Raw genomic sequence first — 72,089 nt, 5'->3', positions numbered from 1 at the left:
GCTTTATCATTCAGGAAGACAACAGGATCCGATGGTATCGCAACAAAACCGTCAACGACAAAGTCGTAGACTGCTGAATGAAAGTACACATACCAGCCCTTCTTCTGCTGTAGCAATTTATGGCCTGAGAAGAACAGCTCTAGAAGACAAAATATTTTGGATATGATGGATATGAATTTGTGGAAATGAATTTCTACATAGATGACAGGCCCAAATCTCTGCCTACTGAAGAAGCAACTGATCTTCTCAAAGGAACTCAGAACATGCCTGCCACTGCCATCTGCAGGCTTCACAAAATTATCTGTAATATTAAGAAGGTAATGAAGACCTTTCCTTCTGCCGACTATGCTGTTAGTATAAAGAGATTTGAGCTACAAACGCAATGTAGCCTGTGTATCTACATCTCTTGACATCTTGGTTGATGTTCGACTTATATGAGTTGACAATATTTATTATTTATTTATGTATTTTAATAAAGGACTTTTACTACTTTGTTGGTGTGTTTATTTTCTATTATACTTTTTTGAATGAGTAATAAGGGGTAATATACACCCCTAATTCATTCATGTACAAGGCAGGGATAGATATCTTGGGGTCCTTATCCTAAAGGGGCTTCCAGATTCTCATAAGCCCCCCACATCCCCCATTTGTACTCATCAACATGGAGAAAAGATGCTCTGCCAGGACAAATGGTATAGTTCTGGATGGAGATGGAGGAAGCTCATTCTTGCTGCTTCTTCCTTTCCTATTCAGCCAGGCATTCGACTGTAAATTAACCTACAGTATGCTGTCACTTCTGAGCACTTTCAGGTTTAGGGGTTCGTGCAAGCGCCAAAACAAAAGAAGTCTTTGATAATCTAGTTCCCATCTGGAGCAGATAGGGGAGACATATAAAATCTACTTACACTCACTGGCCACTTTATAAGGTATACCTCTTCAATTGCTTGGTAACACAAATTACTCATCAGCCAATCACATGGCAGCAACTCAATGCATTTAGACATCTATGTGGTGAAGACGACTTGCTGAAGTTCAAACTGAACATCAGAATGGAGAAGAAAGGGGATTTAAGTGACTTTAAATGTGGCATGGTTGTTGATGACAGACGGACTGGTCTGAGTATTTCAGAAACTGATCTATTGGGATTTTCACGCACAACCATCTTTACGGTTTACAGAGAATGGTCTGAAAAAGAGAAAATATCCAGTCAGTGGCAGTTTTTGTTGACAAAAATGCCTTGTTGATGTCAGAGGAGAATGGGCATTCAATTTCAGCTGCGACATTCAGATGGCAGGGTCAGAATTTGGCATAAGCAGCATGAAAGCATGGATGCATCCTGCCTTGTATCAACAGTTCTGGTTGGGGGTGGTGGTGTAATGGTGTGGGGGATATTTTCTTGGAACCAGCATGGTGTACCTAATAAAGTGGCCGTGAGTGTAAACTATTGGTGTCTCCATAAAAAAGACCTGCCACCACCTCCTTTTATATAGTAAAACTGTCACCGCCTGGCACACCTAAAATGTTCCACTCTTTATTACACGGTCCATACACTCAAACTGAACAGTTTACATCAGATTGCAAATCCATCTCCTGTTCTATTCAGATCACTTACTTTGTATATTTACATTTGAAAAAAAAAAAATAAAATATATATATATATATATATATATATATACTGTATATATATATATGCATACATGTATGTGTTTATTCATATATATTTTCTGTCTCCCACATCAATCAAATGTTCCCTTGACTTTCATTCTGTTGCTTTCTATTTCATAAATGGACTGAACTAATGTACAATGATGACAATAGGTTAACTCCAGTATGGGCAAGTATATATAAATGGACACATCTGTTCATGGGTTATCCTCTGATTGGACCAGATCGCACACATGTCAAAGAGGCCCTATTCCGTTTCTAATCATAGAACTCAAGGGAAAAGGGATGTATGCTGATGTATAGTAATGGTCTTTAGAATATATCCTCTTGCCCACTGGAATATACTACTGCTCATTTTCTATCTGCAAAAAAAAGATGAAAAGCACACAGTTGGAACACCCATGTGAAAGGGTCCTACATACTTCTCTAGCAGGAGGTGTGTTTAAAAAAAACACTCTTGAAGAGCTCCAAGCGCCACTGCTATCAAAAACTTCCAAGTAGTGTGCCCCGTGTAGTGCCTTATGAGTTGGAATGAGGGACCACAGCAGCCAGCAAAAGACACATTATCTGATGCACCCGAAAGTGTTGGAAGGCATCGGTACCTGGAGCTCTTCAAGAGAGCAAAGATTCATTATAGCTTACCCAAATAAGAGATCATTATCTAACTGAGTTTTTTTTTCCTTGAAAAATCCATTCAAAGTTTAAAAAATTCCTATTTATTGGAGTTATCCAAAATATTATTAAGGACCATGTTCCCTCATTATAAAAACAAGATCATGTAAAAGATATTAAAAACATTTGTAGATGAGCCTGTAATAATGGTCATTACATAATATAATACTATGTAATTACAACTGGACATATCATCTACATGAATCTACTCACTGATATCATCAATTCCTTATTTAACTATTGCTTTTCCTACACTGATATCCTACACACTGTTGTGTGATGTAGGTAATAATGAGGCTGTTGTTGATGCAGTTGAAAAACAGGTAGGGATATATGGGATTATCATCATATAAAATTAATAAAACTATACACCTTACAGGAAACATAAAAAAATGCATTTGCGAAGCTGAAATATACCAATGTATGATATACAGTAAAAAAAGTCTACGTGTTAAAATCTGATTGGACAATTTCCATTAGAATTTACAGCCAACTATGTTGGGTAGAGCCTTCCTGATTGCATATAGATTGAATGGATTGTTTAGGTACGCCCTACACTATATAGATATTGGTAAATAATAAAGATACTGTACATAAATTATGCAACCAGATCATAACGTGCATACACATTGCTCATATATACATGGCTGCTGGTGACTACTTGTTATCTAACTTCACATCTAGCAATTTTTTTAGGATATTTATTGTTTTCATATAAGAAAAAAACTATTATAAAACCCAATAAACCTCTTGATCATTTGTGTCCTGCTTTATTAATATAAATTGTATAATACAGTGAAGCCTTCTTAAGAGAAATCACATAGACGATTTTATCAAAACGGGAGAATCAATTGTATCAGGACCTTCCCTGAACCCAGCAGGATCAAGACATAAGAGGGGAGTCGGTTCAAGAATGTCATGCTATTTCAAAATGTTTTGGAGAACCTCTAGTAGTATAAGTGAGTTGATTCAATGGAAGAGCTGCACTGATCAGTTGTTTTCACTGTGAGAGGGAAGAATCTTTTCCATGTGATTAAAATAAGGTGTTAGCATAGAAATAAAGTATTTGCAAGAGGTTTTTTTTATCATGGGAACCAACGGAAAGGTCCTCCAGCAACCCCAAGAGTCAAACCTTGAGGCATTGAACATTTGGAAGACCCAGGGCCAATTCAACAATATTGCAAATTTTTGACCAGAATAATTGTATCTGAGGACACAGCCATAGGGTATGAAAAAAGTCTGCTTTCTGACATGAAAAAACATAGGGGAAATATCTTTAGGAGATATAGACATTGAGGCATGTAGTACATGTGGTGGTATAACTTAAGTTTTATAACTATCTTTGGATAATATTACAGAAGTCATATAGGTTTCCTCAACCTCCTCCCAGTCTTCTTCCAGTGGCTGAGGATTCATCTTGTGCCATTTGGAGCTAACAGCTAAGGAGCTCCAAGTAGTGCCTACAGCTTGGCTTGGTCTCATACGTGGATAGTAAAAGTTTCTCCAGAGGAGTCTGTTGGAGCATGACCTCAAGGGAGTTAAACTGAATTTGAACTGCTTGTAGCAGCTGAAGGTAAAAGAGAATATGTTTTGCAGAAACCTCAGACTCTCTTTGTATCGTGTGAAAATCCTTAATTTTGCCACCATGGTAGTTGGTTTAGAGCTCTTTTGGTCTTACTTCTCCTGTAGATCACAGGTGTACAGTTCATTGTGCACTCCTGTGACCCAGATTCAGTTGAGCAAGCTAAATTCTGTGGTTGGCAGACTCTGGAGGGATCCCAACTTTAATGTTAGGATCCACCCAGATGCCTGACTGGCAGTTGGCTCAGCCTCTCATCATGCCACTAAGAGCCTGAGCCAGTACGCTCCTGCCTCCTCTACAGCCCTGTGCTCCAGTGAACGGTAGAAGGACAGAGCTTAGAGCTGATGACTGACAAACAATCAGCACTCTCTGCTTACTGAAGACCAAGAACCAAGTGATCAGTGGTTATGTGACCACTTAATTTTCAGTCTTAAAGGTGGCTGGGGAGAGATGCAGCATCACTTCGATGCTACATCCACTTAGGTGAGTATGAATATTTGGGATTTGTTTTGAAAACCCATACTTCTCTTTTATGCCCATTGAGGACCAAAATCCCACACCAGTAATTTATTTAGGTTAAAGTGTTTATATAGGTAATTTTTTTTCAGCTTTGGATAGAATACATAGATTAAAAATCCATGAAGGTAAGGTTTAAAATCCATGTCAGTTCATTCTGTGTCCCCTGCAACAGGAGGGGAGAGAAAAGTGAGTTTCCCTCACTGACAGTTACCACTGTTTCAGTGGTCCCAATTGTAAAATTTTGGATTTACCATCATCAATGGTCACCCTAGGTCACCAGGACAAATAGACAAGAATAAAATCAGCAATAAAAGCTTAAAGGAGAAGTACAGCTAAAGCTCTTTTGGCTGTACTTCCCCTGTGGATCATAGGAGTACAGTTAGTACTGCACTCCTGCAACCCATTTTCAGCTGACAGCGGGCTGAAGCCTGCTGTCCGCTAATGTCACTCATTTGATCCAGGCTGGGGAAAGATCCCAACTTTAAAGTCAGAAACTACCCCAGAGTCTGGTGCGGCACCTAGCTGAGCCTCCCAGCGAGCTGCCTCAGTAGGTATAATTGGGAAAAAAAAGCAATCTCACACTTCTCTTTTAACTTAAGATATAATCCTTCTACACTATAGACAAAAGTAGGCAAATGATTTGGCTGTACTGTACCTAAAGTACGCTTTAAGTAGAAAAAAAAAAATTTCTAAACAAAATTTTAGTCAGATAAAGATGTAACATTGCATGTTATTTCCTGTTTAGAATTTCCAGCCAGTAGGTGAAACTCTACACTCATTATCACACGTGTACCAGGCTAATCCTAACTTTTATGCTAAAAAGGTCTCCTGTTTACATTGAGTTAAGCTCAAACAAGAAGTTGGGCTTTAAAGCCTACTTAGAGATCAGGGATCCAACAAACGATTTTGTAATCTGGTTGAAAATGAGATGGTGTCTAATATGAATCAGGAAGCTGCACATATGGTATGTTCTTTAAATGTAGGATAGTTTCTTCTTCTGTCCCTGTCTATAAGGATTCTATGTCTGTCCGTGGCGATGAGGATTCTTTATCTTTTCTGTGTCTATTAAGGTTCTTCGTCTGTCCCTGGATATGAGATTTCTCATTCTCATATCCCGGGTAATCAGAAGCCTCACCAAGCGTAGGAATACTGCATTGATCTCAGCAATACTTTCCTGCACTGAAGGAAAGGATAGGAATCTGGAGCCCATCCAGCATCACAGATCAGAGAGTGAGAAAAAAAAAGAAAGACGGTATGGAAAGCATGACTACGAGATAACCATTTTCACAAAATTCACTGTTTCCTTTTTTATAGGTACAATTTTTTACCCACTAACTACATATAATCAGATTGTATTAATCTGTGGTAATATTAATCATGAATGACTGGTGTAGTCTGTTACAGTCATCTGTTGTCATAAAAGTAATAGTAGCTTTCAATCACCTATGCTGGACTATTATTTCACCTGTACAGTCTCTCAATACATTGTTATCCTTCATTAACTGTCTGCTCAAGCTAAGCTGCTGCATTTAATCAAAGCAGTTTATTTGGAAAATCTCCAAAATTTGGTTTTGTCTGAAATTAAGGAGAAAGTTCACTCGAAATACAAAAGATAGTGTTGAGCAGATTCACGTTTGTTAAAGTGGTATTAACCACTTCAGCCCCTGAAGGTTTTCCCCCCCTTCCTGACCAGGCCATTTTTCGCTATTCGGCACTGCGCTATTTCAACTGGTAATTGTGCAGTCATGCAACTCTGTACCCAAACAAAATGTTTGTCTTTTTTTTGCACAAAAAGAGCTTTCTTTTGGTGGTATTTGATCATCACTGTTTTTTTTTTCGTGACATTAACCAAAAAAGTAAGACAGAAAATGTTGAAAAAAAATTATTTTCTACTTTCTGTTATAACAAAATATCCAATAGACTCAAATTTAGTCATAAATTTAGGTTAAAATGTATTCTGCTACATGTCTTTTGGTAAATCCCAATATGTGTATATTGATTGGTTTGTGTGAAAGTTATAGTGTCTACAAACTCTGGTATATATATTGGAATTTACACAGCTTTTACTTTATGACTGCTTACACATTTCTTGAGATGCTAAAATGCCAAGACAGTTCAACCCCCCCCCCCCCCCCCCCAAGGAATTTGCTGAGAGGCATGTTTAGTCCATGGAAGATTGTATTTTTTACTACAAATTTTTGGAAAATGACTTTTTTTTTTTTACACAAAGTTGTCACTTCAATGATATATTGCTCACGTATGCCATGGCTATATGTGGAATAACGCTTCAAAACACATTTTGCTTCTTCTTCCAACTATGGAGATACCACATGTGAGAGACATTTGGCAGCCTAGCCACATACAGGCCTCCAAAATCCAACGACCAACTTCAGGCTTTTAAAGGGCATATTTCCTCATATCACTTCCTCACTACCTATCACAGTTTCGGAGACCCTAAAATGCCAGGATAGTACAAACTCCCCCCCCCCCCAAATTACATTTTTAAAATCAATAGGCGCAGCCTATTATAGGTTACCACTTTAGATATACACAGGAGGTCTAGTGCTAGAATTACTGCCTCAATCTGACATTCGCGGTGATATCTCACATGCATGTTGCAATCTCTGTTTAAATACTGACGCAGGACCAACGCTTGCATTTACCTTTCGGTATGAGCACACGTGGGGGGAGCGAGGGTGATTTAAAAAAAAAAACATTTCTTTTTCTTTTTTAGATTTTTACACTGTCCATTTAATTTTTGGCAATAGGCAGTGACAAGTTCTCTTTTATGAGAAATCTGGGGTCTATTAGACTCTAGTTCTCTCCTCTGCCCTTAAAGCATCTGGTCAAACCAAGACTGGTGTGATCAGATGCTTTCCCAATTTAAAAATGGCACTGTTTATATCCGGCAAAGCCAAAATGGTGAAATGCTTATTGCTTCCCGTTTCTTAAACCATAGAGATAATTGGAGTCATTCCAGTCTCCGATCAGCTCTATGGTCATCCGGTGGAACCTTGGCTTCATTCTCGGTTTCTCCGGTGGGAAGGGAGAGCCCAAGAAAGCCGAGGAGGGGGAGTGTCCCTTCCTGCTGCTTGTAAAAGTGATCTAGCGGCTAATTAGCTTTTACATGAAAGCCAACCACCAGTTGAAAAGTCCAGAGATGTACCAGTACATTGCTGGTCCATGTTGGGCATAAATGTAACAGCAGAACACGAGCATATGATGAATCGGGTCTGTGGATCAATATGACTGCAATGCATTATTTTTTGTAATGCCCATGTTGAGGTTTAAGCCCCAAAAAGTTTTACATTTGGAAACTGTGATAGGTTTCCATGCAAATAGTCTGGAAAGAGCTGAATTTGGGTGGGGGGTGATGTATTGTTGGACGTATAAATTGCTATGGCCCACAGTCAATTGATACAGATCTTCCATGAAAAACAGCGAAGAGGCTAAACGCTAGTGCTGGCAGCGAATGGGGCAGATCTTATTGACACTGCGTTTTTGGGGACACTAATACTAAGGTGGCACTAGTATAGTTATGTTTGTGATCAATATATTGATCCGTACAAACACTATACTAGTAATGGCGGTGATCAGTGACCTATAGCGTGAGTGCGATAGAGTGCAGTAATCTAACGCTAGCTGACCCTGGCTGGGAGGGGCGCTTACAGACCCTGATGCTATCTGATGTTGCTAGTGGCAGTAATACAATGATCAGTGAAAAATTCTATATACTGATACTATACTAATGGCACTGGCTGGGTGACAGGGTGATCAAAGGGTTAAATGTGCTAATCTAACGTGTGTATGTGTGTATGTGTGTAAAATGTAGTGCTTTTACTCACAGTATGGTGCTCTTTCTTCTCTCCCGGGACCGACAGGGGAGGTAGCGGAGGTAGCACACATGTATGCTCACACAATCGGAAATAGATTGCAATGTAAGGATGTGCTTTTTTTTAACAATTTTTTTTTAAATGCTTTCATCAGGGTAGTTCAATGTTACATAAAATATAAATAGTCCTATTTATATTTTATATGCGATGCCTGTCCATGTTCACTGCTGAACAAGCCAGTTATAGACTTGGGCTGGTGATCAATTTTTTGTATGCAAATTTTGGAGGTTCAGTGGGTGCGCTGGACACCCTGGCTGCCGTTGTGCTACATGCTGGGTGTCAGGTGCGCTCCAATAACCTTAACGAGGGGTGGGCTTCCTCAGGTCCACCTGCCCTTGCTCTATCCATTTAAATGCATGTGCCTCCATTGTGAGGACTCTCAAGATTTATAGAGTTAGGACCACAGATACTCAGGGTGCCGTGATGTGGCTCTGTGGCTTATGTATGTATTTGCAAATGTGTGCTAACGAAACCCCTGTTTTTAAATGCATGTTTTTAGATAGGTTCATTTGGTTTTTGATAGTTGGCTAACTGGCTGGCAGATTGAACTGGCTTTCTCATCCCCTTTATTGATAAGTGATACCTACCCATGTACCTTGCTTATAATAGCCATTATTAGACTGGGGTAGGCTGGCAAGTTTAACAGGGTAGCCCTATTTATATTTTGTATGCGATGCCCGTCTATGTTCACTGCTGAAAAAGCCAGTTATAGACTTGGGCTGCTGACCAGTTTTTTGTATGTTAGTTCAATGTTACCGTTGTAATATTGTACTACTCTGGGGGGTGATCAGGGATTTTCTTTCCTTTTTTTACACTTTGCATTGCAGGTGCAATAAAGATTATTGCACCTGCAATGCAATGCTTGCTTTGAACTGTCATGAATATGTTAAGTTCATGACAGCTCAAAATATTAGTTTTCTGTGATTGTCTACAGCTTATCACATGGTACAGGTTGCTATGATTGTCCCATGTACCATGTGAGAGTCATATTGATTCGTAACAGCTTTATTGATATTGTGATCATGTGATCACATAGTGATCACATGATCATCGGGTCCTAATTACCAAGATCTGCATTCCACTGTGTCTGGTAGTGTAGCCAGGGCGATGTACTGGTATGTCGCTCTGTCTGTACATGCTGCCTGCCTGTAGTACAGTGGTTAAACACAAAAAGCAAACATTTATTATATTGCAGCTTACCAACTCTTAGATGTGGTGGCTGCTTTAGGTTTCTTTTTTAGTTTTTCTTTATTTTCATCTGATGATCCAGCTAGTAAGTCTGTTTTTGAAAAAGAACAAGCTATCTTCCAGATGTATCAGTTTACAGTGATGAAACAAACCATTTACAACTGACAGGGGTCATTACAATGATCAGATTTTATTTACTAATGTAAAACCTTTATCCTAAAAAACCTGTTTGCATATAATGCTAACTGATATTTGACTTCAATTTGTTAGTGTATTTAAATCTACTAACACATTTAACACTCCCCTCCCCCCAGACTGAATATGCTGCTGTCCAAAGGTGCCATCTGTAGTCATTCATCCAGACTGGAGGCGCTCTAATAGAGGAGTTATAATTCTGGCTGAATTACCAGGTGAAAACAGAGGGAAAAATGCCAAAAAAAGAAAACTAATGCAGCTGCCACATCTAATCATTGGTATGCTTCAATATATCACTTTTTGGGTTTTGAGTTTAAGATATTCCGGTTAGTTGAGTATTTCCATAGCTGCCAGGCTTTTAAAAGGCCTTGCTTTCCTCCTAAGTATGATCATTGATACCATTTATCATGGTTGATACCTTTTTTAAGACATGAATTCATGCATGATCATAGTATTAATATCCTTTATTTAAAAAAATTAGACCCTTTACAGTTGTAGCCAGGGGTGGACTGACCATTTGGAAACTCGGGCACTGCCCGAGGGCCCGGGGTCAGTAGGGGGCCCCATGAGATGCTCCTGGTACCTTTTTTATAGGCTTTTTTGAGTTTGGGCAAGGACACAGGGGCCCCATGATCCCCTATTGCCTGGGGGCCCCATGAGTTGTCAGTCCGCCCCTGGTTGGCACTACCCCCTTGAGGGCCGTTGAGTGTTTTTCCAGGTTCCCTGTCTTCCCCAAGCCTGCCTTGGAAGCCCAACCCCTGCTGACACCACCTTTGACCAGGAGAACCCCCTGGGTGCAACCATTAAATAGACTCACACAGTTTAGAGTGAACTGATATTTTGGCTATATTGAAGTCAAAATGCAAGCACAGTAAAATGACAGGAAAGCATGTGCATGGAATAACAGCTGACACTCAAGGATCAAGTAAGGGCTGCAACACAGCACAAATTCAAACAGTTCTTAGATGTTGCAATTCAGAATTTAAACAGTTGCCCCAGTTTCTTACCAAGTGAGCTGAAGGGAAACTAACAAATTGCCAGACTAACTCGCTTTGGGCTCTCATGTACTGGTGGTTGGGTTTAACTCTGAGAAAGGAAAAGAGCTCTTTAATTAGATATCTCAATGTCCCTTTTAAACTGAAGTGTCCAATCTTTTGTACGCTCAATGGGGCCCGAGTTGGTGCACGAGGATTTAAATCTTTCTTGATATAAAGGTAGGATTTCTATAAGAGAGGGTGAACACATAGGAAAGGGAACTTCTCCTTTAATTGATGTTGAATTTGAATGGTATTTTGTTTAGCACACACAGAGTGAAATCTAAGATTAGGCTGACAATAAGGAAAGAGCGGAAGCAAACTTCTGCAGGGTTTAATTCCTCTTTAACCTCCCTGGTGGTATTCCCGAGTGTAGCTCGGGGTAATGTTTCAGCACCACAAGCGGTAACCCCGAGCTACACTCGGGAATACCTCACAGTGCTGCTCCAGGATCTCTTCTTCACTTACCTTGTCCTGCGCTCCCGTGATGTCCCTCCTGCAGTGTCCCCGGCAATGTCCTCTGGCCGATGGCGGCATCTGTCTTCTGGGTTCCATTCCCTATGACGTCAAGACGTACGGGGGACGGAACAGCGGGAAATTTAAAATTGTGAAAAAGTGGCATTCACTTAATACACTAAAATCACATAGTAAAACATTACTGTATCAAACCATTTCACATACATTTTGTCCCTAGTGCTTTGTCCTGTGCCCTGCCTGCATTTTTACAGTTCTTTCTGCCTGGAAACTGAGAAACATCCATGGCGTCCAAAAAGCGTCCCTTTAGGTCAAAAGCGGTTTTAGACCAGCTCCTCTGGGAAATGTAGTTTGTTAACTCGTTATTAAACAGTGAAGCCCTGCCATCAACCTCCAGCAAAGATTTTCCTCAACAGAGTCTGTGTAACTGAGCTGCAGAACACTGCCACCTTGTGTCCATGTAACATCCTGCAACTAGTATTACTGCAGTGTGTTACACAGTCTTCTTTCAATTCAAGATTTGGCTGGTGAACCTGCAAGGCACTGTGCCATGTACTGTATAGTTAGCTGGGCCAAGTTTGTGTTTTACACTTTCCTATAGCAGATTTGGGGAGACTTTCAGGATTATTTTTCCCGGCAGAACTTTCTGTGGGTGTCACAGCAACAACTTCATTACTATTTGGCTGCCGTAACCACCATTGTTTTTTTTGGGGGTGTGAGTTTTTCTTTAATTTTGTCATCTTTTTTTCTTTTTATGTTAGGTGTATAAAAGGGGTGGTGAAGTGTTAGCAATTTGTAAAAATAATTAAAGACCACACACTTACTGCTGGCTAGAATATTTTGAGTTCTTTTTGTCAGTACGAAAATACACAGAATTGTTGATTTTTAAAAAAAAAGCTGGGGCATTGTGGATCCTGTGCGATAAACGGTTGCAAAGGAAAAGCTTTTTTTTTTACCTTAATGCATTCTCTGCATAAAGTAAAAAAAACTTCCAATAGCATTGCCCCCCAAGCTGCTCCACACCCCCACAGCACTGTATGTCTGCAGCTCTTCTCTCCCCTCTCTCTTGTCTAACAGACTTGGCTGAGAGCAGCAGGGGCCATTGGTTGCTGCTGTTGTCAGTCAATTCATGGGAGGAGGGAGCAGGGGGTGGTGCCAAGCTGCATTGTGTGTGTCTATACACACAGCCTTGCTCAAGAGTATGCCCATACATCTGCAAGTGGCCTGCTATGGGGGCAGCCACAGAAGAGGAGGAGTAGACAGCGCTGGTGGGAGACCCCAAAAGAAGAAATTTGGGACTGTTCTGTGTAAAACCATTACACAGAGCAGATAAGTAACATGTTTATTATTTTAATAAACAAAATAACCTTTACAATTGTGCTGTCTACAGTGAAATAAATACACTGTAATACTGATTTTGTAATACTGATTATTATAAGCTGGTTGTTTTTTGTTTGTTGTCCTGTTGACAAAATGACCCAGTTTTCTGGGAATAATTGATACTGTGATGTAGATTTCCACAGTTACAAATGGCTGTCGGGGGTCCTATTTCAATTGGGGCTTGACAGCAAATAATTTATATAGTTACAGAGTACATACTGTACTCTCAAGTTCAACCTCTATGTGTATGAATGTGAGCCAGCCCAAGCTTAGCGACTGTGCGGGCCACAAGCATCTTTGAATGCTAGGATGTAAGCAGCTACTTGTCTCCTAGCAACTGAGTTGTGATGCCTGTCACCAACATTCTATCAAGCTATGATGTCATCAGTTGCTAGGATGCTCACAGCCTCATGGTTGATAGGGTGACTATAACAATCAATGACGATGTTGAAAAAAAAAAAGATGTGGAGTTCCCTCCAAAATTCATACCTTATACTAGATAGACATCTGTTATGGACTTATCCCATGTCTGTTAAGGAGTATCCCATGTGAAAAAAACAACAAGAAAAAAGCAAGAAATGTGGGGAAGATACCCTTCTCCTCATGAAATTGGGGACAAGGTGCCTGCCACCTTGTCCCATTTTTTGTATGTGGCATTCCCTCTTACAATGAACAGAAGACCTTCATCCAGTATTGCTCTTTTCAACGTATATGTATTTATTCTGTATTGAATTGAACTGCACCAAGTTATTGTTGTTCTGTAGTATGCTGACATCTAGTGTTGGTTTAGGGCCACTACACCTTATTTACTTATGTTATTTGGTATACCTCTCTGTCCTCCTCTCCTGATCAGTGCTAGTTAATTAGTTTTAGCTAAACCCCCCTTGCCATTTCCATGTTACCTGTTGTCAATGTTTGCATTTTGCAGAGATAGGGCTTAGGAAAGCCATTGTCTTCTTACATTTTGAAAGCCTGGAAAAAACATCACTTATCTGAAGGATGTGTTAAATTTAACTTCTGTGTCCTATTGCAGAGTTAAGCTGCCTGTGGATGGTGCCAAGACAACACATAGCCATATTGTCCAAACAGATGGGGTCTAAGGAGGTACATCATTGCTTAAAATAACATTTGAAATAGACAAGACTAACAGTCTAAAACAGAAGTAGAGAATGTCTACTGCTGTGTTTAGAAACAGAAGCTACTTGTAAATGTCATTTTTTTTGTATTGGTACAGCCCCCCTATGTTTGCCTTCTATCCATGAAAATTGAAAAAATGAATTTTCAAGATCGCTGCCCACTGACTTCAATGGGTTTCACATTCTAGATCTTTGCTCAGTCTGCCCTTGAATCAAACCCAAGCAGTTTTCTTTATCACCAATAATCACTCAGCACCATCACATCTCTCAAAAGTAATATCATCTCTTGTACTCTCACACTTAAAGTGTCATCAAACCTGCTGTTCTCTATCTTCCTCTTCTGTCCACTTCCCCAATGCAGTTGGGAATTTTGCAGGGCAATGTTGGCAGTTACTGCACATGCTCAGTTTTCAGTGAGTATCTTTACTCAGCATTTCCTTCCTTATCACATCTGAGCAGCCTATGTACAGCCCATATAGAGTCACACATGTGGGCGTATAGACAGTGGTAAATGACAGCCCTCCATCCTCCTCTATGAGCTCTAACCACTTAAACACAATAGGGATGGGATATTACATCTTGATTGATGGAGGCTTCACCTATCTGTTATTCTAAGACACAGGCAGGAGGGATGTGATACAGCCTGTGACTAGTAGAAATCCATCCACACGATGTTATTTGCCAAAAAATATGAAATATTTGATTTTTACTATATGTGGATGACAATTTAAAACAGTTTATTGGTATTATTTATTAAATTTTACTGTGTATTCCAAAGGCTGTTTTTTTCTTATTTTGAACATGTAACCAGCAGCAGTGGACTAGAAGCTCCTCCTGCCACTGTTGCCCTGCAGACAGGCTAGGAGAGCTGGGTCATGTGATAGCTGTATATCAATTAGGAAAAAAGGATTTTTTTAAATTAAAATAATTACAGTGACATTATTCATATACAGAAAGAGAAGGGATAATGTAAATTAAACAGAGCGCATTTAGTATCACTTTAATTTTGAATCTGGGAACATATTTAGCACAATAGTATTTTTTACTGTGAATAAATTATTCTGTATGTTAATTCCCACATTTAAAATGGCTGTTGGTGGTTTTATTCAAAACAGAGCTGTTAAAAATGGCTGTTGGGGCTCTATTCAAATTGGGTCATGAGCTAGGGTTGCCACCTCATGTCTTTAAAACCAAACACATATTAATTACACAGGTTCTGAGGCTAATTTATTGCACATAAGGTACTAAGTGAGTCTAATTACCACCTTAATCAGCCACAGGACCTGTGTAATTAATGTGTTTGGTTTTATAGGGATGAGGTGGCAACCTATCTTGAGCACAAATAAATTCAATCTGGCAATACACTGAGTACAACATTTGTGATTTTCTTTTTCTTGTAGCAAATTAAATGAACTTGTTACAATATTTGGGGTGTTTTTTCTACAAATAAATTATGCTATATTTTTGATTTCCACAGTTGCAAAAGGCTGTTTCAAATTGGGACTTGAGTGCAAATAAGTTAAATCTGGGAACATGCTAACTACAATATATGGGGCATTTTTCTGCGAATAAATTATTTTCTACTGTTGATTTCTCCATTTAAAATGGCTGTTTTGGCCCTATTGAAATTGGACAATACAAACGAAGTAAGCTCTATCTCATGACCAGTATGTCCCATGGAGTTTTGACTTCAATGCTTTGACTATGGTTGGGTTCCTATTCATTACTCAAGTCCATCCTACTATAGAAAATGCAAAAAACAAAAGACAGCCAGTGCACCAGCCTAGTGCATTTCCATTGCAATGATTTATTTAGAATAAAAAAAAGAGGTGTATAACAGAGCTCTGATGAAGAGGGGATCACCCCTTGAAATGTGTCAGCCTCTGTGGAGGATCTTCCCAAATCTGGGACTTGTTGAGGAGACCACAGTTTCATGTTCATTGTGGAATTCGATGTGCCTTAAGTTGTTTGTGAGTGTACACCTGTTTTAGTAATTCTAAATAAATTATCGCAATGGTATTGCACTAGGCTGGTACGCCCTCTGTCTTTTGTTTTTTGCAATTCTCCTTCTGGCTTTCCCCGGCCCACTAGAGGGCAAAAAAACCTCTGTCATTACTAGAACAGCTGAAGTATCCATATTGATTACCAGCCAGTGAATGTCTCTCAAGAGCAAGGGATTGTTTTTCTGTTGCCTGCATCTGCATTATAGAAAATGCCAGAGCCTGGCTATAAACTTCAAATACTTTCTTGTATAAAACTCCACAGCATTTGGCAGTAACAAGACCGCTAACACTTCTTGGCTATACAGCCTTAATCACAGCAATCTTGTAAGTGCACAACAAATCATTAAGTACTGCCAGACCATTACAGGTCCATCCACTCTCCACTGCAACAATCAATGATCTCTCACCTGTGGAGCCCGACACACTCAATAAGGCAAAAAATTAGAATGGAATATCACTAGTAAATCAAGAGATGTCCAAACTAATAATATACAAATACATAAAAGATCTAGGATCCTAAATAGCCTGTGGCCAAATTATTACTACAAATGCTGTTCTGTCACATTTTCTAACTTTAAAAAAGAGTTTTTACTAATTTGAAATGAGATGCATTGTTGTCTATGGGAAATTGCATATGGCTGAGTAAAAATCAGTAATACAACATTAAGTACAGAGCAGGAAAACAAAAATAGAACATTTTCTTTTGCGTGCAGTAATTTACTTGCATGTTTACTAGTTTACTTGTTTAATCGAGTATAAATAAGTATATTACAATACTGGCAATGAAGAAGAATATTACTTGTCTATACTCACCTATGCGCTTACACACCTTTACTTGCGTATACTAGCCTATACTCAACATTACTCAGGTCTTTACACACAGTTTTTGGCCCCTTGCACATGGGCATCACAAGTTCGGTACATCAGTAAATTATGACGCCCGTGTGCAAGGGGCCTAAATTGTTACCATGTTATATACTAACAACATACTTGATGGGAGCATGAAATGGGTCCTATAATATTCAATTAGAATCATGTTGACAAAGGAGACTAGTCAAAGTGTTTAAGCACTGTGTATGTAGGCACTACAATATTACAATATATAAAGATTGTAAGCTGCTGAGCTAAAGCGTTTGAAGACTGCCCACATACTCACTTCAATATTTAGGGGCCTTTTTTATCAAAATGAATACACTGTAATGTTTATTTTTAATATAAATAGCTAACGGACGTGGGTCCTGTTCAAAATTCAGCCTACTAAATCTGCTTAAATTTTGTGCATGGAGTCATGTTTATGACATATTACTGTAAAGTAAAACACTCTAATTTTGCATTTTCTTAGTTGTAAGAATGAATCAAATTAGGAAATTGTTGATGCTATATTAAAGCCAAGAATTAATTTAAAAGTAAAAAAAAATTAATACACACCAAATGATATGATGTCAGCATGAGGTGTCTCTGACACAGTCCATGGGAATTGTACCCATAACACTAAACGCAATGTAAAGGCTTCTCCTGAGCATGTAATTGAAAGGATTGGTGGTTTTCCAATGTTACCTTTGTAGTCACATAAAAAGCTCTCCCCACTAAAAGCTAGTTTTAAAAATGTATTCTTGTAATAATGCATATCCCCCATGGCAGTGCCCAGCTACCCTTGCCCTTTGTTTGACAATCCTCTGCCTATTAGCCTTAAAAATGGCTAGAATTGATTTTCAAGATTTGCCCCTCCAAATTGACTTCAATCTGATTTGGATTAAAGCTCGTAATTTACAAATTTATGATGAGTTAGACAAACATGTGAAGCAAAACTGGGCACATTCTATCATCACTGTATAGGGGTTGTGTTTGCTCATCATCTAACAAACAATATGATATCATGAAAAATCCACTGGTTTAGTTCAGTTTATTCAAGACTTTTGAAGTCACAAAGGTAGAGTAGATTAAGTAGAATACCACTAAAAGTAAGCATGGTTTGGTTAATTCTAGGCAGAGTTTAGATCAATTGGGGATTGGTCAACTTTGTTCTAAAATTATATCCAAAACCGTTTTGTCTCATTCTATTCATAATGAAATTATGGAATTCCACTTTGAGGTCTATGTTTTAAAATTGTATTAATGTATGTCTCAGCATTTGCACAAAAGTTATGTAATATTTGTAGTATGTGTGAAATGTCAGCTTCTATTGCCTTTCGCAGGGCGAATGTAACATTCCATAACATTTGATCCAATGACAAAAAAAAGGCTCAAAAGCATTCAACTATAAGAGATAGAGAACGTTCAACCAATATAGGTGTCCGTTTATGACACAGAGAATAGCTGCGATTCCGAGGATCGCAGCTATTCTCTGGTCATTCACAGTTTATGACACTCAGGAGATCAGCAGAGAACATGTTCAGCCCTTCACTGGAGATCTGTGTTCTCCCTCCAGATTCTCCAGCCCAGAGCTGGAGAATCGGAGGAACCGCAAACTAAGCAGTGATATTTTACCTCTGCTTAGTAAACTGATCTTTTACTGTAATCTCGCGAAATTATAGTAAAATCAGCCATTTTCCAGCATTTGTAGACAGTTTTCCAGCGTTTGTAGCTTGTTCTCCCTTCGTTTGGAGAACTGATCTACACCGCTTCATAAACTGCATTCACAGGAGAACTGTGTTCTCCAAGAATGCCGGAGAATTGAGCAGCGATCTATTACCGCTGGTTCATAAACGGACACCATAGACAAGATCATAATACCATAGGCTAAGAACATTCTACCAGAAGGGGATATCATTTGAGATGTCCGCACTGTGTATTTTTTTTATGAACTGCAGACTAATTCACTGTTGGATAAGTTCAGCGAATGGCCAAATGAATGGGTGTTAAACTGAGCCAAACCTCCAGCTGCTGCAGGAACTGAAATATTTAGCAGTGGTATTACTACCTGTGCTTCCTTATTAGCGTTCCTGGTTGTTAGGAAGCCAGCACACACCGGCATCCTAGCAACTTGTGTCTCATCCCTGCCCAATACATTCAGTTGTCAGCCAGGGATTCTGAGCGGACAGGTGAATGTAAGCAAAAAGGCAAAAAATGGTGTGGGGCCCCAAAAAAACATATTAGGCCCTTCTGGTCTGGTACTAATTTTAAAGAGAACCCCAAGAAAGAAACCCCATAAAAAAATGGTACAGGGTCCCAAAAAATTCTATGCCATATGCTTCAGGGGACCTCTCTTCCCCACCTAAGCACCTTGTCCCCATGTTGATGAGGATAAGAAACTCTTCCCCACAGCCCTGGCCCAGTGGTTGTGGGGGTCTGGTGAGGGGTGGGACTTAATAGAATCTAAAGCCCACTTTCTTCTACTTTCTTCTGGTGATTGTTTGTCTGCAAGTCTGCAGTTTTTCAGAAGCTCAAGCTCTCCAGCAGAATGTACTGTATCTGTTCAAAAGGATGACACAATCCATTTAACACTGGCAGGGGTAATTAAAATGATCAGCTTTTATTTATTCATGTAAAACCTTTATCCTAAAAGGAAAAGAAACTGTTTGCTGTAACTGATTATAAAGTATGAGCTGGAGTTAGGATTCAATTTGTTATTCAAATATGCTAATACATTTAAAACTCCCATTCCCCTAGACTGACAATGCTGCTGTCTACTGTGTCCTGTGCTCATTCCTCCAGAGGTGTGTCTCACTAATACAGGAGGTGTGTTATCGGTGAAATCACCAAGTGAAAACAGAGGGAAAAAAGCATAAAAAAGAAAAGTATAGCAACCACCGCATCTAATGATTGGTATGCTGCAATATAATAAATGTTTGCTTTTGGGTTTAATACCACTTTAACTTTGTATGCCATAGCTGTCAATATACAGTATGGTTGGCATCACCAATAATATGACGATCACTGTGAGTGTAAATTTGTAAGCAATAATAACCTTCCGATGATACTAATCTGAAGTCCACGTGATGAGTTTGTTTAAGCAACAGTATATTGGTTAGGATGTCTTAGACTGGAGAGTTAATTAAATTACTCATTTAGATTCATCAACAGCATTGTGCATTAATGACATCAGTTATTTGCTCTGCTCATTAAGTAGTTTGTGGTGGCTTGGCCTCCAGGTCCATCCATCCACCTGATCTGTGTGTGATCTGTTCAGATTATTCCGTAAACAAGGGCAGCCATGCAATACTCTCATAATAACACAGGGGGCAGCAGTTTACTGGTCAGAAATTTTATGAATAGTGTTAGCAAGCTGCTGAATAAAACATGAAAAATATTCTGAAGTGTGTATGTTGCTCTTTGATTACTGGTAGCTATCCAGCAAGCGAATGCATTCCAAACAATATTACAAAACGGTAAAATTCAGTCTTTCACATGATGATTCTGAGGCACACTATCCTTTAAAGATGTTCACACATTTACACACAAATAAACTGCAGCTTTTCCTTCTTTTTCTGATTGCTGTAATTTGTTGCCAAGAAGGAAACTGGACATTCAAATTGATTCCATTGAAGGATTGTTATTGCTTTTTTTCCTTTATTAATACTGCACTGTACTCTTTTGAAACTATTTTATTCCTATAATTTTACATTTCTAGATCCAACTTAATAATATGCTAAATTTAGTGTGAGCGGCACTGAATACTTATCTCCTGTGGCCAGGTTGAAGCAATGCTAGAACTTTTGACTTAATTCAACTTTTGGGAGTCAGAAATGTAAAGCGTATTTTCACTTTTGTAGTCAAATTTAAGAAAAGGCACCAATTGAGCACAGAGGAGCACCTGTCATTTTTGCACGAAGTTCACCACTTAGTATTCAAACACCTGGGCACTTTATTTTTCCGAATTGGGACTGAATGTTACAATTATTCACTTTGTATATGTGAAGCAATATTACTCATGTATTGTCAAATTTAATGCACTTAATTTATGCGCGGTCCACATGGTATCTTGTTTGCTTTTGTGTTATTGGTTCACAAATTAGGACTGCAGCGTATACTTATCAAAGTTGCATGAATATCTATTCCTAAGTGCAACAGCACTATATTTTAATATAACTAGACGGTAACTCAGCAAAGAGTTTGTTCTTTTCGTAAACTGGCCATACATGGATGAAAATTCAGCCAGTTCAGCAGGGACAGTGTATTCCGATGACAGGGAACTCTTCCCACTGTCAGAATACAAAGACACAGTGGAGAAGATTCCCCCATCCACCTTGAATGTGTGGATTGGGGAGTCAGGTCAGTTTTTTTCATTCAAACTGCTGGTTGAATGCAAAAAATTTATTCATCTAGGGCCAGCCTTAGTTTTGGTCAGAATTTTCAGGGTCTTATTGTGGCCTGTGTCCCTTTTAGGCTAGGGTGTCCTCTCATTGACAATGATATCTCTGATAGTCTGTTCTGGGCAGTGGCGGTGCTTGAAGCAAGACTTTAGCAGCACTGCCCTCACTGTAAGTCTCCGCTTCATCTTCTCCTCCTCCAATAAATAGTTGTGCCTGGGGCTTCTGCCCCTTTGGCCCCCTCCCCCTGTACCCCGCTTCCCTTGTCCCAGGCCTGGATATCTGGAATAGGGGAGATATTAAAAAAAGGGACAACATCAACAATAAAACCACCTTTATGGGGAAGTGTTAGCACCTTTCTCAGGTTTTTCTGTTATACCATTGGGGAGATTTCCAATCCTGTCCTATTGACAGTGCACATTAGACAGTTTTTCCATTGGGAAAAATGGGGGGGCATCTCCTCAGCTGCAAACCAGGCAACATTAAAAATCTGCCAACCTATCCCTATTCTATCTATACCTAAAACCCAAAGCCTAAAAACCTGCCTTCATTACCTGTTTGTTGATGTAATGTAGTCACAACTGTCCATTCTGTTATGACTTCATATTTGCAGCCTGTTTGTTGCCAATGCAATGCCACAATCCCTTTTTCTTACTTATATACTGCCACTATTGTATGTTGCCCATTTGTGGCCCACATATTACAATGACTGCCTGTTTGTTGCCCAAATATTTTCACAACTACACTTTTATTGCATATTTTCACAATTGCCAGATTATTTTCCCCCATTGTCACATTTTCTTGTTACCCTTGGATTGTTCTGATTGACTGCCTATTGCCCATATTAATACAATTGCCTGTTTGTTGCCACGTATTGTCAAGATTGTTAGTGTTGCACACTTTTTGCCATAATTACCATCTTGTTACCCACATATTGCCATGACCACCAATGTGCTACCCAAGTTTATTGGCTATGGTTTGCCACAACTGTCATTGCAGTCTTCATATATTGCCACAATTTCCTCAATGGCACTATGCCTCCCTGCATGGGGCTACAAAATTTACCAGGTTTGGATATGTCCTTGAAATAAATTCAAGTGCCAAGAAGCATTTTAAGGAAAATATGTAAGCTAATATTGCTGACATCCTTACTGGCCCAGCGACTTGAGGTCCTCCCAAGCCGCTGATCAAAACAGTCAGTGAGGTTGCTTTACTAAATTAATACAGGATGTTTGCAAGGGAAATTTTTCCAGAGCTTAGTGAATTCGGGGAAATTTCACTTCTCAAAGAATACTCAATTACATGCAAGGAAAATCAAAAAAGCATTTTGGCTTGATGGTGGAAGTGAGCAGTGCTTCACCTCATTCACTAAGCTCTGGGGCAAATTCCCTTGCAAAGTGCAACTTCCCTTATAAAGTGCGTTATCTATTGCAAAGTTAACAGCCAATTGTCCATTTGTAAATCAACCCCAGTGACTTTGGAATATTGAAATAGAGCAGGGGTCTCCAAACTTTCTAAACAAAGGGCCGGGTAACTGTCCTACAGACTTTAGGAGGGCCAGAGGGCCCAGTGGGAGTAGAAAATGCCCCAGCGTCAGTAGGAGTAAAAAAAAAAACATAGTGCTTGTAGTCAGTAGAAGGAGGAATAGTGTCCAGTCATTGGTATTAGTTGGAGGAACAGTGCCCCATCATTGGTATTAATGGGAGGAATAATGCCCCATCATTGGTGTCAGTGGGATGAATAGTGCCCCATCATTGTGTCAGTGGGATGATTAGTGCCCCATCATTGGTATCAGTAGGAGGAATAGTGCCCCATTATTGGTATTAGTTGTAGGAACAGTGTCCCATCATTGGTATTATTAGGAGAAATAATGCCCCATCACTGATATTATTAGGAGGAATAGTGCCTCATCATTTGTATTAGTGGGAGGAATAGTGCCCCATCATTGGTGACAGTGGGAGAAATAATGCCCCATCATTGGTGTCAGTGGGATGAATAGTGCCCTATCATTGGTATCAGAGGAAGGAACAGTGCCCCATCCTTGGCATTAGTTGGAGGAATAGCACCTAATTGTTTATATCAGTGGGAGGAATTGTGCCTTATCATTGGTGTCAGTGGAAGGAAAAATGCCCCATAGTTGGTGGAAGAAATGGTGCCTCCTTGTTTGTGTCAGTGGGAGGAATAGTACTCCAAGGGCCGGATAGAGGCAAGCAAAGGGCCGCATTCGGCCCATGGGCCATCATTTGGAGACCACTGATCTAGAGCATCCGAATGACAACCCCAAAACTAGCAATGCTAGCTCTCATAATTTTATTGGTTTTGCTTAGTTTCATACTTTAGCACATTTGTTTCTATTTTTGAAATGTGGTGCCCAATCCCCTCAACCCAGTTGCAAATAATTTCACCTACAATGACCAACCTTTCAATACTAACATTAAGGGGCATATCACAGATGGGGGGGGGGGGGGGCAGTCACAGATGGGGTGCTGCTTTTGCGTTAGTGCTGTATTGATGGAGTGCTAACACGCAGTTAAACACAGCAGTCTAATCATGCCTTCTCTGCTTTTCACAGGTAAATGCTGCTATCTGCTTTTCCACTCTAAACTACAACAACCCATAGACTCCTGCTATTTCTGGGTAAATGCTGATATCTGCTTCTCCACTCTAAACTACAACAACGCATGGACTCCTGTTAATTTCAGAACAAATAGTGTATATATATTTTTGTTTGTTGGTTAGTTCTCACCTCTAGTTGCACCCTTTTTTATGACTGTAGCCTGTATCTGGTCTGTGTTTGAGAACCCCCCCCCCCTATTCATGTGAACCTTGTCAGTTCCTAATTGGGGAGGAGAAGAGTGCTCATTTGACCATCTCTCTATAAATTTAGATCAGCTCACAGGGGGGGGGGGTAATCACAGATGGGGGGACAGTCATAGATGGGGTGCTGCTTTTGCGTGAGTGCTGCGGTCATGGAGTGCTAAGACGCAGTTAAACACAGCAGTTGAACTAAAGCAGGATAACTCAAGCAGCAGGAAGATACAACAAGAAACTCTACTGCACACTAGACAGACTGCAAGCAAACACCCTGGGAAACATCTCTTACAAGTCTGAGACCGACTATGTGTACCTTTTTAATATGTCCCCTCTACTCCTCCTTTTCATATTACTTTCCTGCGTTCCCAAAATCTCATTTATTTACCCCTCTGCTCCACCCCAAAACTTGTACATCTCAACCTCACTGCTATATATATATATAAATAAATAAATAAATAATTAAATAATATACATAAATAATACACTATGTGCAAATTACTGAAGTGCAAAATTGTGCTGACACAATCAAATCGTGCTCTGTGGTGAATAATGCAAAAATCATATATGACAAAATGATTAACCCCTAGGTAGAAACCACTGAGGTTATTGAGTGATCCCTCAAAGAGGGAAATTAGTAAATAGTGTTACTATTCCAAACTAAGTATATGTAAATAAATGCTATAAACCACACAATAAATAGTGTAACAAATCCATAGATAAATAAAACATCTGTGATATTCTGAAGAAAATTATAGTCCATGCAAGTGATACAGTGCCAAGGTGATCTTCACTCTGGTGTACAAAAAATCCTCAAACGGCAGCAATGCCTGCTCACCTCCACACACCGACCCGCACAGGGCCCAAAAGCTAGTAGTCACCCCAATAATGGATCCTCTTAGATGTGTTTCCTCATCAAAGGAACAGTAAGATGAGACTTAGACTCCTCTCAAACGCACCTTATCCACTCCACCTCCACTCAAGGCCATGTAAGTGAGACACAAAGCAAAGATCCTTTGACTGTATTTTGCAAGATGACTTTTATGCATAGGGGGATATTACCCATTTCCAATCTGTGTACTCTGGATATATTGAATGCTCTGTGAGTGTAGAATTGTCTCTTCCCCCCAGCAAAGTCCACAGTCACAGGGTTCTTGGTAGCAGATTCAGCAGTCACTGAATTCCCAGTCCCATTAGGATGTCTGAAGATGGACTTGTAACCTTGAGATTGTCCATGCTTTTCCACAATGTTTGTTCTCAAATCCTCAGACAATTCTTTGCTACTCTTTCTCTTCTCCATGCTCCATGTGGCAATGCATGCACATTTTTTACTTGATTTTGGCGCATTCCGGTGTGTTCTCTATGCATTTTTGACACGTTCCAATGCATTTTTTTTTCCAAAAAAGATTTTTTATTATAAAAAAGCAGACAGAACAATACCTATACAGACGTGAATCCAAAGTTGGACATGGCACTGTATGTCGCCTCCCGTGTCACAGATGGGTCAAATTATAACAGGCAATACAACACATAACCTTGAGTCTTGAGAACGCCCTGTGGGTGGGGCGAAACGCGTTGACGCACTTCCAGTCTGCCGTCATCTTGGCCTACGTCACTTCCGGTATTTGGAACGCACGCCGACTTTTGCGGTTCAAGCGGCCATTTTAGAGGTGGAAAGCTGGTCATCCTCTACAGTGATTCTTAAAGCGTGAGATCCCTATATTTATAATTTGGAAACTTGTTCCTTTGAAGCCTTTGAGGCTATTAAACAAGGCCTGTTATTTTATTGAAACATGTGAGTGTCCTTATTCTATGGATTTATATGGTATTGAGTGGCAGTATTACACTATGTAGCCTTTCTTTCCTTGCACATTATTGAGGATTCCATGGAGAAGTAGAGTGGAGTCGATTGCTGTATCTAAGCAGGGTGAAGAAGGTGATTTGAGTTCCTTTTGAGGGGCTATAGGATCCCTTATATCCTATGAGGCTTATTACTCACCTCAATATTATTTTTCATGTGGTGATTAGGTGGAAGCACATTTTGGAACATTGTCTTAAAAATCCTTTTGGGAAAATAAGGACTTATGTTTGAAATATTATATATATATATTTTTGCACGGACATTTATTTATTTGTGATTATTTTTATTTATTTAATTTTTGCGCTGTTTTTTGTGTTATTCATTATTGGTGGTTTTCACTGGTGCACAGCTGCATAATTATATACTTTCTTTGATTGGCGCTGGGATTTTTTAGTTTGTTTCAGAGTAGGAGATAGTCTGATAGATTAGAGAGTTCCAGAGGATGGGGGAGGCTCTGGAGAAGTCATGGAGACAAGCATAGGAGGAGGAGGCAAGGGAACTAGAGAGAATGAGGTCATGCGAGGAGCCGAGAGGACGGTTTGGGTGATATTTGGAGACAAGATTGGTGATGTAATTGGGGGCAGAGTTATAAATAGTTTTATATGTTATTGTTAATGTTTCAAACTTTATTCATTGGGCAATGGGAAGCCAGTGGAGGGTTTGGCAGAGAGGGATGGCAGATATGGAACTGTTAGTAAGGTGGTTGAGTCTGGCAGCAGCATTCATGATAGACTGAAGAGGGGATAGCCTGCGATGAGGTAGGCCAATGAGGAGGGAGATACAATAGTCAAGGCGCAAGATAACCAGGGAGTGAATAAGTTGCTTAGTAGTTTCAGAGATTAAGAACGGGCATATCTTGGAGATGTTGCGGAGGTGAAGTCTACAAGATTTGGACAGTGATTGGATATGGGGCTAAAAGGACAGATGGGAGTCTAGGATAACACCTAGTACACTGGCATGAGGGGAGGGATTGATAGTTGTATTATTGATCTTGATGGAGAAGTCGGGAGGGGGCACGGACTGGAGGGAATAGTATGAGCTCAGTTTTCGAAAGATTGATTTTAAGGAAGTGGAGTGACATCTATGCCGATATGTCACTTAGCAGGTTAGTAATGCGAGAGGAGACTGAAGGGGTGAGGTGAGGAGTAGAAAGATAGATTTGTGTGTCATCAGCATAGAGATGGTACTTAAAGTCATGGGAGTTTATCAAGTGTCCAAAGGAGGAGGTGTAGATGGAGAAGAGAAGGGGTCCAAGGACAGAACCTTGAGGGACCCCTACAGAAATAGGAAGTGGAGAGGAGGAGAGAGAGTCATAGGTAACGCTGAAGGTGCGCTTCGAGAGGTAGGAGAAGAACCAGGAGAGAGGAGTCTGAGGCCAAGAGAGTGGAATTTTTGAGGAGGAGGGGATGGTCAACAGTATCAAAAGCTGCAGAGAGGTCAAGTAGTAAGAGTATAGAGTAGTGGCCATTGGTTTTAGCAGTTAGTAGAGCATTAGTGAGTTTTAGTAGGGCAGTTTCAGTGGAGTGTAGTGAGCGAAAGCCAGACTGTAAAGGGTCAAGAAGGTTGTTGTCGGTGAGGCAGAAGCTCAGGCGATTGTAAACTAAGCATTCTAAGAGTGTAGAGGTAAACGGGAGCAGGGAGATTGGTTTTAAGTTGTTCAGGTTGGTGAGGTCCAGGGAGGGCTTTTTAAGTATAGAAGTGATGTGTGCATGCTTTAGAGGGGTGGGGAAGGCACCATTAGAGAGGAAGAGATTGAAGATGTGAGTGAAGGAGAATAGGATAGAAAAAGAGGATGACCATAGTAGTTGTGAGGGGACAGGATCCAGGGGGCAGGTGGTGAGACAGGCTTCTGAGAAAACTTTAGTGACCTCTTCAGTAGTAGCAAGGTCAAAAGAGGAAAGTGTTGAGGGAGGTTTAGTGAAAGCTTGCTGAGAATTGGTTTTACGCCACAATCGTTAAAGTGCACAACTATGTTGCTTAAGATTTTTGGTGTCATCAGTCTGCCACAGTTGTAATGGTCAGGGCCTGATACTTCGTGTAGTTAGAGGAGCAAGTGAGTCTAGTGTGGATGAAAGCAAACTGTTGTAGACAGCTGTGGCCAGGTCAGGGCAGGGGAGAGATCCTGTCAGAGGCGGTTAGTTGCAGAGTGGAAAAGAGAAGGATTTAAGTTATGAAGGTTTCTGCGGGTAATTGTTTGCTGTTTGGAGGGTTAGGTGTTTGAAGACGAGGACACTGTGAAGGCAATGAGATTGTGATCAGAGAGAGGAAAGGGGGTGTGAGGTTGTAGGAAGAAAACAAGGTCTAATGTATTCCCATCAGTGTGATTAGAGGACTGTGTCTATTGTGTTAAGGCAAGAGATGAGCTTAGGTTGAAGAGTTGAGATGTAGTTGGGTTGTTAACTACAATGGGGATGTTAAAATCTCCAAGAATGATAGTGGGTATTTCAGGAGAGAAAGTAGGATAGCCAGGCAGAGAAGTCATCAAGAAAGTGGTACTCCGGTCCAGGAAGCCGGTAGATCACTGCAATCATCAGAGAAATAGGAGAAAACAGCCAAATGCAGTGAGTCTCAAAAGAAGAGAAGGATAGAGAGGGAGGGTTATGGAGGACTTGAACGGTTCTCAGTGGGGATAGAAGCAAACCAACTCCACCTCCTTTCCGACAACTGGGTCTGGTTGAGTGAGCCCAGAGAAGGCCTCCATAAGAAAGCGCTGCGGGAGAAGCAGAATCTGCTGCTTAAAGTCAGGTTTCTGTACTTGCTAGTAGGTTAAGGGAGCGGGAGACAAAAAGGTCATGGACAGAGGTAAGCTTATTACAGACAGAGCGGGCATTCCAGAGTTCGCATGAAAAAAGGGAGGGTGATTTTTAGGAGCACGGGGATAGACGCAGGGGCGGACTGACCATTTGGAAACTCGGACACTGCCCGAGGGCCTGGGATCAGTAGGGAGCCCCATGAGATACCCCTGGTACCTTTTTCATAGGCTTTTTTGAGTTTGGGAAAGGACACAGGGGCCCCATGATCCCCTATTGCCCGGGGGCCCCATGAGTTGTCAGTCCGCCCCTGGGATAGAGATTAAATTGAATGGCTTGCCGCTATACCTGATGGAAGAAGGGTGCCTGGTGTGGGGTTGAGATACTGGAGGACTAGGGTTTGAGGAGATATTCCCAGAGGTTAGGAGAAGGAGGGTGAGGAAAGTAAGGTGGGAGCGGGATGTATATGAGTGCAAATGCCTTCCAGGCCTGGTGTTTGGGTCAGCAGGTGAGTAAAGTATTAGCAGGAGGTGATGAGAGCAGTATTAGGGAGATGGCAGCAGTGAGGGTGATATGTATAAGCTTTGAGGTGGAGCAGAGGGGTAAAGAAATGAAATTTTGATAACACGGGTTAGTAATATGAAAAGGGGGAGTAAAGGCGGCATATTAAAAGGTAGATGGAGTGGGAATCAGGCTTGTAGGAGATGTTTCCCAGGGTGTTTGCTTGCAGTCCATCCAGTGTGCAGTAGAGTTCTTTGTTGTCTCTTCTTGCTGCTTGCGTTAAACTGCTGCTTCACACTCCAGTAGAAAATGCCTCCCCCATGAGCTGGTCTAAATTTATAGGGAGATGATCAAATGAGCAACTCATCTCCACCCCAATTAGGAACTGATAAGGATCACATGAATTGGGGGAGGATGTTGGTCAAAACCAGACCAGCCACACAGACACAGGCCAAACTCATAAAAGATGATTGATTCTCTGATCACAGAAAGGCAAAAGGAGGTGAGAATCAATCACCACGAACAGACAAAAAGATATAGACTAATTATCCTGAGTTTTGCAAAAAGTCAATGTGTTGCACAGAGACAGTTTAAGGTGGAGATGAGACAGCAGCATTTACCTGTGACATGATCAGGGGGCTGTGTTCAACTCCAGCAGAAAATGCACTCACAAAGGAAAAATACCCCCCCCCCCTGTCTGCAACTTTGTCCCCCGTTTTTATTAGCACTGATCACTGTACCAGTGTCACTGGGGATGTCAGTGACACCAAGTCAGTTCCCCCCAGTGTCATAATGCTTGCCGCAGTCCTGCTATAAGTTGCTGATCACCGCTAGTACTAGTAAAAATAAAAAATAATTTTAAAATTATTCCTAGTAAAAAAAATTCCAGTATATATACCACCATTTGTAAAAGTTATAACTTTCACATAAACCAATTAATTTACACATACTGGGATTTTTTTTTACCAAAGACATGTAGCAGAATGCATTTGGCCTAAATTTATGACGAAATTTGATTTTTTTTATTTTTTTACTAGACATGTTTAATAGCAAAAAGTTAAAAATATTGTTTTTTTCTCAAAATTGTCGGTCTTTTTTTTTATAGAGCAAAAAATTAAAAATGAACAGGCGATCAAATACCATTGAAACAAATCTCTATTTGTGGGGAAAAAAGGACATAAATTTAATTTGGGTGCAGCGTTGTATGACTGCGCAATTGTCAAAGTAGCGCAGTGCCTTAACACAAAAAAAGGCCTGGTATGGAAGGGGGGGGTAAATCCTCAGGATGGCAAGTGGTTAATAACAAATTACAGCCGCCTCACAAACTTGGAATGCAATTATTATATAATTTTTAGAAAGTGCCAATAATTTTGTCCACTCCATTTTTGGAGTTTTGTGTGGAATATGTCAGATTTGGTTTCTTGTTTCTCCACTTTTTTGTGTCATACCAATACAAACAAAAGAAATAAACATTAGAATGTCTAAACATTTATAATTTCAACAATATGTTTTATTAAGGGATTGAACTTGGATGGGGTAAAGGGGTTATGAGATGCACAATTTGATTGAAGAAATAGCAGAATGAGGACGTTTCCTGCTCTAGTACACTTAATAAAAAAACATCAGACACTTGACTGCCGGAACCATTACAGTCCTTAGTAAAGTAATTCCCTTCTACTGTAGGAGGTTGGTGTCCCCTGAGTGGATTTCTAGTAATTTGACAATATGTAAAATGTCTTGGTCCCCTTGGGGCACATAATACCAGTCCACCTGGCTACGGTATCTGATCCCAGGACAAGGGATTGGTTAAACTATGAAATGTCCCCTGAAGGCTTGCCAGAACTTGCATCCAGCAGACCTCTCCCTTCTAGGCCCTGGGGGTGTAGAGGTACTCACACTGTCCTTGTACTGCAGCTGTGGATAGAGCTGCTTTCAGGCCTTCTAACTGGTCTGTTTCCTCTCCAAACTTTGCAGGCTGTCCTTCCCCAGTGCACTGCAGGGCAATGGAGCTCCTTCTTTCAGCTTCTCCTCAGCTTGTGTCCAGCCTGGAAGCTGAACCGCCTCCTCTGCGGCTCCATCCCAGGCCACACAGCAACACCTTTCAGCAATCCATCTTTCACCCAACTCCCCTGCTAGCATGGCTCTCTCATATTTATGGGCTAGTCTACCACACTACCAGGGCCTCTTAGCCTGGGATTGGTCAGACTGCCATGAATATGCAGATTGAGGTCTCCACCCTTTCACCTACTGGCTTCTGGAAGCTTTCATGGACCTCCAGAACCAGATGGAGGTGATAGAGTCCCAACCTGCTGAGTCATCCAGCTTGACCTCACACTGAACCCACAGTAATTCATGCTCACTCACTACCATGTGCCAAAAATAAATTTACCTTACACTAGTCCCACCTAGTGGGCGCTACACTGACATGAAGCCCAAAGTTTTTTTCATTCAGGTTTTATTGGAATTATATCTGCTGATTATGTAATGAAGGTGTGTGTTCAGGCACTTTTTATCACGGGGTGATGACTCTCTGTCTCCAGATTGCTGTCCTGCATTGTCATCCTGTCACATGGACTTTCAATGAAGACACAGACTGTTATCACTTTCAGGAATCCTAGCCTGTGCAGTGACAGCAGCTATTGCAGCACATGCACACATGTAGACATAAAGTAGCTGCAAAGAGTCTTACAGGGATTACTGAGATGCAAAAAAAGGGGGAAAAATAGGTATTTGTAAAAAAAGAACAAAACATTTTTTTCTGCCACACATTGTTTTAGCAAACTAAATGTTAGCCACCCACTAAGTATTTACAGTTACTTTAAATAAGAATTCCAATATAAGTAGTATATTTTTGCATTTCTCTAACTGTATTGGGGTTATGTGGATCTTTATATGCCCCTTGCCATCTCCTGCAAAGAATAAATTAGTTATTCATGACTCTCCAGAGGACTGCAGAATGAACATGAAGGTCAAGGTTCCTGTTCCTGTGGCTGTACTTGGACATATGTGTGAAATGCCTGAACCAGGACAATGTTTATACTTCCTTCCATGGACATCCCAGGCAAATGGTTGTGAATTGAGCCAATAGACGTGGCTACTGACAAGTGAATTGGTGTGGACCCTCTGCCATGGGCTGTCTACTGCCTATATCACTGCAAGGTTTGCCAGCTACAGATAATTCCTGAAGAATATTTGTTCCACTAATGTTCTGTTTCAGATGTCTGTTTATGCATTGACATACCCCCATAGACGCAATGGGGTTTATTTACTAAAGCTGGAGAGTCCAAAATCAGACTCCCTTCTGCATAGAAACCAATCAGCTTCCAGGTTTCATTGCCAAAGCTTCATTGAACAAGCTGAGGTTAGAAGCTGATTGGTTTCTATGCAGAAGGGAGTCTGATTTTGGACTCTCCAGCTTTAGTAAATAAACCCCAATCTGTCCAGACAGTTAGGTCACTTGCTGATTTGGAACGATCCATAGGCAGCCTAACTCTTCAGTAAGTCCAATGCAATTTTTCTTCAGATATGTGCAGTGACAATGACTTTCCAAGGTCCTGTCACTGCAATGAACTAACACTGAGCACTGACTAATGTAACATGGAAGAAACAGGGGGGTCTAGTTATGTCTAAACTAACTAGCACTAAACAGAGGGGAAGACAAAGTGAGATACCAAATCACATACGTAATAGATTCCCTAAACCACCACTGGATGTCCACATGCATCAGATCATTAGTAACCATCATTGAGACCTGATACAGTTCAATACAACATCCCGAAAAAATAAATATGGGTGAAACCGAACAATTAAATACTTTTGCAAGACTATAAGTGGCTGCCAGCATCCTAAATTACTATTGCCTTGACTTCTGGATGTTTGTGATTTCCTAGTTGGTTTGTCTGTATATGATCTGCAAGCCCTTTCAAGAATTTGTTACATTCAGTGTGCTTGCACAAAAGTTCAGGATAACAATCTGTGTCTTGTGGTCAGCCTTCTGCTCCATTATTGAACATCTTCATACTACAGATGTATGAACTGGACTTACTAACCACAAGAAGAAATAACAGCAGTCACTACACTGGCCCAGCCTGTCTGTGTTGGCAGGTACCAGCAATAAAACAGGTGACAAGGAGGGACATACAGTCATGTGGATTCGGGGCACTTTTCTTTCTGGGATTTCCTTGTCCCACACTCTAACCCCCCCCCCCCCCCCCCCCAGCTCTCTGCATGTTTTTTGGAGAAGTCTGCATGCCATTGATACACAGTGGTTACCCAAGGATATGACCACGTGGGGCACCACACTACTAGGGCATAGCTTGCAGATCCACAAAATCAACACAAAGGGGTCTACAGCTTTTGAGTGCAGTTCATGCAAAATTATCTGAAGGGGCAAGCACAAAAAATGTTCTCATAAGATAACAAAATTAACAATTTTTGTGTAATTAGCTCCTAGATTGTAAGCTCGAAAGAGCAGGGCCCTTGACCCCCTTGTGTTTTGTTTTGTTACTGTATTGTCACGTTCTGTCCCCACTATAATGTACAGCGCTGAGCAAACCTTTTAGCGCTATATAAATACTGTATAATAATAATAATAGTATTTGTACGAAACAAAAATCAAGTGACCAAGACTGCACATGCTCAGAAATGAAAGAATACATTACAATACAATACAATACAATAAAATACAATACATTACATCAATTCTGAAGTTATTTTCTGTTTTACGAGAATTTTTGTAACTTTAGTAACTATTCATTTTCAATATGAGACTAGCATGCAAAAAAAAAACCAGACAATCGTTCGTCCAATATTCTCATTGTGTACTAGGAATTACGCTGTCTCTACTCTGGAGGAGCAATGGGGATATCATTGGACAACAGCATTGCCAGTCTGAAGAGAGGGTGTTAAATGCACTAGCAATATTGGATGGACTTGACTAGTAAATGAAAGTCAAACTCCAGCTAACACTTAGCAGTTACAGCAACAGTTTTTTTTTCTTTTGGGATAAAGGTTTTACATAAATGAATAAAAGCTGTCATGATTAAGGCTGTAATGGCTGATACGTTTTGACTTTCACTGGCTGTATCTCTTTGCACATCATAAAAAAAGATACAATTCACTGATCGACACCACTGTGCTGGCTTTTCCACTGGACTAATAAAAGCTGAACATTGTGAGCACCTCTATCAGTGTTAAATTATTTGTCTCAACCATCTAACTGCCACTTTTGCTTTACAGCTTGGCCTGGTAAAGGAAGATATAAAACAAAATATACTGGCCAAACAAAGGGTAAAAAGAAAACTAACACAACCATCATATCTACAAATAGATATCCTGCAATATAATACATTTTTTATTTATGTTTAATACCATGCTAACTGAGCCCCCTTGCGCTTAGTATCAAATTACCTGGATTAGTATCTGTTTACTACAAGAATGTACTTTCAGTACATTTTATTGGAAATATATTTTACAAGTAATATTTTGCAGTTATGAGTGTGGTAATATGCCTAGTAATGATAGGTATTTCTGATTATAAGTTAACGTATAACCCTATAATCAACATCTGCGAGTTATCAGGACTGGAAAATGCAGAACAGGTTTGCACACAGCATTCCAGGTATGGCATGTTATACATAGTTACATTGATCCAGCTTGGACCAATGTAACTATGCATTTACCATACCTATGGGATCCCTCTAGAAGCTGGAAATCACAGTAGTAGACACTGCTGCTCCAGTGATCCCCACTAGTCTCTGGGTCCACTGCTGAGCAGCTGGCCTGCTGCAGGTCCCAGCTGGACCAATGTTACTATGTATAAAATGACATATTTGGAAGACAGTTTTAGGTTTGGTTCATGTTGCAGCTATTCTGCCGCAATTTTACTGTATAATTATGTAGTGCGAATTTGATGCGAATTGGCTGCATATTCTGTGGGGCAAAGGGGCACTGTAAATCGCACTAAATTAGCACAGGAACCTTTTCCAAACTCGCACCATATTGAGCTGCATTGATGAGAACGGGCACCATTGAATATAATGTGATTTCCCTTGCCATGCAATTCTGTGTGGCTCAAGTAGCATTAGTGTGAACTAGCAATAAATAATTACATCTAACCTAATATACAGTTTAAGGACAAGGCTAATCTGTGAAAAAAATACCCAAGCTTCAGTTTATTGGGGTTCAATGAAGCAGAGAATATTCTGCTTCATTTTGCAAAGTATGCATTCATCTAAGTTAGTAATATTGCAGGACTCAATAGCATCTCCGTCAGCTTTAAAGGCAGTCCCCAAAAGCACATTCTTTCTCACTCAGTAGACCTCTCTGTTGATTGTCTCCAGTAACCACCCACTGCCAGGTTTCAGACGTTGGCATCATTGGTCTTTGTGCAAAGGTACTGACTGCAAAAAATGAAGACTAAAAAAAAAAAGAAACTATTGGTTTTCATTTAAAGTGTTACTAAACCCAGGACCCTGCATGCACTATATCTGGCCTCCCACAGTACACAGAGCATGGAAATGCAATTATTTTAGTAAATATAAACTGCTAAATTCCTTTTTATCATCAGCAGTATATAGCAGTCTTGTGACTTCTATCAATGTCCAGCAGAGCACTGGTTACAGCTTGTAGGAGGTGTTTTCATTATTCCCTGATTGTCCTATGGGGCTGCATGACCCCTAACCCTCTGTCTGGACAGTGCTGATTGGCTTTGTGCTGATCACATGCACCCTCCCAAAGGAAAAAAAACTCTATAGCAATACACACAAAACTGAGTATGTGCAGCTTGCCCCCATGGCTCTGTTCTATCAGCAGATGGATTGGGGACGTTAGAAGAAGGGGAGGATCTGAGAAGACAGGATCAAACAGCTTTTTTTACACCATGCAGAGGATTAACCCCTTAGGTTCCACAGTGAGTATAACAAGCATGCTTTACTGCATATACAGACTGATTTTACTGTTGTGGGTTTTGTAACACTTCCATGCCCCATGCACATGCCCACAATGTGTTATCAGCATGCTGCATCAGGGCTCATATTCAGCTTCTCATTCACCAGTGTTCATATGGCAAATGGCACCAGAGCAAGCAAGCCCTTGACTGCTTTTGCAGTTGTATTCCTCCTAACAAACAATGAGCTGACCATATGCACATACTGTAAATATCTCACTCAGTGCTACTATGTAGTAAACACAGCCCTGTTGATTGGCTGCTTATGCCTGCATTGTTCAATGTCATCTTCATTTTATTCAAATATGGCCTGGAACTAAGAAGAACTCAGGCCTGGACAATAAAACCAATCAAAGTCACTGTTGGGTAGGGCTGTGCTGCAACTACCAAATGGGTACATATGGTACCAAATGGGTATGTCACATTTTTACTATTCGCATTAAAATACATCTTTTTTTTAGTAATAACCAAACATACAAAGGTTTTATTTTATGTAGTGTCCTCATAATTAGGCTGCTAGGTAAATTTAGTTTATCACTGTAGTAAGTGGAGTGGTTGTTGATTGGCTAGGTCTGATCAAGATTCCTGAGCTGAGAGTTTGATTGCTTCCCCCTGCCTCCTGAAGAAACGTCCAGAGCACAGTGAGGGAGATTCAAAAGATCAACTGAGTGTTTATCATGTCCTGGCCAATAACTAGAAGGGGGCATCCAGAAGGTGGCTGGGGAGGTGATAAATGTTCAGGAAGCCTGAGCAGATTGCTCTTTCCTCTTTGTGGAGGGTTCCAGTCTCCTGGAGGACTGTTGCTCCTGTGAGATAACCAGAGAGACAAGAGGTTTGCTGCTTGGGTCTCAGCAGTTGTTGAGCTGAGAACCTGAAAAGAATTGCCAAAGCAGTACCCTTGCTGAAGGGCACTGTCTCTGAGTCCTGGATTGAAACAGGGATCCTTATTTCCTTCACAGAGGATTTGCCTGAAGATACTGTGTGGCGGACAGGTCCTGGGACACTGTGAGTAAAGACTTCACTGGGACTAATTGGAGTTGGGAAAGTGCTGGAAGGAAACTAGAGTCCTGAGGTTGCTTTATGGGCTGCTATTACAGGGCAGTCGATGTACTAGATATACCTTGCTACCCCCAGAAAAATTGCTTTTGGAAAGATTGGAGGGAAGTTTGTCCCCCTACTTTGATTGCTAATTGTTTCGGAGTGTCCAGTAACCCTAAACTCCTCTCCTGTTAAAGTTCTTCAGCAATAAACCCTAAAAAGACATTCCCTAGACCAGTGTTTCTCAAACTTTTTACCTTGGAGGAACCCTTGTCAAAAGGTTTGAAATCTCGGGGAACCCTTGAAGTAATCTTCAGATCTACAACTCACAGATGTGTGATCAACAAGCTGTTGATATAACAATTGTTTTATTTTAAATAGCATTAAATAATGGAATCAATATTAAAACATACCTGCTTATTGTAAAACCTGTGCTTGCTTTTTATTGCACAAACGTTCAGTTCTGGATCAAACTTGAGATAAGCAGTGTACAGGGGGCAGAAGGGCAAAGCACAGGGGGTCAGGAGGGCACACTACATGGGGGGCAGCAGGGCACATTACATGGGGGCAGGGAACATTATGGGACACACAGCAGGGCAAATTACATAGGATCATGGCATTTGGGATCAAAGCACCTTACATGGGATCAGGGCACCTTACATAGGATCAGGCAATCTTTCATGGGATCAGGGCACATGGGATCAGGGCTCAAGGGATCAGAGCACATGGGATCAGAGCAATTGGGATCAGGGCACATGGGTTCAGAGCACATGGGATCAATCAGAGCACATGGGATCAGAGCACATGGGATCAGGGCACATGGGATCAGGGCACAAGTGATCAGAGTACAAGGGATCAGAGCACATGAGATGAGGATACCTTACATAAGTTCAGGGCAAATAGTAGATCAGCGGTCATTTCATTTGCAGAGATAAGCAGGCTCCAATCTTCTGAGTCATAATCTGCCATGGGATTTGAGGCAGTATAGCACACACACATACATATTAGTGCATCTCTCCACATAGCGATCAGCGGGAAGCAGAGTCCATATAAATGTAATACTGGATAACATTAGCGAGGATGTACACTGTAGAAAATATAGCTCTATTTGTATATTAGGATCACTATTTAAGATGAGGGTGACATTTTGAATTTTTTGGATATTTTTTATGACAGAAATAAGAAAATATTGGGGATTTTTTTCAAAATTTTCAGTCTTTTTCTGTTTGTAGCATTAAAAATAAAAAGCACACAGGTGATCAAATACTACCAAAAGAAATCTCTATTTGTGGGAAAAAAAATGACATAAATTTCATTTATGTAGAGCATTGCATGACCGCGCAATTATCAGTTAAACTAGTGCAGCGCTGTATAGCAAAAAATGGCTTAAATTGCTGTATCTATACCATAGTTTGTAAACGCTATAACTTTCACACAAAGCAATCAATATACACTTATTGGGATTTTTTTTACCAAAGATATGTAGCAGAATACATGTTGGCCTAAATTTATGACCTATTTGAGTTTACTATATATTTTTTATAGCCTAAAGTAAAAAATATATATATTTTTAAATGTTCAGTATTTTTTTGTTTATAGCACGAAAAATAAAAAGTGCTCAGGTGATCAAATACCACCAAAAGAAAGCTCTATTTGTGTAAAAAAAGGACATAAATTTCATTTAAGTACCGTATTGCATGACCACGCAATTGTCAATGAAACTAGTGCAGTGCTGTATAGTAAAAAATGGCGTAAATTGCAGTATCTATACCAAAATTTGTAGATGCTATAACTTTCACACAAAGCAATCAATATACACTTATTGGGATTTTTTTTACCAAAGATATGTAGCAGAATACATTTTGGCCTAAATGTATGACTAACTTTAAGATCACTATACATTTTTTATAGCCGAAAGTAAAAAATATAATTTTTTTTTTTAATGTTCAGTCTTTTTTTGTTTATAGCGTGAAAAATAAAAAGTGCACAGGTGAACAAATACCACTGAAAGACAGCTCTATTTGTGTTAAAAAAAGGACATAAATTTAATTTATATACAGCCTTGCATGACTGCACAATTGTCAGTTAAACTAGCGCAGCGCTGTATAGCAAAAAATGGCGTAAATTGCAGTATCTGTACCATAGTTTGAAAAAAAGGACTTAAATTTTGTTTGGGTACAGCATTGCATGACCGCGCAATTACCAGTTGAAATAGTGCAGCACTGTATAGCAAAAAGAGGCCTGGTCAGGAAGGGGGGTAAATCCTCATGAGGGCAAGTGGTTAAAAGGAAGAATTAAATCACCTATATGGGAGTACAAATATGAGCCCTTTGTGAGGCACACAAGTGCTATATGACCTCACTTAACAGTCTGGTCATATATTCCAGGTGAGATCACATCCGGAGGGGGGGGGGGGCACTCACAATAACGTGAATATATTGAGCACTAGAGAGGATAGCACTCAGAAGTGAAATCTAAAGTGGAAATTGGTTTTCTTGCACAAGGAAGATTATAAGCGGACATTATTCTCTTTTTCTAAGTTTGGATGTATTGTTTTCTCTGTATGTTCATATAATTTTTTATATTATAAATATATTATGGTAAAAGTATGGCTACTAATTTAATTTTAACACCCCTAGTTGATTGTGTTGTAGGCTTTTTGAGATATTATTATTATTATACAGTATTTATATAGCGCCAAAAGGTTTGCTCAGCGCTGTACATTATAGTGGGGGACAGTACATGAGACAATACAGTAACAATACAATACACGAGGGGTTCAAGGGCCCTGCTCTTTCGAGCTTACAATCTAGGAGGGAGGGGATAGTGGCACAGGAGGTAGTGGCTGTGGGGGATGGAGTGGTAGGAGGAGTGGAGGAGATCGGCAGTTAGGTGGGGTTGGCTTCCCTGAAGAGATGGGTTTTCAGGGTGCGCCTAAAGGTGAGGAGGGTGGGTGACAGTCTGATGGATTGTGGTAGTGAGTTCCAGAGGATGGGGGAAGTCCTGGAGAAGTCCTGCAGTCGGGCGTGGGAAGTGGAGACCAGGGAGCTAGAAAGTAGGAGGTCTTGTGAGGAGCGAAATGTACGGGTTGGGTGGTATTTGGATATCAGTTCGATGAGGTAGTTTGGGGCAGCGTTATGAATGGCTTTGTATGTCAGTGTTAGTAGCTTGAATTTGATGCGTTGGGCAATCGGGAGCCAATGGAGGGAATAACAGAGAGGGGTGGCAGAAGAGGAGCGGTTGGTAAGGTGGATGAGTCTGGCCGCTGAGTTCAGGATAGACTGAAGCAGGGATAGTCTGTGATGAGGTAGGCCGGTGAGGAGGGAGTTGCAGTAGTCCAGGTGTGAGATAATGAGGGAGTGAGCGAGTTGTTTAGCAGTGTCTGGGGTTAGGAACGTACATATTTTGGAGATGTTGCGGAGGTGGAGCCTGCATGAGCTTGCTAGCGATTGGACATGGGGTTGGAAGGACAGGTTTGAATCTAGAGTGACACCTAGGACTTTGGCTTGTTGGGGTGGGACTGATGGTGGCGTTGTTGGTTGTGATGGGGGGGGGGGGCGCGGGCTGGGGGGAAAATTAGGAGCTCGGTTTTGGAAACGTTCAGTTTGAGGAAGTGGAGTGACATCCAGTCTGATATGTCGTTCAGCAGGTGGGTGATTCGGGCGGAGACTGAAGGGGTGAGGTGAGGGGTGGAGAGGTAAATTTGCGTGTCGTCGGCGTAGAGGTGATAGTTGAAGCCGTGGGAGTGTATCAGTTTGCCAAGGGAGGAGGTATAGATGGAGAAGAGAAGGGGTCCGAGAACAGAGCCTTGGGGGACCCCAACAGAGAGGGGGAGGTGGAAGCGTTATAGGTAACTATAATTATAATAATAATATAATTATAGTATGGTATTATGGTAAAAGCTGAGACATTAGAGCCATTGAGGCCGCAATAGAAGTGTTTGTTCTCCAGTGAAGTGTATTCAAAGAGGTTGCTGTATTGAAGTTTACCTGCATTGAATATTAACCCATTTTGGGACAGTTTTGAAGTTGTTATTTTAGCTTAAAGTGATTTGAAAGCAAGCTTTGGATTTTATATCAGCAGGTGTTCAGTGGGGTTGCATTCTTGTAGAATGACAGCACCTTGAGGTAGAACCAGAAGTTTGTGAACACCTGACCATCACACCAAAAACATAGACATTAATATTGTATAGAGTCCATATTACCAGCTCCTCTATTCTGAAGAAGCTTTCTACCAAACCTCAGAGCAAATGTATTTATTTGTGACAGGCATAGATATAGCACTGGCAGTTTACACACACACATCAGTCCATGCTCCCAAGGAGCTTACAATCTAAGGTCGGTAACTCACATTCAGGCATACACATACTAGGCCCACTTTTGATAGGAGCCAATTAGCCTCCCAGTATGTTTTTGGGGTGTAGGAGGAAACTTACGCAGGAAGAACATGCAAACTCTATTCAGGGAATACCGTGGTTGGGATACTAACCAATGACCCTAGTGCCACGAGGCAGAAGTGCTAACCACTTAAACAATGTACTGCCTTTGAGTTAAAGTGTTATTAAACCCAGAACAGTAATATCAGTCTGTATATGAAGTAAAGCATGCTTGTTATACTCACTGTGGAACCTAAGGGGTTAATCCTCTGCATTGTATAAAAATGCTGTTTGATCCTGACTTATCTGATCCTCCCCCTTTTCCAGTGCCCCCCTCTTATCTCTTGATAAAACATATTGTGTGGAGACACTCTGCACATGCTCATTTCAGTGGGTATTGCTAGAGAGGTTTTTTGTTTTTCCTTGGGAGAGTGCATGTGATCAGCACAGGGCCAATCAGCACTATCCAGACAGAGGTAAGGGGTTCTGCATACTCCTAGAGCAAATTAAAAAATCCTCCTGCAAGCTTTACCGGTGCTCGGCTGGACACTGATAGAAGTCACAAGACTGCTATATACTGCTAATGAGAAAAGGGGTTTAGCACTTTATATTTACTAAAATAATTGCATTTCCATGTTCTGTGTACTGTGGGAGACCAGATAGAGTGAATGCAGGGTCCTGGGTTTAGATACTATTGTAGGATGAGAAGACCTGGTTCTCAGTCCGCATTCCAGCTCATTCTAAGGCCTCATATACACTGAGTATTTGCTCAGATCCCCTGAACACACATATGCGTTTAGACATGCTTAGGCACATCAAGCATTTGAGCGTTTATGGATTCCATTGGCCAGAATATTAATTTACTCTGGCCATTGGAATGAATGAATACCGAAGCCCTAAATGTGCCTAAACACGCTACACACATTAGGCACATCAAGCGTTTTCTGCACAAACCTCCCCTTCTGACCATGCTGGTGATAGTTTCTTTTTCTGCCTGTAAACACTCTTCTTCTAATATGCTTATGTGTACATAGATACATAGGCTAACATAGACGTGTGTTTACAGGCAGAAGAAAAAGTAAAATCCCTGTAAAAGCTGTTTTTTTTTAAGCCCAGTGTGCATGAGGCCTTACGATCAGGGGCGGACTGACAACTCATGGGGCCCCCGGGCAATAGGGGATCAGGGGTCCCCTGTGTCCTTGCCCAAACTCAAAAAAGCCTATGTAAAAGGTACCAGGGGCAACTCATGGGGCCCCCTACTGACCCCAGGCCCTCGGGCAGTGCCCCGAGTTTCCAAATGGTCAGTCCGCCCCTGCATATGATGTTCAAAAAGGTTGAGATCAGGGGTCTGTGCAAGCACACCAAACTCATCAAACCATGCCTTTATGTACCTGGCTTTGTTTACAGGAGAAAAGTCATGCTGACATAGAAAAGAGCCTTCTCCAAGCTGTTTCCACAAGGTTGGAAATAAACAATTGAAGGAATCAAACAGTTCAATCAATCACTTGATGGAGGGGTGTTCATACTTTCGTCCATATAGTATGTATATATATATATATATATATATATATATATATATATCACCCTCTAGTTTGCTACTAGAGTAGTGTAGGTAAATTTATTGTGTATGGCTCATGGTAACTGAGTCTGCAATTAGGTCGAGATACTGCAGGTCAGATTGGATGGCTTAACAGGTTGGGACTCTATAACCTCCACCTGGTTCTGAAGGACCATGGAACCTTTCAGAAGCTAGTGGGTGGAAGAGGTTGAGACCTAATCTGCATGTTTATGGAAGTCTAACCAATCCACAGGTTTGGAGGCCCTGATAGAGGAGTGATACCAACCCATAAACATAGGAGAGTCAGGCTGGCAGGGGGATCGTGTTGAAGATGGAGTGCTGAGGAGGCTGACGGTAGCCTGGGAGTGGTCCCCTAGGTCTAGGGGAACTGGCCTCCAGGCCGGGATTGAACTGGCTCAGGAGAATCCATTCAACCTCACGGTATGAACAGGATCAAGGCCTGGGAGCAGTTGGAGCAAGGATGACAGCGTGAGTACATCAACACACCCAAGGATTCACAAGGGAAAAGACTGCCACAAATAGAAAACTTTCATAGAACAGTGTTGTGTTTAATCCTTTATCCTTGTCCTGGGAGATCTTCAAAAAACCCAGGAGGGCTGGTAGTATCTTCAGGCTCTGGAGCTGGGAACAGTAGCATAGGGGAGAGGAGACATCTCTGCATGTAGTTTGCAACAAGCTAAGCTAACTTTCAGAGGGGCTGCGAGTCCCTAGTCTGTAAGGGGCAGTTGCTACTGATCCACAACAACTGATGGCTTTCAAGGAAAAAAACTGTCCAAAATCTGTTTCTGTAAATAGGAAGGAAGTTGTCCCCATGCATTGATTCAGTCAAGTTTGGCATCCTATTATCCCTATTACCCTATCCAAGTTATATCCCCTAATAAAATAACAAAAACCAAGCTCATGGACTGTTCACTAATGGTGGATGCAAGTGTGGAAAATGCGTGTTGCCTGGCTGTGCAAAGCTTAGAGGTGTCCAGAAACACAGTGGCCCTCAAGAGGGTAGTGCTACAGTATATATGTGTAACACCCTGTTACAAGTGGATGCAGGATGTTAAAACAGACACAAGATGGCAGTGTCCTGCAGAACAGAAGTATTTAGACTTTGTACAGCAGCCCCATAGAACTTGTATGCTGAAACACAGGACTTTGCTAAGGAACAGCAAAGTAAAGGACTACATTTCACAGAGGAGCTGGCGTGTGGGCAGAGGCGTATACATATGAAATCCCTAGCGATGAGACAGGAAGTGAAAGGGGAGAGATCTGGAGAGAGAAGTGCACTGAATGCAGGAGGACCGGACCAGGTCATGGAAAGAGAGAAAGAGAGGAGGCAAGGAGAATCTGCTGATCACTGACTTTGCAGCATCATGGAGAAAGCTAATCTGCTAGCAAGTGACCGGATGGAATGCTGCAGGTGGGACCAGAGAGTGTGTGGAAACCTTATCGAAGGAGAGAGAAAGACTGCCAGAATTTGCCAGACGCCATCCCTTGGGTGAGAGAGTCCTAAGCATTATCAAGGACAGGGAATTCTATTTGCTATTTTCATGCATACAGTTGAAGAAATTGCACATAGTTATTAGAAGTTGTGGCATAGTTCCTTTAGCAGCTATTGTCTGACTCCACTTAGCACAACCTTATCATCAGAACCAGGGGTGGACTGACAACTCATGGGGCCCCCGGGCAATAGGGGATCATGGGGCCCCTGTGTCCTTGCCCAAACTCAAAAAAGCCTATGAAAAAGGTATCAGGGGCATCTCATGGGACCCCCTACTGACCCCGGGCCCTCAGGCAGTGCCTGAGTTTACAAATGGTCAGTCCACCCCTGATCAGAACTGATAGCAGGACAGTTGGTCCACAGGCCAAACCAATGGTGTTGCACTATCATCATCAATTCACTCTGCTAAGGAGGCCTTTTCCTTATTGTGCCAAAAGTCTTGTAGCCCAAAGAAGAGTTGCCCTGTGCCAACAATTACTTTTAGCAGATTGGCCACTTGTTGCTTTAGATTCGCTAGTGACTATTGCCTTAAAACAACATTACGTCTGTAAATTTGTTGCTTCCAGGGGGAGTGTTATTCTTCTCTCTCTCTATTACACTGTTCTTCAGAGACTTACAGTCCACACTTCTCTTCACTGTGCACCGAGTGGGCCCCATCATGCATGCAGAAGACTCCTTAACATCAAGTCCTGAGGGCCCAAAGTGAGCTATTTATTTGATAGTCCTGGCTGCTCACTGGGGACTGTAAGACCTCATCAGGTTGAAGGTACTGGGGTAGTTTCTGAAAAGCAGACCTGCTAAATACTAATTGACATTCTGTGATAAGTGTTGTCTTTTCCTTAAGTTTAAATCCACACAAGTAACTATTGATTTTACACATTCCAATTCTGTTTATGCTGTTTAATCAAGCCATATTGAAGTTTGCCATCAATGTCGTACTAGTTTATTTCAATCCATGTCTGAATTCTAGTGGTGACTTATGTCAGTTAAGAGTGTACTGTGGTGTCAGCAGGGGTTGGGCTTTCAGAGTGGGGTACAGATCTACGGGGAACCTGAAAACAATTCAGAAACTCCTAAGTGGGTAGTGATATATATACATACTGTATATATACACACACATACATATATATATATATATATATATATACATATATACACACATATACATACATATATATATATATTTATATATATATATATATATATATATATATATACACACATACACACACAGGGTTTTTTCTCAAAAAATAGGTGCAGGAACTCCCCCCTTCGAGTCACCTCTTGTCTTCACCCCCTGCCCACCTCTGAGCACCGTCACTTGGTTCCACCTCTTTTTGAGAATACACAGCCAAGTATTTCGTGGTGCTAAAATATCTGTATGGAATTTGTTAATGATAACAAGAAAAGCAGAAAATAGATCCCCCACAGCCGGCAGCAATAGACTCCCCACCCCCCCAACAACAATAGATTCTTCCAGCAACACCTGGTCCATAAAACAAAATACTACCCTAGCAACAATAGACCCCCAGCAGGCAGCATCAATAGACTATCCAGCAGCTAGAAACAATAGACCCCTCCCTCAAAAGTAGATCCCTTCCAGCAACAATTGACCCCCAACAACAATAGACCCCCACCAACAACAATAACCCTCCCCAGCAACAATAGACCACCACACAAAAATAGATCTTTTTTAGTGACAATTGATCCCCCATCACCCAGCAATAATAGATCCCCCAGCACCCCTTTCCACTACATACATGCAGTGCTGGAGGTGCCAAAACTGCGTTCCCTCATGTTCCCACTGAAAAAAAGCCCTATATATATATATATATATATATATATATATATATATATAAAACATACCACTTTGACAGACAGACTTATTGTTCTCAATGGAACACAAGTGCAGCTATCACATAATCTATTGACACCCCTCAAATGGTCTAAATGAAAGCCCATACCTTAGTATGGACAGGGAGCTGGAGGAAGGGTCGGCAATAGATTGGCATTTCACCCACAATCCACTGATCTAGGTTGCAATAGTTTGCAGGCTCATTTGCAAGATAATAACAAATGCACATTTTTCCCTGCATATACAGTATGTGATCTATTTTATATTTTTTTGCAAAATGTGGACCTATCCTTTAAATATTTTCTTACCTATTTATATTTATTGCACAAACATTATTGGCAAACATAATAAACCAACAATATAAATTAGTCAGAAATGTATTTATTTGTAGAAGACATGTACAATTTGGTACCTATTAATTACTGTTTAAGCAGCACATCACTCTTCCCTTGCAATGGCTTGACTTTGGCATGTGTAGTAACCAGCTTACTTTGCATATCAATAATAATAGTAATTACAAGTACTTAGCATGTTATCATTGGGTGCCACATGTAGCTATATTTATGCTAATTGTAGATTTGTTGAAAGATGTAAATTAAGGGATATCCCTAGGCAAGTATATAAAATGTCTTTTTGTTCACCTACATCTTTCTTAAAAAATTAAAATAAAACACACTTTGCAGTGAAAGTAGTATAATTACATGTGATTTGTCTTTACATTGATTAGCCACACACCTACTGAAATCTGAAACCAGACTAGCAGTGGGAGAACCTGCTATATACAGTATGCTGGTGTATAGAAAAAAGGTCAGGATGGGTATGACAAGTTTTTACATTTTTGGGACCAGGAATAATTCCCTCTGGTAGGGTAAATTTGTACACAATAGTTTTGCCTTTCTCTAGGTTTTTAGAAAATACTTTTTTTTTCAAGGAAAAAATTGAACACAGTAAACAACATAATCATCAAGAATGAATTTACCATTATTCATAACAGACCTGTGTCTTTGGTAGAAACAAAGGGGAAGCTTTTCAACATATACATATTTCATCCCACATTTTTCCCCATAATCAGCAGTAATACTGGTACCTTTTATAATTTCTTTTAAACCTTGGGACAATATTCGAATCCTGGTTTAAAATTACTTATCCAATGAAATGTCCTGTGTTAGAGAGGTGATCCTAACAAAAATTCTCTACCTACAGGATCTGCTGATCCAACCCTGACTACCATGTTTCAGTTTTTAGCTTACATAAGCTCTTTGTTTAATAACATTGATCATATTGTATGCAGTACCCATTAACTTATTGAATTACACTGGACTTATGATTCTTTTCTGGCACTGGAAATAGTTGGGAGGTGTTTGGGGTGATTAGCGGACTTGATTATACTGTATAAAGAATAGGTCTTATTATGGGAACAGCTTTCTATATTAGTTGGGATTTCACAATAAAAGTAGAAATTTCCTAATAGATTGGTGCTTCTCCAAGTGGTTAAAGGGAGTGCCAAGTGCAGCGTCCTAGATAACAATAATGGGAACCCTGTGTAGGATCCTTGTCCTGAGATAACTGAGATCTTCTAGGACCTGCAGGAGAAGGGGACCCTCCATTTCACAACACTAATAGATCCAGAAAAATCTGAATATTGGAGGTAGGAAGTTATCCATCCTTGATGCTCAGTAAACAAGAATGGAAGAGAGATAAACGTAAGAAAAAGTACATATCAGCTCTTATTTATGTAGAACCCAACCTACTATACAAGTTCTTTCCATTTATATGTGAAATTATCATTAGCCATCATAAAAATGTTCCTTCAAGGTACATTTGAACAATGTAAATGTATACATAGTTAAGTGTTTTTTTCTAAAACTGAATTGCAAAAGAGGTTACAAGGTCTGAAGTTCCATTGACTTTCTCCTAGGCTGTTCCTGTCTTTCTTCCCAATCTTCTTCTGCTTCGATGGAGGGCATTTTCCCTAACAGAATTGCTAATTTCTCACGGAAGGTTTGCTCCTGGGGACATAGCACATAATTGTAGATCAATGATGCAAGTATGGCTCCCACCATAGGTCCAATCCAGAAGATCTGTCAAAAATATAAGGTTTATTTAATTCAAAATGTAAACTGTTAAAAAGCATGCTGAACATCCTATGCAACTTTTCATTACAAAAGCACCTCTGATTTTTGTGCTTTCAGAAGTAGCCAAATTGCATATTCATGTGAAGCCTTACCTGTTAGAGCATATATACACATTGCTCCTGGAAACATTAAAACATCAGTCTATTTAAAGCTGATATTTTAGATTTTGGTAGATCCTAGCCAGTTGAACCATCTGATAGTTTTATACATAACATATAATTAGAGATGAGCGAATCGAACTTGGCGAAGTGGAATTCGTTTCGAATATTAGGAAAAATTCGATTCACACCGAATCCGAATTTTAGCAAACTTCGGATGCACGAATCGAATTTTTCCCGATCAGCCGGCAAAAAGTGTCACTGCAGAGAGCTCCGCTATTTCTGACAGTTCTCTGACAGTTCCTTCACATTTACAGCGGTTGAAACATTGTATCTATTTGTTTCCATTTAGGATACAGATGTTTTTATTCGGAAATAAATAGATACAATGTTTCAACCGCTGTAAATGTGAAGGAACTGTCAGAGAACTGTCAGAAATAGCGGAGCTCTCTGCAGATACACTTTTTGCTGTACTGGAATACTTCTTCTTTTCATTCTTCTTCTTCTTTTCATTCTTCTTCTTCCTCTTCTTTTCATTCTTCTTCTTCTTCTTTTCATTCTTCTTCTTCTTTTCATTCTTCTTTTCATTCTTCTTCTTCTTCTTTTCATTCTTCTTCTTCTTCTTTTCATTCTTCTTCTTCTTCTTTTCATTCTTCTTTTCATTCTTCTTCTTCTTCTTATCATTCTTCTTCTTCTTCTTTTCATTCTTCTTTTCATTCTTCTCATTCTTCTTTTCATTCTTCTTCTTCTTTTCATTCTTCTTCTTCTTTTTTTCATTCTTCTTCTTCTTCTTTTCATTCTTCTTCTTCTTCTTTTCATTCTTCTTTTCATTCTTCTTCTTCTTCTTTTCATTCTTCTTTTCATTCTTCTCATTCTTCTTTTCATTCTTCTTTTCATTCTTCTTCTCATTCTTCTTTTCATTCTTCTTCTTCTTCTTCTTTTCATTCTTCTTCTTCTTCTTTTCATTCTTCTTCTTCTTCTTTTCATTCTTCTTTTCATTCTTCTTCTTCTTCTTTTCATTCTTCTTCTTTTCATTCTTCGTATTCTTCTTCTTTTCATTCTTCTTTTCATTCTTCTTCTTCTTTTTTTCATTCTTCTTCTTTTCATTCTTTTTTTCATTCTTCTTCTTCTTCTTTTCATTCTTCTTCTTTTCATTCTTCTTTTCATTCTTCTCATTCTTCTTTTCATTCTTCTTCTCATTCTTCTTTTCATTCTTCTTCTTCTTTTCATTCTTCTTCTTCTTCTTTTCATTCTTCTTCTTTTCATTCTTCTTTTCATTCTTCTTCTTCTTCTTTTCATTCTTCTTCTTCTTTTCATTCTTCTTCTTCTTCTTTTCATTCTTCTTCTTCTTCTTTTCATTCTTCTTTTCATTATTCTTCTTCTTCTTTTCATTCTTCTTCTTCTTCTTTTCATTCTTCTTTTCATTCTTCTTTTCATTCTTCTTCTTCTTCTTCTTCTTCTTCTTCTTTTCATTCTTCTTCTTTTCATTCTTCTTTTCATTCTTCTTCTTCTTCTTTTCTTTCTTTTTCTTCTTCTTTTCATTCTTCTTTTCATTCTTCTTCTTCTTCTTTTCATTCTTCTTCTTCTTCTTTTCATTCTTCTTTTCATTCTTCTTCTTCTTCTTTTCATTCTTCTTCTTCTTCTTTTCATTCTTCTTTTCATTCTTCTCATTCTTCTTTTCATTCTTCTTTTCATTCTTCTTCTCATTCTTCTTTTCATTCTTCTTCTTCTTCTTTTCATTCTTCTTCTTCTTCTTTTCATTCTTCTTCTTTTCATTCTTCTTTTCATTCTTCTTCTTCTTCTTATTCTTCTTCTTCTTCTTCTTCGTCGTGCCCCGTGACTGCCCAAATGTGTGAAGTGTGCGGTGATTCTAAGATCAACGGCACTCATCTGCATGTCATACTGACTGACAGTATTATTTCTCTTCCCCAGCAGACTCCAAGGGCATTTAAATTAAAGGTACAGTGTTCTGCACTAATATAAAGGCTCTCTGAAGCCTAGAAACCCTTTTAATAAGTTAAATTCGCAGCGAATAAATTCGCATCGAATCGAATTTCTCCCGCAAATTCGGCGAATCAGCCGAATCGAATTTTTGAATAATTCGCTCATCTCTACATATAATATATACAGTGGGGAAAATAATGATTTGATCCCCTGCAGATTTTGTAAGTTTGCCCACTTACAAAGAAATGAAGGGTCAAATGAATTCTTATCATAGGTATGTTTTAAATCATAGAAACAGAATATCAACCAAAAATACAGAGAAAAAACACATGATACAAATGTTATACATTGAGTTACAGTTCAGTCAGTAAAATAAATATTTGATCCCCAAGCAAAACATGACTTAGTACTTGGTGGAGAAACCCTTGTTGGCAAGCACAGAGGTAAAATGTTTCTTGTAGTTGGTTATCAGGTTTGCATACATCTCAGGAGGGATTTTCGTCCACTTTTTCTTTACAGATCTTCTCTAAATCCTTAAGGTTTCTTGGCTTGGCTTGGCTTGGCAACTGAAAGTTTCAGCATCCTCCATAAATTTTCTATAGGATTAAGGTTTGGAGACTGGCTAGGCAACTCTATGACTTTAATGTGCTTCTTCTTGAGCCACTCCTTTGTTGCTTTGGTGGTATGTTTTGGGTCATTGTCATGCTGGAAGACCCATCCATGATGCATCTTCAGTGTTCTGGCTGAGGGAAGAAGATTCTAATCCAAAATTTTACAATATAAGGCCCATTCATGGGACTGCAAAGTTGGCCTGTACCTTTAGCAGAGAAACCGCCCACAGCATAATGTTTCCACCTCCATGCTTGACTGTAGGGATGGTGTTCTTAGGGTCATAGTCAGCAATTTTCTTCTTCCAAACACGGTGAGTCGAGTTAATGCCAAAGAGCTCAATTTTGGTCTCCTCTGGCCACAGCACTTTCTTCCAATCCTTCTCTGAATTGTTTAGATCAGTGGTTCTTAACCTGGGTTCGATCGAACCCCAGGGGTTCGATGAGTCAGTCTCGCGGGTTCGGCGGAGGTGAAGACCCACACCCGACTCATATGATTCGTGCAGTAAATATTCATTATTATGTTTTTGTTTTTGTGTGAAAATCATGTTTTAATGGCTTTGTTCTTAACGGTTTTGTTCATTTTGTGCACCTATGTATAAATATATACCTATGTTTTGAATTTTAAAAATCATATTTTATTTTTCCAATTAAGAAGGGTTCGGTGAATGCGCATATGAAACTGGTGGGGTTCAGTACCTCCAACAAGGTTAAGAACCACTGGTTTAGATGTTCATTGGTAAACTTCAGATGGGTCTGTACATGTGCCTTCTTGAGTGCCCCCTGGCCTTGTGGGCACTGCAGGATTTCAATCCATGGTGGCATATTGTGTTACCAATGGTTTGTTTGGTGACTGTGGTCCCAACTGACTTCAGATCATTCACAAACTCCTGTGTAGTTCTGGGCTGATCCCTCACTCTTCTCATGATCATCCCTACCCCATGAGGCAAAATCTTGCATAGATCTCCAGACTGAGGGCGATTGATGGTTATTTTGTATTTCTTACATCTGCAAATAATCGCTCCAACAGTTGTCTCCTTAGCCAGTCTGTGGGAGTCAGAATTATGGTTGGTTGGTAGGGGTTTAAATACTTATTTTACTTACTGAACTGAAACTCAATTTATAACATTTGTGCTTGTTGTGTTTCTGGATTTTTGGTTGATATTCTGTCTCTATCATTTAAAATACACCTATGAAAAAAATTATAGACCCTTCATTTGTTTGTCAGTGGGCATACTTACAAAATTATTTTCCCCACTGTATCTGTACATGAGTACTTGGATCCATATGCCAACTATGGGCATTATAAGGGACTCTTTCTCTCCTTGCTGATTTTTAAATATATTTTAATATTATGCATAATGCAACAGGAGTAGAAGAAGTACACAAAGATGGATGGGAACACCCAAAACACAAATACGGACAGGAGCAGAATTGAAAATTAAGGCAGTAGTTGTAGTATCCAAGACCTATAAAAAGTCATGGGCTTACTTAGCCTTCAAGCTTCCTAACTACAATATTACTTTGGGTAGACTAGTCCTTTAAACACAGAAGTGTTTTTACATCCTTATACAGTTCCTGACTAGGCAACATTTCTTTCTGTTCTTATAAAGTCTTATTATGTATTTGAGGTTAAGAGCAGACATAGAAAATGTTCTGACTGTTGCTGTTATTGATGCCAACAACAATATAGCTGTCTAAACACATAAAGATCGGGCCACCAGAAACAAAGTGAGGCTACAGCTTCAGTAGTCCAACCATTAGGAAATTTAGCCATAAACATGCATAGTCAAATCTGTTGAAATTAGGAATCCATCGGCTTTGCTTATTCTTATAACTTAAAGCGGAGCTCCACCCAAAGGGGGAAGTTCCACTTTAAGCCTTTTTCCCCCGCTCCCCATTAAGGATTGGCACCTTTGGGGAGCAGGTACCCGCTCCCACTTCTGCTGCAATCGCCTCCCTCCCCGTAGTCTTCTGGGACACGTGACAGGTCCCAGAAGACTACGAAGTCATTCACAAAGCGCAGCTCTTCTTGTGCATGAGCATTGGGCACCCAGCTGTGAAGCCATAAGCTGTCACAGCCAGTGTCCACACTGAAGATGCTGGCACCAGGGAGAGAAGGCGGCCGGTGTAACCAGCGGTGGTGAAGAGGGACAGGTAAGTGGCTATATTTTAGAAGTCAGCAGCTACAGTTTTTGTAGCTGCTGACTTTTATTTAATTTTTTTAGGTGGAACTCTGCTTTAACCTTAATATGGACATCTCAAGTCTCAGAAATGTGGGACATTTTCTTCCATAGCAGTATGTGTATTCAAAGACCCATGCTGCATACTGCAGTGAAAGCTGTGATCAAAGAAAACAATAACATTGTGTTATACATTTTCTAATGATGTCAAATTAGTGTTTGGTTATCTGCCTGCAATTCTGAGACCCTGAATATAATCCTATATTTTTAGAATCTTTAGAACAATGATGTCTTACCCAGTGTGAGGTGAAGTTTCCCACTATCAGTGCTGGTCCAAAGGAGCGTGCTGGATTCATAGAGCAGCCAGTAAAATAAATCTATATCCAAAAGAAAGAATTATAAAATACATAACATAATATGAGTGACCTTGGAGACACATCATGCCATGTTTTAACTAAAAACCTTATTAGACATAATGGAAATAACAAGAAGGAAGACCAAAAGTGCTATTTTACAGGTTATGGAGAATCCAAGGTCACTTTAAATATATGTGATACTATGTTATAATATCTTGTTACCAGATGGAGAGCCTTTATGGACGTCGCCTTGTCTAACTCAGAAGTATCTTCCCTCGCAACCTCTTTATGCTTCTCCCAAGGGCTTCACTGACCGTATGAGCACTTTGACAGAAGTTGACTTGGCTACCACTTCAGTACCCCTCCATCAAAATTTAGTTTCACTGATCTTTTAATATCACTGTTTAGGGCAGTTGACATATTTTTAGATTATTAGGTTTCAGTATGTTCTTATGTGTTAGCTAAACCACTCCTATATGTAGGGTGCTGTTCTCCCCAGGCCAGCTCCAACCCCCTGGGTTGGCAGTGACCCTTAGGGGACTTTCAATCCATGTCTTCTTAATCCTTTGGGTTATCTGTACATTTGTCATGATCAGCGTAATGTATTCTACTGCAATCTTTTTTATGAGTTCCAACTCTTTACAGAGTCACTCTTTGCAGGCATGTGACCCTATCATAGAGCTGTTTTGACACTTTGGTTTTTATGTTTTGTAAGACTCAATAAAATGTATTTAATTAAAAAAAAAACTTGCTACTATTTACAGCTTAATTGATATACTGTTTGTGAATTTGCAGACAGATCTACTCATTACATATACATATTCCATAATCTTTAAAGTGTATCTAAATACAAGAAAAGAAGTGCAATACAGTATATTGCAGCTTACAGTCTTTACATATGGTGACTGCATTAGTTTCCTCAATTTCAGACAGTCTATGGCCCTCTTCACCCATGTGCATGTCCTAGAGATAAATCTAACTCACTGCACTTCTTTATTCTTTACCAGTCTTTAAAAATTATTTTAAAATTATTATTCAGTAGTTGCATCACAAAAGACCATCTAACATACAGTAAGTAGCCTTTGTACTGTACACAAGTAGGATTATTTTTGCTAAAATGGTATTCTGTTGTCCTAGCCAATTGGTACTTAGGCAACAGCAACAACTAATATCTTCAAAATAATTTGCCATTAAAGTCACACCAGTTCCCTTCACTCTCACTAGTTGGTCTGATTCTGTACTAATACATTTGAATTTCTTGTGAGTCATTTTATATAAGTATTTCCCATGGTACACAAGGATCACAAATCATACTGTGAGTCAAAATATCAAAAGCTGCAGGGTATCTCTTTCTAACTAGGGCTTTTAAACTGGTATGAAACTAGGCAGATCAATAAGTTATCATCAGCTTTTAAGTTGTCCACTTAGAAATTTTAAAGTTTCTAGCTATTTATCAGCCTAAAATATATTGGTATGCAGTAAAATTAAAATGTTGATAGTAAATAAGAATTATGGAGCATTTTACGTAAATGATGATAGGTTGTAAAAGTTAATGGCTGCTTCAGATCTGACATGCAAATTATTTCCCTTCCCACAGGGATTCTTCTGCTCAGATGACAAACTGTTTGACATATTGTGGAGAGACCTGTATATTCAGTCTAATCAATGGCTTTTGAGAGTTATTACATGCTATTAACGGATGCCCATACTAATGCATGAGGAATTCTAAGCTAGAATCCAAATATTATATAGCATGAGGTTTATTTACTAAAGCTATTGAAAAAGATCAAGTAAGAAGTACAGCAAACTGTAGCAGCCAATTGTAATGCTCTTTGTGCTTTTTAGTTGCTATTGGTTACTGTATCTCTGATAATTTTCTTTGTCATATATAAATATTGTAATTCTAGTTTTATTAAAGATAGGAAATTATTGACATGATATACTGTATATTTATTATATATCCAATTAACAATTTGCCTGTCTTTGCTGTAATTGAAGAGCATCAAAAATGCAAATGCAAAAATTGTACCCCCTATAGTGATGAAGGTTACATTTACTGAACTTCACATCCTCGTAGCTTATGAAGGAAAACAGCAAGAATACTTGGCATCATGCTTTTCTTGATTCAACATTCTCAGTGATATAGCTACGGAAGTTGGAATGCCATAACAAATATTTTTTTATTTTCTTTGAAAAAGATTTAGATGCTTCAAAATGAAAAACTACAGTGGGCATACATCAACAGAAGAAATAATGTGTAGTCCAGTTGTTGGCCCTTTAAGCCACGCAGCAGAACATCCTCCCCTGGCCGCAGATCGATGTTCCTCCCTTCAAGGACCGACAAAGCTGCAGAGACAGAGAGATAGAAGGGCTCTTATTGGCTGGAAGACTTTATCCCCACCCAATGGCACCAGGATTGAGGAAAAAGTATCAACAGCATAGGAGGAACAGCTGCCATCTTGGTAAAGATCTGAAAAAAACAGAACCCTGATGGCTGTAGACACAGCTTTGGATTTTAACCCACTCACCAGAGCTGGCTAGAGGATGAGAGTTCACATTCTAGAGAACTTTGGGTTGGAGAGAGCTACGTCGGTTGGATGGACTGAGCTAGAAAGGGAAAGAGCAGTCATTATCTGCAGACCTTGATACAGAGGTGCTGCCAAGCTGAGAACCAAGCTGCAGGAAGCAGAGCTGCATAGTATAGTGCCCAGAAAGACTGGCCACAGGGACCTACTGTGGCACTATAGGGCAGAACCACAAAGAACAGTCACCAGAGCTTCTGAAAGTAAGACTGTAATCTTCTGGTGGAAAATACTAAACTGTGCTGCTGATGTAAAAGTGAGAGGAGCCCAGGGGAGTGACACGATGTCTCACCGGGCCTCCAAAGTACCGATTGAGATCTTCACCTATGGTGAAAAGTGCTTTCGTAATAACCTTGCAACCCTTGCTGCATCCTAGACAGAGCACTCCAACAGAGAATCCAGAGCTTCAACACCAGCACACTGTATACAGATCACTGGCCACAGGTGTAGTAAGGGTCCATTGAATTCTAGGTAGGCCAGATAGTTAACCTTTTAGTTTGGCTATGTGTGTATTTGGTCCAGAATTTACTGCTTGTCTTCTGATAATGTTACTAAACTTTTTACTTTTCTTTCTTTTCTATAGGTTTTCTATCATTCTTTAAATAAGGCCACTTTATACTGCAGGTAAGTTTGGGCGCAGTAGAAGGACCCTTCCACCCCATGGCTCTTAAGGGGGTGGCTTTGCAAATATGTAAACAGGACTAAAAGTAGTCATGAGCAGCCAAATCCTGGTGGTAATTCAACAGCCCAATATGATGCTCTAGTGAGGACTGGGTCAGCCTAGGATGGAATCTTGAGTACTTCCAACACAGGAGGCATCAATTTATGTACACAGATTTTCCAACTTGTGACATAGCCCATCTTGTCAATAAAATGTTGGAAGGAGGTGGTAAGTATGCTTGTTCCAGTTTGATAGTTGCTGAAAGACCACTGGCAGATCCCAGACAGGGGCGGACTGACAACTCATGGGGCCCCCGGGCAATAGGGGATCATGGGGCCCCTGTGTCCTTGCCCAAACTCAAAAAAGCCTATGAAAAAGGTACCGGGGCATATCATGGGGCCCCCTACTGACCCCGGGCCCTCGGGCAGTGCCCGAGTTTCCAGATGGTTAGTCTGCCCCTGATCCCAGAACAACAGAAGACGGGACAAATGTCTGTTGTCCTTGGGGAGACATCTACCTATCTATAAGGGTAATATTGGATGGAAGGCATTTATCTAGGATTGCTCTATGTGAGATTTGGGGAGTAAAACCTTTCTTGAAGAAGCACAGTAATTCAGGCTAGGCTGCTCCTAAAAAGTTGCTGCAGCCCAGAACTGGGTGATTCAGTTCTTTTCTAAATGATTTTTTAAAGTTTAATAAGCGCGACTAGCACCTTGGAACTTTGCAGCAGAGTCTTTGTTGAGCCATTCACCTTGAGCGGTATACATACCTTTTTTTCGTATGTTATTTCTCTTTGCAAGCCTGTACGCATTCTGTGATTGGGGCTAGTATCAGAGCTATAAGATCTCTGCTTAGTATTTAACACAGTTATAAGATAATAGATATGAGAAAGCATGAACATGATAAAGTATATTACACAATTCCAATATTTCAGGAATTGCTTGTGGTAAAAGTTCAGCAATGAATTTCATTTTGTCCAAGTTCAGATAACGCTATGGCAGATTGCCCAAAAGAGGTTATCTTGTAGCGAGAGAAATTTATTAGAAATTCTTTTGGGGACACTTATAAAAAAAAGGATAAACAAGAACCTAAAGCAAAGTGCTAACTGTATTAAGTGAACAACTATTTACCCTTGTTTTTGGATGTACTGTTCTAGTAGGAAAGAAAATAAAGTTCAGATAACATTGATAACATTCTGCTTAGGTTGTAGGCTGAATACTACCCACTGCACATAGTGCACTTACGGTTTAACCTCATCTGTGGAAAGTTGTTTTTTAAATTATAACTTTCGGCAAAGCTTAAAAAAGAAAAAAAGAAAAGTGTGTGCATATACGTAACCTAATACTGTGTACAAGAGTTTATTATTATAGCTGGAGATCCTTTTTATGTTTAAAAACCTACTCCAGGCAAGAAGCTAATAGTCAAGTTCTACTGTACAGGACATTATAAGAGGATGGTATCAAGATAATATCAGGTGCCCTAGTTGCATTAAAAAAAAAATTAAAGTTAAAACCATTCTCTGAGCATAGCTTTCCTCACCCCTTTCCTACCTTCTGAAGCCTTTTTCTTACTCACCTAACTCCCCCATCCTTGTCCTTTTCTGGCACTGTTTCTGGAATTGACAACCAGTGATTCAGAGCTCCAACCTGTGCCTACAGTGAATCATCAGAAGAACCCTCCTACTCTAATGAGGATCCAAGTGCATCATCAATGGTTTTATTTATATCTACCCGTAGTTGGGCAAAGAGGTTTTGAACTCTGGAATCTGTGACCATGCAATGCAGTGAAAAGGACAAAAGACTAGTCACCAATTGTTAAAACCTGGATCTGAACTCCGTACCTCTTCTGTTTCTGGCAGTCCCTCTTCTTGCTGAGCCACCTGAGATGCTAGACAGCTCCCTTTCTGATATCTTGGGACAATCTTGCTTTGTCTCTTGTTTTTTGTGAACCTTGAACTCTTTGCTTCTCCCAGGAACTTCCTGATTTAAATGTCTCTGCACTTCCTGTTAATCAAAATGTTGTGCTCTCTCCAGCCAATATCTTGTCATTGTCACTCCTACTGCCACATGTATCTTTGCTACCATTCATTACAGACTTTTGGCTTTTTCCAGGATTGACTTTTGGCTTGTTCCCAATCTGCAACTACAGTACTTGTTACCAGCTTGTTTATTGTCTATGCTTCTGTTTGACCCCTACCTGCTATATCTACTATTGGACCCCAGCTTGCTCACCTCCTGGTGGGATGATCCTGAGGACCTCAACCTAGTACTAACATGCAGGAAAACCCATCCCCACCATCTGGAGCTCTAGTGAATACTGGTTAGTGCTTAGACCCCACACCTTGGGTGAGCCCATGTCATTCGCCAGGCTTACCTGCTTCTGTACTTATCCAGCTGGTCGGTGGGAGCCTCTCTACTGCTTTACCTACTAGTCTCCAAGCCCGACACCTGATCGTGACACCAGTATTTTCTGTGGTATCCCCACAGCTGATCTTTTCCCATTTGCTGACTTACCATGACTTTTTCTGCACTGTCTCTGTGTGAAGGCAACAATCTTGGCAGAGGCAGGCCTTTCACTCTTTCATGCCAGAGCCTTCAGCAAGGAGAACAGTGAGCAGCACAGTAGCACAGTAGTGGCATCAGCAAATCTCACTCCAGATCTCTTGAGGCTATCAGTCAGAGGCAGCAGTGACTTAGTTCTCACACTGCAGATATATAGACATGAGACTGTAGACACAGGAGGGATTAAGGAAAATTTACATACTAGGAAGTACACTGCTAGAAATTCTAAACAAAAGTCAATCCTTTTGAGTTAAAAACTAGTTTAAACCACAGACATTTAAAAATATTATCAAGAAATAATAAATATAAGCATTTACCCCAACCAGATGACCCAGCACAACTGAAAGTCCTATGGAGAGTGCAGGTGATCCTACATTGTCATCCCGCCTGTTGTCCGTAGAGGCATAAATGCAGAGCAGAAGTTGCAGTGTTAATATGATTTCCACCGTGACGGCCTGTCCTTCTGTTGCATTGTTGCTTGGCTGAAAAGAAACCACGACACTATAATTCAGATTCCAAACTCTAAGGATATTCACATGAGTTTAAATTTGCTCATATCCATCCATCCTGTTTATCCATACAGAAACAGGTTAGATCACTATTGTCATTTCTTGTGTATTAAAGAGACCTTGTTGCCAGGCCATTCACCTCAAGGATCTTCTCATAGCTTATATCTGCATTTAATGTATTATATATAAATGTTATTATCCTTTGTGAAGGCATCCGAAAAGCCCTAAGACTGCTGCTGGGTGCCCCAGCAAACTCAGAGCTGTCACTCAAATGACATTCAATAGTATTCCCTTTTGCTCCTCTCCAGGCAGCTTCATAAACGTTTATGTAGGGAGGTGGGGGGCAGAGGAGCTGGGCTAGCACATACAGTAGACATTCCCAGATAAAGAGAGGGCTATAAAATGCAATGAGAGAGTGGTCAGTGCTAGTATACTGTAAGTAATCACTTTTCCTACCAAGTTCTTTACCTCTCTGTCTCTCTAACTCTCTTCCCTCTACTTCTCTCACTCTCTCTTTCTTCATCCCGACATCTCTCCACCACTTTCCCTTTCTATTACACTAATTACCTTCACTTCTTTTAGCAAATATTCCTCCTTCTCTCAGAGTTTCCTCCTCATACCCAATACTTAAAAATTCAGTGATGATAGTACAGGAAAAAAACAGTTCCAATGTACTTTACAATTACATTCATGATTAAAGCACTGAATCCTTGTCTATGCTTGAACTTCCTTATGACCAGCCTAGTGGTCATCAAACGTCAATCCAACCAAGTAATCAAAATATTTTAATAGTTAGTGATAAACATGAAATCATTATAATTATAATTAATAAGTATTGACAAGCTCCTGACTTTCTATAATTAGATGCTCCATGTGACATTTAAGATTCCACCATTATTCATTGTGGGATCTAACTTTGAAACAAGGAAGTAGCACAGAATATTTCCAAAGCACAATGTGGCAAATAATTATGGCCTTCATGATTTCAAAACTATCCTTTTGAAACTACAGTTCATTCTTTTCTGTGTCTTAATTCTGAGAGTTGCAAAAATTGTTATTACTGGATAATGAAGGTAATGGTTGGTATAAGTGATAAGCTTTTATTAGAGATGACTCACAGATGTACAGCAGGAGATCAATCTGCAAAGGTGGATATGCTGTGCTGATCCCTGTGTAGGAGTAGGATATCGATATAGCATAGATGTAGGACGCCGTCATGGCACCACTGCCAGAAGATGTGTGTGGCTGTATATTAAAATTCTAGGACATGATCTTACTGCCTGCATCCCAGCACACCAGAAAACAAAAAATAGCAGCCCCACCCCCACCCCCATTAGTTATCAGTCACTTTTTGGCAGTCAAGCTAGCAATTCAGATTTTTTTGGCAGTCACTTGTAGCATGTCTGCAGTCTTTAGAAGATTTCTGGAGTGTGTTCACAGTACTTAATATTATACCAAATTTTTTTTAGTATGACAGCAATAAATGTCAGATGCAAATATTGTGTCCCATTGCTAAAAAAATGGGCATACCAAATTTCTACTCAATACTTGCTATAATTATACCACATCTTGAACCCATACAACCATGCCTATATTTATCAGTCTACACCCATATATTGCTGCTGTGCCATAAACAGTATGTGCTATTAGGCAGTGTCTGGTTTTGTCCATGAAAAAAAAATGAGAATTCCACAAATACTTCTTTATATGATACAGCCTTCATCTGTTTGTTAGATAACAATGTTATATAATTATAATAAAATTTGCACAGCTACCATTGCAGTGCACAACTCTCTGACCAAGATATGGCTGCATAATATGTGAGATTATTGTAACCATACCTAGGAGCTTTTGAAAATCTCAATTCCTGAAAAATGGGGACTGAATGGTGGGTGGGGCTAATAGTGGTACACGTTACCGAGCCACGTTAAATGCTGGTTATGGCCAAATTGCACTTAAAAATGGGAGGGCTTAAAGGATAGGTCAATAGAGGCAATAGTGACAATATGCAACAAACAGGCAATTTTGTCAGTGAAACTAGATGTCCCAACCTGTACAAAGGTGTAACCCACACTGCTGTGGAGGACCTCACACACACCCACCAGAGAGGAGTAAACCTGGCTTGGCTAGCACTCGCCTTCTCTACATTTCTCGGCTCCCCATGCTTTCTCCAGCTGCCAGCAAGTCTCACAGTTTGGAGGCATAGGTACTATGGCTGCTATGGTGCCAATGAGTGCAGAGCACAGTGGGTTTGATTCACGAGAATAATGTTGTGCATTCTGTATATTTACAAAAATTCCAGGCTGTCCCAGGAGAATTACCTGATTGCAGTAATGACCCAGCAACCAATTCAAAATTCCGGGTCAATTCCAGCAGGATCACAGGTAACTATGTAACTATTCTTTAGAGTCCTGACCTCTCCCTTTTAGTTCTGCTGCATTATTTGTCCTGAGCTGGCCAGATAAGGCAGCAAATAAAAAGTAAACTATTAGTATTTGGTGACAGGCATTTGTCTACAAGCGATTTTCAGTATTGACCATTGTATGAGCTAATAATATTACTAATTAGAACGTTTTTTACTGATCCAACAGTAATCACTATGTGACTGTGCAAGTAAGGTGCAGTGTGGTGTGGTAGTGGAAGAGAGCACTAGGGGATGGATTGCAGAGAAAAAAATATATTTAAATGTTCCAACAAGCTACAACTGGCCTGGCGGGTGAGCACAGCCATCCAGAAACACATGCAAAGCTCACAGCAGTGGTCCAGAGGTTCAGAGTGATGCTGATAGTGTCTGCAAGCAGGAGTGGAAGTGCGGCCTGGTGGGTCAACTCCAATTGAGATGCTACTATAGAAGAAACTTTCTCTACCACTAAGTGCTGTCCCCAATAGGCGGGAAAATTGTCCCTACTCTAGCCACTCCCAAAATGCTTGCCAATTTGGGGGGGGGGGAGGAACTTAAATAAACTCTGCCCCCACCCAAGATAGGTGTCACTAGGGGGCCAGCATCCACACAGCTGCTCCCAGATACCCACAGGTAATCAAAGAGGACCTAAGTTCCCCAGGACTTCCCTCCCCTGCTGCAATGCTGCTTTGGATCAAGCGCCACCTACAGTGGGGAGCACAGACTGAAACTGCCTACAACTGTATCTATATTTATTAGCCCCCTTGAATATGGGAGCATCCAGCTGCTGAGTGTTCCTCTTCCCATTTTAGTGGGCCTGGTATAGGTACAGAGGCCAGCTCCATTGCCTGCAGCCTGTCAAAGTCTAGGCTGCATCTGTAAGGGACTGATTAGGGTTGATCTTACAGTCTTTCTTACTTTAGCTTTTCATAAACAAGGGGCAGTTAATATTTGTGGTCAGCTGAAATAGATTTTCCTGACCAACTGCTATTATTCACTTCTGAAAATGCTAGACCCAGAACTATATTAACAATGTATTTTTGTTTTAAATGTATTTATTACAGGTATCCATATATTGCCAACAATTTATGCAGCAGTGTACATATATTGTACTATCACATCAGTCCCTGCCCTCAAGGAGCTTACAATCTAAGTGCCCAGCCTCATATGCAGCCTCAATTTGCCTGCCAACACGTCCTTGCTGTGGAAGAAAACATACACAAACACAAGGAGAACATGCAAATGCCATGTATGTAGGGTTGAGGTTGGGATTTTATTACCCTAGTGCTGCAATGCAGAAGTGCTAACCTCTTAGCCCTCTGCTGTATAAAAATAAGCACATTAAGCTGGTGCAAGCACGCATGTTTATGGTCCAAAAGCTGTTGGCCTCCTGTGCAGTCATAATTTTGCTGCCTAACAGCAGGCGAACATGTGTATTTGTACCTGCGATGGTGTCCTGTGGGAGCTGGCTGTCCCCAAAGAAAACAATAGCAATGAGCTGGGAAAGTCCTTCATGGACAATCTTGCCTAACCGTAAGCAGACTCAGCCAGGGGATATCAGTGAAGACCTATAGACATACAAACTTTCCCCAATAAGATTGTGAATGGCCAGATCACGTGTACATGCTCTTATGTCTATAAGTATTTGTATTCTGTTTCAATGTGTTTATTAAATTTATATGCAAAACATTAAAGTTGGACATTCTTAAGATAGTAAAGTTGCACAGCGGTCCCACAACCCAGGCAGAGAATAAAGTCATAATTAATAGACCAGGAAGATACAGATGGTATATAACATACAGTCATGGCCGAAATTGTTGGCACCCTTGATATTTTTCCTGAAAATCAAGTATTTCACACAAAAAAGGTATTGCATTAACACATGTTTTGCTATACACATGTTTATTCCCTTTGTATGTATTGGAACAAATATAAAACAGAGGCAGAAAAGCAAATATGACATAATGTCACACAAAACCCCAAAAATGGGCTGGACAAAAGTATTGGCACCCTTAACTTAATATTTGGTTGCACACCCTTTGGAAAACATAACTGAAATCAGTCGCTTCCTATAACCATCAATAAGCTTCTGACACCTCTCACCCGGAATTTTGGACCACTCTTCCTTTGCAAACAGCTCCAGGTCTCTCTTATTGGAAGGACACCTTTTCCCAACAGCAATTTTAAGATCTCTCCACAGGTGTTCAATGGGATTTAGATCTGGGCTCATTGCTGGCCACTTCAGAACTCTCCAGCGCTTCTTTGCCATCCATTTCTGAGTGCTTTTTGACGTATGTTTGGGGTCATTGTCCTGCTGGAAGACCCAGGATCTTGGACGCAAACCCAGCTTTCTGACACTGGGCCCTACAGTGCGACCCAAAATCCTTTGGTAATCCTCAGATTTCATGATGCCTTGCACACAGTCAAGGCACCCAGTGCCAGAGGCAGCAAAACAACCCCAAAACATCATTGAACCTCCACCATATTTTACCGTAGGTACTGTGTTTTGTTCTTTGTAGGCCTCATTCCGTTTTCGGTAAACAGTAGAATGATGTGCTTTACCGAAAAGCTCTATCTTGGTCTCATCTGTCCACAAGACGTTTTCCCAGAAGGCTTTTGGCTTACTCAAGTACATTTTGGCAAACTGTAGTCTTGCTTTTTTATGTCTCTGTGTCAGCAGTGGGGTCCTCCTGGGTCTCCTGCCATAGCGTTTCATTTCATTTAAATGTCGACGGATAGTTCGCGCTGACACTGATGCTCCCTGAGCCTGCAGGACAGCTTGAATGTCTTTGGAACATGTTTGGGGCTGCTTATCCACCATCCGGACTATTCTGCGTTGCAATCTTTCATCAATTTTCCTCATCCGTCCACGACCAGGGAGATTAGCTACAGTGCCATGGGTTGCAAACTTCTTGATAATGTTGCGCACTGTGGACAAAGGCAAATCTAGTTCTCTGGAGATGGACTTGTAACCTTGAGATTGTTGATATTTTGCCACAATTTTGGTTCTCAGGTCCTCAGACAGTTCTCGTCTCCTCTTTCTGTTGTCCATGCTTAGTGTGGCACAGACAGACACACAATGCAAAGGTTAAGTGAACGTCTCTCCTTTTTATCTGCTTTCAGGTGTGATTTCTATATTGCCCACACCTGTTACTTGCCCCAGGTGAGTTTACAGGAGCATCACATGCTTGTAACATTCTTATTTATCCGCAGTTGTGAAAGGGTGCCAATACTTTTGTCCAGCCCATTTTTGGAGGTTTGTGTGACATTATGTCGAATTTGCTTTCTTTCCTCCCTTTTTTTGTTTTGTCCCAATACACACAAAGGGAATAAACATGTGTATAGCAAAACATGTGTTAATGCAATACGTTTCGTGAGAAATACATGATTTCCTGGAGAAATATCAAGGGTGCCAACAATTTCGGCCATGACTGTAAGTATCAAAACTGCACAGAAATTCAATTGAGAAGAACAAAACATAGTGATTATATACTGTGCCCACTAGTTGGACATACCAACATCTAGGTACCCCCTTGTTCCATAGCATCTAGATACCCCCTTGTTCCATAGCATCTAGGTACCCCCTTGTTCCATAGCAGCTGCTCAATATCAGCAGGAGATAAATTTGAAATCACAATCTGTGGTAAGCAGGGGCGGACTGACAACTCATGGGGCCCCCGGGCAATAAGGGATCATGGGGTCCCTGTGTCCTTGCTCAAACTCAAAAAAGCCTATGAAAAAGGTACTAGGGGCATCTCATGGGGCCCCCTACTGACCCCGGGCACTCGGGCAGTGCCCAAGTTTCCAAATGGTCAGTCCGCCCCTGGTGGTAAGTAAAGGGGTATCTTGTCGTTGCCCAAAAACAGAAGGAGAAATAGTAAGAGAAGAGGGTAGAGAAGAGAAGAAAAAGAAAGAAAAAAAGTGGAGTTGAAGCCCGTCCACCATGTCCACCATATAGTCAAAGGTTGAAGTTAATGGATCCAGGGGTCCCAAACCCCCTCAGTCTATAGGCATTTTTAGAGAGCAGTAACAAAAAGATCTGCCATTGCTCCCCAAGCACTTATTAAAATATGTTATTCATTTGCTGCAGAAACAAAAGATTTAAACCTGATGTTTTAAGAGATATATTCCACAATTGGCAGTGTTTCTTTTTCATCTTTTATTGTTATCTTTTTTATTACTTCTTCTTAGTTCTACAATATTTTCCAAGACATTAGTTTATGAAGTGCAGGCAAATCGCATTAGCTCAAACCTCCAGACACATATCATTGGAGCAGATACAGTTTCACTTTATTAACTAGACTAAAAATATATTTGACTTTTTTTTCCTGTAATGTGGGGTAAAGTGCGTTATTTAACTACACAAAGGTTTATAGCTGCAAAAGAAATGAAGAAAATGTTTCAAATGTTATATATTTATACTGGGAATATTCAGAACCGAGGCACATTTTTAAAATGGCTTTTCTAGCGTTTATTTATTTTTGAATTGTAGCTGGATGTTCCTATTGTGTTTGCAATGATTGCTGGTTTCTGCTTTGAAACATTTCATTATATGCACTTTGTACGGAAAGAAAACCACTAGAGACAGAGGGTGCAACTGATGTTGGGTCTGTAAAGCTTAAGGTGCTTAAGGTTTGCAAAACATCAGCCCTAAAGTTGTTTGTTGCTGGTGGTGGTGGTGGGGGGGGGGGGTTAAAGTGAACCTGTTGCTTTGACCTGCATCGTGCAGCTTACAGGTTTATTGTGCACATGTAATCAGCCTATAGACATTAAAGCAGAGCTCCACCCAAAAGGGTAAGTTCAGCTTTAAGGACTGCTCCCCCACTCCCCATTAAGGATTGGCACCTTTGGGGGGCAGGGGGGAAACGGGTACACAAATTTGACAGGTACCAACTCCCACTTCCGGTCCGATCGCCTCCCTCCCTCCCTCCCTGTAGTCTTTTGGGACACGTGACAGGTCCCAGAAGACTACATGACCATTCATGAAGCGCATGCGCAGTGGGTACCCAGCTGTGAAGCTGAAGCTGACACAGCCAGGTGCCCACACTGAAGATGCCAGCCTCCTGGAATCCAGGACGGCCAGTTAAACAGTCTTCGGGGGACACACCGCAGGACCGAGGGACAGGTAAGTGGCTGTTTTTTAAAAGTCAGAAGCTACAGTTTTTGTAGCTGCTGACTTTTATTTTTTGACAGGGTGAGTGGAACTCCGCTTTATAGTATTTACATATTCTTAACAATTGGTAAATGAGCTTTAAGTTAATCATTGACCTCTGAAACTGCAGGAACAATTCATCCTCAAAGTTCCCAACAGATGCACTAAAGTTAGGTTGTAGTTGATTTATCAGCAGTCTAGAGCACAAGCACTGTGTTTGCATTGGAAGACTGAAAGGCTGCCAAGTCACTGCTGTGAGAGGGAACAGAAGAGGAAGGGATACGACTTAAGTGATTCTGCTGTGAACAGTGCTTGCTGCTACAGAGGTAAATGAGGACTGAGGCTTAATTGCTGATGCCGTTTTTTGAAAACAATAGATATATGACATGCTGATATGATGCTGTCATGACTGCCCTCTACGTCTATCTTTTCTAAATTTACCATGGAGTTTGACGTCACTTGTGCCCGTGTAGTAATGGACAAGGTCATCTAGTGCCCAGGGCAACCTAACTATCCCCCTCCCTGCCCCCTGCCAAGTATAAATGTTCTGTGCAACAAAAATTCTCCCCAAACAAAAATCCAAAAATTCCTCCTCCTTCTCCTAGTACAAATCCCCCTCCCAGCACAAATCTTTGCCCCTCCCATCCCTCCTTCTAAGGGCTCGTTCACACTTGGCTGTTTTACCAACGCTTGCCAAACGCCCCTATAGCGTTTGGCAAGCGTTGGTCCGGCGTTTGCGGAGCGTTTTTTAACGCTCGGCAAATGCCGCATGCGCGGTTTAGCGGCGGTTGCTAGACGTTTGCCAAACGTTAAAAACGCCCCACAAACGCCTGTAATGCAGTTTGAATGGTGTTACCGCTCTGCAAACGCGTCGCAACCGCACCGCAAACGCCGGCCGAGCACCATAGACTAGAATAATCCTGACTCGACCAGAGGCGTCCGTTTTGCCGTGACACAACGCGACACAAACGCTCCCGTTAGAACACCATGTGCTGTAATGTGCAGAATTGGCAGAGGCGTTTAGGAAGCGGTGAAACCGCTTCCCAAACGCCTCTCTGCCGCCTGCACACAATGCTAGTGTGAACGTAGCCTAACTCAAATCCCTCTTCCCCTCTTATTCCCCTCTCATCCACCTCCAAGAAAATAAAAAATCACCCCTCCTAGCTCAAATCCCCCCCCCCCCAATTTCCCCTTCTAGCAGGAGGGAGGAGCTGCAAGGGGGAGAGCAGAGCCCGAACATCCTCGCAGGTCTCTCCTCCTCTCTGCTGCTGTCACTTTTCCTGTTCACTGTCACTACCCCTGTAGCGAGTTATCAGCACTTAAGGAACAGAAACCCACACTCACTCTGCACCCCCCCCCCCCACACACACACACAAACATGAGTTCGCTGCACCAGTGGCAGCTGCCCCTTCTGCCTCCCCTTTCCCCCTTGTCCTGGCCCTGCATACACCCTTTGTGTCAATAATTAAGAAATGAAATAAACCAGAAGTGACTTTTTTAGAAGATCAGCAATGGCAGCCCATATATTGATTTGATGCTGAAAATCTTTTTTCATGTTAGTGTGAACCCTGTAAGTAAATATAATATCCTTGACTGATGACCAGTTTGTGAGTGCACACTGATAATCAGAGGTCCCATAACCAGATTTATGGACCGTTTGTTTGTTTATACACTATTGCACTAGTTCTAATCTTGTCTTACACTAAGTGTTCCTTTTTTGTGTGGGTTTCTTAGTGCTCTGGTTTCCTGCCACCACCCAAAAGCACAATGGTACTCTTGTAAACTTTAGCTACATTTGCACCTACTTTAGCTCAGTTTGTGCTTGTCTAACTGCAGGAGAAATAAATCTCGAAAGCTGCATCTTGGTAGAATTGTGGAATTTGCTGGACCTATATATGAATGCAATACATATTGACATATGCATCTCTGTTATTATCCATTGCCTTTCCATCACAGCAACTTACCCCATTAACACCAAAGCTTCCATGGAATTCTTCAGGAGTAAATTCATATAGCAAGCCAGCTCCAATCGCAGCTCCCAATAGCTGGGCACAGACATAACAAACGGCACGAAACAAGGAAATCTGAGATGACACCAGGAATGCCACAGTCACAGCTGGATTAAGATGGGCACCACTTATATGCCCAATGGACTGGACAAGCGTTCCAATTCCCAGACCAAAAGTAAAGGATATTTGCAAGATTGTCGGAAGTTGTGTTGGCCATGTCAATGTCGAGCCAAGCCCAAAGAAGACAAATATCAAAGTACCCAAAAGTTCTGCAGTAAAGGCCCTTGTGAATGGCCCGCTACACATCTCCATAATCATTATTGATGAATGCACGACACGAAGAGAGGAGAAACTCCTTATTAGAAATGTTTGCCTTCTGTAGATCTCAATGAATGATATGGGAAGGAGTAGAGCAACAAATTATATACAAGGTCGGATGATTGCAATGTTCCAAGGGGTGGCACCCATCCCACAGAAAATGATAGCTCCTATCCATCACAAACACAAAACTTTCATACTGCTACAGAGGCTCCTTCAGTAATGATACAGGTGAGCATCCTTCCAAGGGATTATGCCACGGTAGAAGTTGATAAATGTTACTGTAAAGCAGGAGACACTTTTCATATGTAAGCATTGTCATCTGTGAACACGTGTGATCTATTCATGCCACATTGTTGAAGTGTTAACGTGAGGCACTAATATGAAAATTGCTCCTCATTATACACTGATTCCATCTCTTTGTAATCGTTCAGTAACTGAATATAAGAATGCTACAGTATGTTTTTCATTATGAAATGGTTATCTAAGTGTATGAATACAATTTGTTCCCAATATGCCTAAAGAAGGCCTAACTGAATTATATGTATTTTGCTAAAGCACTATGTATAATATCAATTGCCATAAAATACTGCATTTTATTCTTTTCTTTTTTTTGGAATTCAAGTATTGCTAATCTTCGCCTTTAAAGCCACTTCCTGTCTATATATCATATAATCATTTCTCTAATCCAGCTTCCTATAGTGACAGTGGTATGGACCATATCTGTGCACCATTATCAGAACAGTTGCCTATAGTCTTAATCAGTGGCACATGTGATAATGTGATGAGGTGACAAAACTTAGAGACTCCATATCAGGACGTGCCTGAACAAGGACATCCATGGCAGGATCAAAAAGTGGAAAATTTAAAAAGATTGAAACAACATTTGTACTTAAATTAAAGCTGAAGTTTAGTATATTTTAGGGAAAGGGATAAAGCACCAAACACGTTAGTTATGTGTAATGGTGTGTATTCCATTACTGGCAGGCAGCTGCTTCTCCTAAAAATCTTCCCTGTAGTGTCTCCTTCACAGCCTCCAAATATTGCCCTGATGTTTTCTGGTGCTTTGAAAGTTAAGAGCAGCCGCTGCTACTGAGAAGACTTAAACCACTCGCCCCCTTTTGTCCTTTCCACCATTCAGAGAATTCTTACTATTGGAGGAGGGGCGGTTGAGTGACAGGATCTCTCCTGCCCATTCAGAGAATGTAATACATTGTGGGAGTATAGCAATACTGGAAAGCTGAATGGAGGAGGAGCAGAAGGGGGCGGGCATGCAGCACATCTTTTCCTCTGTAGCAGTGGCTGTTGCAAATCTTCTCAACTCCAGAAAACAGTCACTCATGGCAGCATCCAGGTGCTGTGAACGAGATATTTCATGGATGATTTTTGGCAGAAGCAGCCACCTGCAGGTAATTGGATACACACTATTACATATACATAAATGTCAACTTTAACATATTAAAACTTACATGAGCATTTAGGCCCACATCTGGCGATTTGGGACCACAGGCAGAACTGTCGCAATGCAATCGCAGCAAAACACGGCACGCACAAATATCAATTATCGCACAGCAAGCACAAAAAAATGCTATCGAGTGAAGCTTGCTGCCCAAAAGAAACTCCTGCTCCTTTTTCACTTTTCACATGATGCAGTTTACCTGGATTGCCACAGGATTCTATCGGACGACAATCGTGTCAAAACTGCACCGCATTTGAGGTGCCATTAAAAATGAATGGCACGCAAAGACGTGCTGTGTTCTGACATGATTGCAATGTAATTTTGAATTGTAGACAGAATTGCAGCAATTTTGCCCGTGACGTCAAATCAACAGATGTGAATGGGACCTTAGTGATTTAATTTATATTTACTTTACAGATTTTTGTTACTTTTTACAATCTCAGTTTTCAGCTATCTTTCGATATTTTAACAATGCTCTAAAAAGCTCCTTATTTTAAGCAGTTTGTGGTTTGCGATTTTAAAGGGGTAGCTATTTTAGCCTCTTTAGAAGTAAAAGTAATGCCCTGTTGCGGTTACTGTGGAAAAGTAAACCTGATGTGGCATAAAACTTTTCTAGTTTAAAGCTATACTGTGTATTCTCACATAGGTGGATGCAGCATGGATTCGATGCTACATCTGCCCCCATTGCCTCAGGTCAATAACATAAAGTCTCTGTCCTATCCTCACCATCCCAGATTTAATAAGATATAATAAAGCCCAAAAAGGTCAATAAGGAGATGGAACAGGCAGAGACACACAGAATAATCAAAAAGATCATCCCCAAATAAACGCATGTAGTCAAATAAACGCATGTATTCAAAAAGCTGGTAAAACATAATCACATCAGAGAGGGAAGTGGGTGAGGCCATGGCTGGG

General features: G+C 40.5%; 1 protein-coding gene across 1 annotated transcript; it reads right to left on the bottom strand.

Annotated features, from left to right (window-relative positions):
- Positions 1-46,563: 46,563 nt before the first annotated feature.
- LOC149454650 (aquaporin-5-like) lies at positions 46,564-69,965 on the bottom strand. Its single transcript, XM_089687309.1, has 4 exons — positions 69,353-69,965; positions 59,644-59,808; positions 53,463-53,543; positions 46,564-48,279 (listed from the first exon to the last, which is right to left on the bottom strand). Exons 1-4 carry the CDS (start codon positions 69,713-69,715, stop codon positions 48,082-48,084), a joined length of 807 nt encoding a protein of 268 aa, XP_089543435.1. The 5' UTR covers positions 69,716-69,965; the 3' UTR covers positions 46,564-48,081.
- Positions 69,966-72,089: the final 2,124 nt, after the last annotated feature.

Source organism: Staurois parvus, unplaced genomic scaffold (genome assembly GCF_062004578.1).
Source record: "Staurois parvus isolate SC_StPar_1 unplaced genomic scaffold, SC_StPar_1.0 ptg000422l, whole genome shotgun sequence".
Classification (NCBI taxonomy): domain Eukaryota; kingdom Metazoa; phylum Chordata; class Amphibia; order Anura; family Ranidae; genus Staurois; species Staurois parvus.
This window is presented reverse-complemented; position numbering and strand designations above follow the sequence as displayed.

What these genes read in the sequence shown, in the direction of transcription:
- LOC149454650 (XM_089687309.1), bottom strand. Translation starts at nt 69,715, where the DNA reads ATGATTATGGAGATGTGTAGCGGGCCATTCACAAGGGCCTTTACTGCA. An exon ending in GAAGCTTTGGTGTTAATGGG is followed by an intron (nt 59,809 to 69,352) that starts GTAAGTTGCTGT and finishes GTTTCTTTTCAG; the next exon opens with CCAAGCAACAATGCAACAGA. An exon ending in GAAACTTCACCTCACACTGG is followed by an intron (nt 48,280 to 53,462) that starts GTAAGACATCAT and finishes TATTTTTGACAG; the next exon opens with ATCTTCTGGATTGGACCTAT.